A 72089-nucleotide genomic window follows, 5' to 3' on the forward strand; every position below is an offset into this window, starting at 1 on the left:
GATTCTTTTTTATATTATTATATTCAAATTACTATTTTTTATATTAATAATGTTTGATTTTAATATTTACGATTCTTTTTTATATTATTATATTCAAATTACTATTTTTTTATATTAATAATGTTTGATTTTTTATTACGATTCTTTTTTTATATTAATATGTACTTAAGAAAAGATGACTTGTAAAACATAAATTAAATTAAGTGTGGACTATTTTAACGCACATGTGATTTGTCAAATAAAAGCGAACGACATGTATATCACTTAATTAAAATAATTTTATAAATATTATTTAATTAAATATTATTTAATCCGCTACTTACTGTAGATACTTGATACTTGATATGTATTATCCATGTGATTTTCCACATCGTGAAATAAAAACTTACATAATACATAAATATATTTGATATCATAATTTATATAACTTACAAAACATACATAACTTATATAACTTAGATAAATATATAACTTACATAACTTACATAATACTTAAATATATTTTATATCATAATTTACATAACTTACATAACTTATATAACTTAGATAAATATATAATTTACATAAATATATATCATATCATAACTTACATAACTTACATAATACTTAAATATATTTTATATCATAATTTACATAACTTACATAACTTTTATAACTTAGATAAATATATAATTTACATAAATATATATCATATCATAACTTACATAATACTTAAATTATTTATCATATCATACATAACTAGTTTACTGAAATTTACTTAACTTACATAATACATAAATCTATAGTTGAAAATCTCTAACTTGCCTGAATTAGTTTATACCCATTAGAGACCTGATATTTAGTATAATGGGAAGAAGTTCTCAATTGAGAACATTTAAGTAACTGTAATATGTTGTGAACTTTAGATTTCAAGAACTACAAAATGGATAGGAGTTGGATGAAATTGTCAAGGGTAAGCAATGCCTATCAAAATGGAGTACAAACTTTTCTAAATTTTGCATTTCAAAATGCAAGCCAAGAGAATATGATTCTTTGCCCGTGTAAGAAGTGTGGCAACATCTACTGGCATACTCGTGAAGTTGTCTACGAACATCTAATTGTTGATGGCTTTATTCGGGGTATAAAAAATGGATTTTCCGTGGAGAGTGTACATCTAGTGGAACTTCTTCAACGATTAATCCGACTTATCCTCGATCATCGATTACCATCGGTATGTTAGACAAGATGACATGGAAGGTATGTTGCGGGATGCATTTAATATGCAGTCATGGTGAGCAATCGTTTCCACGACTTTATTGCATCGATGATTGTAATATTGGTGGAAATGTTTTTGCCGAAACGGGAACAAGTGCACCTAATGAGGAGCCAAATGAAGAAGCGGCTAAGTTCTACAATTTACTTAATGAAATGAATGAAGAACTTTACGAGGGATCAAAATATTCGAAATTGTTCTTCTGCATTCGTCTATTTCACTTAAAATGTTTGGGAGGGTGGACCGGAAACTCTTTTACAATGCTGCTAGAGTTTCTAAGAGAGATGTTTCCATTTGCAAAAATTCCCCAGTCTTGTCAAGATATGAAGAGACTAATAAAAGATCTGGGCCTTGGGTACGATAAAATTCATAGTTGCCCAAATGACTGCATGTTGTACTGGGGTAATCAGAAAAACCAACAATCTTGTCATGTTTGAGGTAAGTCTCGTTGGATGAATAGTAATACAGAAGATGTGAATACGGATAAAGGTGGTGCACAGTTAAGAAAGAAGCCAGTCAAGGTCTTGCGATATTTTCCCCTGATACCAAGACTTCAAAGGCTTTTCATGTCCTCAAAGACACCGAATCTATGACGTGGCATAATGATCAATGAATCGATGATGGATTATTAAGACATCCCTGGATTCTTTAGCTTGGAAATCATTTGACAAGAATTTCTAAGCTTTGCAAGCGATCCTCGAATGTGAGGCTTGGGCTAGCAATGATGGCTTTAATCCATTTAAAATCATGAGTACTTCGTGCAAGACTTGGCCCTGTAGTGCTTGTTCCTTACAATTTGCCTCCATGGATTTGCATGAAGCAATCTTCATTTTTTTATCAATGATTATCCACGAGAGAAAGGTCCGGAAATGATATTGACATCTATTTGCAGCCACTTATTGAAGAGTTAAAACAATTATGGTCGGTGTTGAGACATATGATGTATCGAGAAAGGAGAACTTTAATTTACGTGCGACTTTATTGTGGACAATTAATGATTTCCGGCTTATGCTAATTTATCGGGTTGGAGTACCAAAGGACGTTATGCTGTCCTTGTTGTCGCGCAAACTTGTTCAAGTGGTTGTATAATGGGAAGAAGTTCTCTTACACGGGCCATCGTCGGTGGTTAGATGAAAATCATAAATTTAGATTTGAGAGGACTCTATTTGACGATCATGAAGAGTACAGAGGAGCTCTGAAGCGACCGTTGGATCTGAAATCTTGTTTATGTTAAAAGATATCAACTTTAGTTACGGAAGATGAATCAACCACCTATCACGCAAACAATGAGAAGATCGAGGGATGAATCTGATGATGAATCTGACGAAGAGGATGATCCTAATGAGGCGGAGTTGTGGAAGAAAAGGAGTATTTTTTTTGAGTTGCCTTATTGGGAGCACAACATTTTACGCCACAATCTTGATGTCATGCATATTGAGAAGAATGTCTGCAAGAACATAATTGGGACAATTTTAAATGTCGATGGAAAATCTAAAGACAATCTTCAGAGCCGACTTGATTTAGTTGACATGAGAATCCGGCGTGATCTTCATCCTTAAGTACTTCCGAATGGGAAATATCGGTTGCCGCCTTCTATTTTTTCAATGTCAAAGAAAGAGAAAGAAGTTTTCTGCATGGTATTGAAGGATATAAAGGTCCCAGATGCGTATACGTCAAATATATCTCGATGTGTGAGTTTCAAAGATAGAAGATTATATTCATTGAAATCACATGATTACCACATCTTGATGCAAGATTTACTCCTAATTGCTTTACGGTGCTGTATGTCAAAAAATGTAACGTCCTGTATAATTGAACTATCTAATATAATGAAAGCTATCTGTGGCAAAGTTTTGAATGTCGAAGAACTTGAGAAAGTACGAGGATCGGCGGCTTTGACTTTATGCAATTTAGAAGATCTTTCCACCTTCCTTCTTCACTATTATGGTACACTTGGTAATCCATCTCCCTCACGAAGCAATCCTTGGTGGACCGGTTTTTTATCGATGGATGTATCCTATAGAAAGGTGCTAATTTATTTCTCAAGTATTCATTCATTCACCTCTATACATTTAGTTACAGCTTTTGATAAATATTGTATATCGTGTTTAGGTTCCTAAGCAAATTGAAGTCATATTGTCGCAATAAGCGTTATCCAGAAGGATCAATTGTTGAAGGCTACTTGGCAGAAGAGTGTATGACCTTCTGTTCTAGATATTTAGAAGATGCTGAAACACGATTGAATAGACCAAGTAGAAATGCTGGGCTCAATGATCATGACTTGGCCGAAACTTATTTATTTCAAAGTTATGGAGAACCAATCGGCAAAGTTGAAATTGCAGAATTAGATGATATATCGTGGATACAGGCACATCGATATGTACTTTTTCACCACGATTCAATTGAACCGTTACGCAAGTAAGTTCTAAAATTTCCTCACATATTTGTCGTTTTGATTTGTTTATCTTCTAACGAAATACACTTGTTTTTAACATAGTGAGTACAAACAAATTTTGAGATCGTGCACGCTCTCAAGATTGCAACATCGAGAGATTAATAAGTTATTCACGTAATCTTTTCATGAATGGTTAAGTCAAACGGTATGTAACTAAAGTTAATAAGTTACATATAATCCCGAAATTTAGTTAATTATTCAATTTACTTTCGATTCAATAGGTTTGGAGTGGAAAGGACGTCAATGACGAAGTTAAATGGCTTTCCCAAGGTCCAAACAGAATAATAAAAAGATATAGTGCTTTCCTCATCAATGGATACAGATTTCATACAAAGTATCGTGAGAGAATGAGGAGAACTCAAAATTGTGGAGTTGTTGTTAATTCTTCAATTACGAGTTATGCTAGTGCTAGGGACAGTAATCCGGTTGAGGGTAATGTGGAGTATTACGGACTTATTACCGACATTATTGAGTTGGATTACTATGGCGGATGGAAAGTTGTCTTATTTCGTGTGATTGGGCTGATGTTAATCTTGCTCGAGGAATTAAAGAAGATCAATTTGGTTTTACAATGTTGAATTTCTCTCGCTTGATTCACACTGGACAACAATTGATGGACGAGCCTTATCTATTTTTCTCTCAAGTGAAACAAGTTTTTTATTCGAAAGATCCAACTGATGTGGGTTGGTATGTTGTACTCCGGAACACCCCTAGAGACTTGTTTGAAATGGGTAATGGAAGTAGAGATGACATCGTCGAAAGATCGTAAACATTACCTTTTCCGAACAAAACTTAGATGAAAATATCCTAGTACTAATACACAACATCAATGGGTTCGACATGATGTGGATGAAGATATTTACTGAATAATGATGTAGTAAGATTTTACAATTTTTAAATTATATGTAATATTATAATTTTAATCTTTGTCATGTTATATAATGTAACTATTTTATATGTACTACTATTGTTGTAATTTGTTACTAAAACTTTAATTATTTTATGTGTTTTGCGGGAAAAATGCGTAGAAGAAGAGTACGAGATTTAAGTATTGTCCGAATACTCCAAATTCGGAAGAAAGAAATAGTGAACAAGCAGACAGCTTGTTGGATCTTGAATGTGCTGGAGACACTTGATGAGCTGAAGAATTTCAAAGTAATATTATGTTCATTTTACATGTGTTGACTTTTATTATTGAATTATTTGTCAATTTTAATATAATAATAGTATATCATTTTTCATTTGAAAGTGGTGGGACGCTGCAGAGTTCGAGGACGACGCTACTTAGAGATTTATACGACTTAGATCCTATCGAGCGTGTTAAAGTAAGTAGAAACACTCATGGTCACTGTTGGATCTGAAGCTCGACTTTTAGCAGGCTATTTGGGCATTTTAGCACGAAATGCAAATATGTTGCCCATCAACTACGAATCATGGCATCACATGCCCGATAGCAACAAAACCAGCTCTCGCTAATATTAAGGTAACAAAATGTGAATGCAATTTATAATACTTTGGTTTAAGTTTCATTTATATTTACATTCTAAACTTATGTTTTTTAGGAGAGATTTGCTTTAGAAGTCTCCGATGATTATATCAAGAAGGCATTAGGTAAAAGATGGAGAGACAATAAAAGCACTTTAAAGAAACAATATTTTAAGAAAGACATAAGCCTCGAGGAAAAACTGAGAAATGTTCCGCCAGGAATGCTGAGGTATCAATGGGAAGATGCGGTTAGATTTTGGAATTCAAAGAAAGGAAAGGTATTGCGTATTTCCAAACTCTTATATATAGTGTTTACTATATACGTAATAATAATTTTATTATGTAGGACCGTGAGCGAGTTGGAATAAGCGGCAGGCAAAAACAAAAATTCATGCACGCAGGTCCGAAGTTTTGCTTCAGAGTGAGGCCGAGGTATTATGAATTTATTAATTCTTTCAAATATTAATAACTTTCTATTATTAAATAATATTCTTACTACTATATTGTAGGAAGTCAAATCCGGACAAAAGTTGGACGCCTTGACTTTTAAGATTACGATAGGAAGAAAGATGGATCTCCTATGACATCCAAGTGGAGAAATTATGGTATATTCATTTAATAATATTTGATTTATTCTAAATCTTTATAATATTTAATTATAATTGTTTAATTCAATTCATCATTAGTAGTTTTAAAAATGTTAAGTTATGTTGCATTTCTTTTTATTATATATTTCGTTTCTAATTCTTTAATTGATTTTTAGGAGAAACTAAAGGAGAAGAAGGCGGAATATGAAGCGATTGCTTCGAGTGATAGTTCTGTTAATCTTGAGAACATTGATAACGTAATTATCATGAAGTTTTGGGTCTGAAAGGTGCGGTCGGGTTCGATTTCAAGGATCGGTGTTACCCAGACCCAATATTTTGGATCCGGCTCCCAGCAATACATGCCTTCCTAAGTCAAGCTCAAGTGAAGTTCGAGAGGTTAAGAGACCGAGATAGCTCGGATGCAAGCGGACACGGTTGAGCAAATTGCCGAGGTTCAACGAAAATATGAAGAACTCCAGCAACAACTTAGAGCGGAGGCAAGAGAGAGGAGGCGGCAATGCGGCATGAGAGAGGCAGAGGCACGGCGATGGTAGCGAGCAGAGAAAAAGTACGATGACCTCCAGCTACTGACTTGAGATGATGCATATGTTTCAACAATCGCAAAAGCCGCCATCTTAAACATTAGTTTTCTTATTGTAAGAATGTTTTTAAGTTTTGTCACGTTTAACATTATTGTAAAAATATTTTAAATTATACTTTATTTATTAATTATATCATATATCTTTAGTTAAATTTGAAGTATAATTTAGAATTAATGTTTTTGGTTGTATTTTTTATGTTAAATTTGCTGTTTTGGCTGCATTTTATATTATATTTGTTGTATTTGGTTGGATTTTAATGCAGGAAGGGCTGGATATTGGTGAAAAAAAATATTACAAATCTGCCAAAATTAGCGGCGTTTGTAAAAAAAGCGCTGCTAAAAGCCTTGACCTTTAGCGGCGCTTTTCCCCCAAACGCCGCTAAAAGCCTTGACCTTTAGCGGCGCTTTTCCCACAAACGCCGCTAAAAGCCTTGACCTTTAGCGGCGTTTTTTCCCAATAAACGCCACAAATTTTTGTGGCGTTACATATAGCAGCGTTTTTTGCAGCGTTTTAGAAAGCACCGCTAAAAGTTTTAGTGGCGCCTAAAAGCGCCGCTAAAGGCTGAAAAAAGCGCCGCTAAAAGTCTATTTTCCTGTAGTGTCTGAGCTTGTTTTTATTTATTCTATATTCAGCTAGTTCATCTTCTGCTGCCACAATATCTGCTAATATAAATTCTATACCCATGCTTAATGAGACTAATTTTAAGGAATGGAAAAGACACTTACTTATAGTACTTGGCTGTATGGACCTTACACTAAGGGAAGAATAACCTACACCTCACTACGAAAAACACCTATGATGTTAAGAGGGATTTTGAAAGGTGGGATTGTTCAAATCGTATGAGTCTAATGATCATGAAACTTAGCATTCCATAAGCCCTTAGGGGCATAGAATCTGAAGGGATTACTCAGGCCAAGGACTTCCTTGATCAAATTGAGAAACATTTTACTAAAAACATTAAGGTTGAGATGACATCACTTCCTACTTCTTTGATGTCTATGAATTATAAGGGTTAATGAAATGTAAGGGAGTACATTATGGGGATGTTCCATATTGCTTCAAGACTTAAGGCACTTAATATCAAACTTTTTGAGGAATTGCTTGTTCTTATGGTTTTGCTAGTGTTTCTTGCACAGTTCAATCAATTTAAAATTAATTTTAACTGTTAAAAGGAGAAATGGACTCTAAATGAGTTCATTTCTCATTGTATGCAAGAGAAAGAAAGGTTGAAGCGTGATAAGTCTGAAAGTGCTCATTTGGCCAATTCCCCTAAAGATAAGAGCAAGAAAAGAAAATATCATAATAAAGCTACTAAGGGTCTAGCTCAAAAGAAACAACATCAAGCTATAGAGAGTTGTTTCTTTTGTAACAAGTCTAAACACCTGAAGAAAGATTGCACTAAATATCATGCCTAGCGTGCAAAGAAGGGTATAATTTTTAATTTGGTCTGTTTTGAGGTTAATTTAGCTTCACTACCTAGAAACACTTGGTGGATAGATTCTAGTGCTACTACTCACAAAAGTGTTTCTATACAAGGTTGCTCGAGTTACCGAAAGCCAAGTGATGGTGAAAGACACATCTTCGTGGACTATGGAAAATTGGTAGAAGTGGAAGCGATTGAGCATTTTAGGTTGTTATTAGAGACTGGTTTTTATTTGGATTTAAAAGGCACTTTTATTGTACCGTCATTTAGACAGAATTTAGTTTTTCTCTTCGTTGGAAAATTTTAGATATTATTATTTATTTGGAAACAATCAATTAAGTTTTTTAAATTCAAATGTTGTTGGAATTGGTTATCTAAATACTTATGACAACATTTATTTGCTAGAAATAGTTGCATCCCATAATGAAACCTTGCACGTGGAATGACGTGGTATTTAACGTAAATTAAATAAGGAAAATTCAACACATTGTGGCATAAGTGCTTAGGTCATACCTCAAAAGTTAGAGCTAAATGCCTTGTGTCAGATGGTATTTTAGAGTCCCTTGACTTCATAGACTTTGATGTTAGTGTCGGTTGCATAAAGGGAAAATAGGCTAAAACCAAGAGATTGAGTGCCAACAAATCTTCATACGTATTAGCATTAACTCATACAAATATTTGTGGGTTATTCCCTACGGCATCTTGGAATGATCAACAATATTTCATAACATTCATAGAAGATTACTCATGTTATGGGTACCTATATCTTGTTAATGAGAAATTTCAGTCTCTGGACGTGTTCAAAGCTTATAAAACTGAAGTTGAGAATCAACTCAACAAAAGGTTTAAAAATGTCAGATTTGATTGTGGTGGTGAGTACTACGATAGATATGATGGCTCAGGTGAACAATGTCCAGGACCATTTGTGAAATTCCTAGAGGAATACGGTATTGTCCCATAGTACACCATGCTAGGATTACCTAGTATGAATGATGTAGCTGAAAGACAAAATAGGACTCTTAAGAATATGGTAAGGAGCATGATTGTTCATTCTACCTTACTTGAGTCCCTTTGGGGAGAAACATTAAAAGCAAGAGCTTACATTATGAATAGAGTACCCAATAAAGCAGTTGCAAAAACACCTTCTAAACTTTGGGTAGGTTAAAAGCCTAGTCTAAAGCACTTTCACATTTGGGGATATCTAGCTGAGACAAGGCCTTATAGGCCATGTGAAATGAAATTGGACTCCAAAATAGTGAGCAACTACTTTGTTGGTTATTCTGAGCAATTTAGGGGCTATAAGTTTTATGATCCCATAATTAGGAATATTTTTTATACGAGAATTGCAATATTTTTTAGGATATTGAGTTTAGGAGGAGAAATAAGGTTAGAGATATTGTTTTTAAGGAGGAATCAGATTCTAACTTAGTTCCTACTATTATGTTTGATGATGTTCAGGTTTTCATACCTATCATTAATCAAGTAGTGAATCTAGAACCTCAACAAGACAATATTGGACAACTCCCTATTCAAAATGAAGTAATTGTTCCAGAAGAACAAACTCAACAACCTTAAGAACAAGTACCATTAAGGAGGTCCACAAGAGAAATGAGAAATGCTATTCCAAACGATTATGTTGTATTTCTCCAAGAACATGAAGATGATAATGGAATGATGGAAGATGATCCAATCAACTTTCATCAGGCCATGAAAAGTTCTAATTCTTAAAAATAGATTTATACCATGAAATATGAGTATAAGTCTATGTAAGACAATAAAGTTTGAGAACTTGTCCCATTACCTGAAGTTACAAAACCAATTGGTTGTAAATGGATATTTAAAATCAAGAAGGATGAAAATGGTAATGTGGAGGAGAGGTATAAGGCGCGTCTTGTAGCTAAAGGATATACTCAGAAAGAAGGCATTGATTTTACAGATACTTTCTCTCCAGTTTCATCGAAAGACTCTTTTAGGATAATTATGGTGCTTGATGCTCATTTTGTTATTGAGTTACATCTGATTAGATGGATGTTAAGATTGCATTTCTTAATGGTGACATTGAAGAAACAATTTATATGGTGCAACCAGAAAACTTTGAGTCAGAACACCCAAAGAATATGGTTAGCAAATTTTCAAAGTCCACCTATGGACTCAAACAAGCTTCCTGCCAATGGTACCACAAGTTTCATCAAGTATTTTTTTTCGTTCAGTTTTGAGATGAATATTGTTTTTTATATCATAAATTCAGTGGGAGTAAGTACATATTTCTGGTTCTATATGTCGGTGACATTTTGGTTGTCGCTAATGATATAGGTTTATTGCACAAAACCTATAGGTTTTTATCTAAGCATTTTGAGATGAAAGATCTTGGGGACGCGTCTTTTGTTTTATGAATTCAGATATATCGAGACCGATCTCGGGGTATCCTCAGATCGTCACAAAATAGCTATATCGATAAAGTTGTAACACCCCTAACCCGTATCCATTCCCAAAATAGGGTTACGGAGCATTACCAGACTTATTTCACAAAGGAACATACATTTCTCATATAGTTATCAATTTCAAATACTAGTCATTTAAAATCAATCACATTGTCCCTAATACTAGCCTACGAGGCCCAAATCATGCATTAGAAGTGGTTCGAGACTAAACCGATAACTTAGGAAATTTTTGAAACACTTAGAAAATTTTACAAAATATAGGGGACACACGCCTGTATGGCCTAGCCGTGTGAGAAGACACGTCCGTGTCACAGGCAGTGTGGACATTCGAAATGGGATCAAATGGCTGTGTCCCAGCCCGTGTCCGAACCCATGTAACTCCTTGACTTGAGTCACAAGGCCAACACACATGCCCGTGTGACTAGCCCATGTGCCCTTCGAAATGGCCTCACACTCCCGTGTGCTAGGCTGTATGCTAGGCCATGCAGAACCTGTAAGGTATACTGACTTATGCCACACGGCCAAGTCACACGCTCGTATGCTGGGCTGTGTGGAGCATACTAACTTGATTTCTAATTAAACACCAGGGGACACACGACCGTGTCACTTGACCGTGTGGCATACACAGCTGAGACACACGCCCGTGTCTATGCCCATGTGGAAAAAAATAGGCTATTTACCAAGCCATCTTTCTCACCCAAATTGCATTCACCTACACTAAACCAAAAGGCATATAACATGGCTATAATAGGCATTCAAACCAATCTTAACCAAGCCCAATTAATTCTATTTCCATACCAAGAACTATATGACTTATTACATCATATTTTTCCAATTCAAAACATACCAAATCCACATTCTCAAATCATCAATATGATCACTTTCAATTATGCATCACTTTACTAAAAACCATAAACATACCAATCTCAAATTCAACTATTTGATACTTTAAATACCAATTCACAACAAGCATATAAATGGAAATTATACACAACATATCAAAAGGCCTTCTCACATATATATACATCACCAAACATGCCAAAATAAGCCAAACCACATGGCTATACATATAACATACCATTCATCATTTACAAGCCAACTCAAATGGCTAAATCTATTACTAACATATACGAAAATGACCATAACTCCTACACATGCCATATAACAAAATACATAAGTTCAAAAGTACCAAAGTGATAGCTTCATAGTGTGATGAGGTCTCCGACGACTCCCAATCTAAGCTAGCTTTGATATTCACTGTAAAACACAAAAAAGTAAACAGAGTAAGCTATAAAGCTTAGTAAGCTCGTATAGTTAATAAGTCATTTTGGTATATGTTAGTAATGGATTTAGCCAACTCAAATGGCTAAATCCATTACTAACATATACCAAAATGACCATAACTCCTATACATGCCATATAACAAAATACATAAGTTCAAAAGTACCAAAGTGATAGCTTCATAGTGTGATGAGGTCTCCGACGACTTCCAATCTGAGCTAGCTTCAATATTAACTGTAAAACACAAAAAAGTAAATAGAGTAAGCTACAAAGCTTAGTAAGCTCGTATAGTTAATAAGTCTTACCATTCATTCACCAATCAAGTAGTATGATCATAATATACAACAAAATCATTAAATCATAAGGTTAACATATATTCAATCACATAAATAATCACGAACTCACAACTTTCATAAGTTTAATGCTCATATAGTTTCTGTGCATACTTGTAGTGATACATATATATTTCTCATTATTTCATATTTTTGATATACCCTTTAAACCATTTGGAATAATATTGAATACTCGGGAATCTCGCACCCTAAGTGCCAATACATAGTTGAAGCTAACTCAATCTCATATATCATATAATGCTCACTCTTGAGCTATCAATAGGCCTGCTCACACAAGTTGACGATCATGACGTAGCTACATGGTCCTGCTCATACAAGCTGACGAGAATCTGCAACACATGCCGGGTAACTCAGCCACCTGTAGGACGTACAGACCAGCACCCAAATCACATAACCCCTAATGACATGTCATTCGTATCCTAATCTATTCCTAAGGTTCAACCAGGATTCCACATTGCCGAATTTTTGTCAAACATATCCGTAAGGTCGTATTCACAATTAATTCAATCATAAAGCATTTAAATCACAATTATAACAATGCTTCTTAACATACAAACTTACCTCGATTCATAAAAATGACGAAATGAATCGACTAGTCCAATACTTTGTTCTTTCCCCGATCTAGATCTGAACTTCATTTTTCTTGATCTATATGTAATCAAATTTATCTTCGATCTCTCTAACCAAATCAACCCCGTGAATCTTTTTCTTATTAAGCTTGGTCTAGTACAATGGAGTTCAAAATTTACGACCATACAATGCTTCATACGGTGCCATCTTTATGCTCAATTGTAAATTGTTGTTATATGTGAATTCAACCAATGGTAAATATTTTTCCAGCTGCCTTCAAACTCTAAAACACAGCAACGAAGCATATCTTTGAGAATCTGAATTACTCTCTTAGACTAACAGTCGGTTTACAGATGAAATACAGTACTAAAGTGCAACTACGTACCCAAATATTTTTGCAAATTCTTCCAAAGTTGCAACGTAAACCTCAAATCTCTATCTGAAATAATAGAAACTGGCACTCCGTGCAATCTAACAATCACAGAGATGTATAATTCAGCTAATCTATCAAGCGAAAAGTCTGTACGTACCGGAATGAAATGGGCAGACTTTGGTAGTCAATCAACGACAACTCAAATAACATCTTTTCTTTTCAGAGATAGGGGTAATCCTGATACGAAATCTATCGTAACTCTATGCCATTTCCACTCTAGTATCATCACTGGTTGTAACAGTCCTGAAGTTACTTGATGTTCAGCTTTAACTTGTTGACAAACCAAACATCTCTACACAAACTCTGAAATATCTCGTTTCATGCTCGACCACTAGTAAAACTGTTTCAAATCATTATACAATTTAGTACTCCCTAGATGAACAAATAAACAACCACTGTGTGTTTCGTGTAGAATTTTCTGAAAAAGCTCAGGATTCTTTGGTACACAAATTCTACCTCAGAACATTAAACAATCATCAGATCCAATTTGATATCTAAATTCATAGTCGATTCGTATTGTACTCTTTTAGCTTACAATTCATTATCACACTTTTGAGCTTTACAAATTTGCTGAAGAAATAATGGTTTAGATTTTAACTCAGCTAAAATCGAACCATCATTAGACAAAGTTAACTGCATATTCATCGCTCGTAAAGCAAATAAATATTTTCTACTCAGAGCATCGATGACTACATTCACTTTCCTCGAATGATAATCAATCACTAACTCATAATCTTTCAGCAACTCGAGCCATATTTTTTGTCTCAAATTTAAATCTTTTTGAGTCATTATATGCTTCAAACTCTTGTGATCAGTAAAAATATGATCAGTAAAAATACTTCAAAGCGAAAACAATAGTGGCCAACTCTAAACTGTGCGTTGGATAAATCTTTTCATTCGGTTTCTGTAACACCCCAACCTCAGCTTAGACGTTATGGCTGAATTCGGAGGTATCACAAAGAATAGGTTTTGAAACTAAGTTACTTCGAAAAACTGAGCACTTTTATATCTCACATTCATTCAGGTTTATTATAGAAAATATTATTTTAACCATTCATTTGCCAAAACACTTATTACAGCAGAAGTTTTACAAAACCAATACATTTTAGGAATTCATTTTGCATTCCTAGAAAACCTCTTTTTGACGTAAAAATCCATGTCCATGAAACATTTTATCAAGCATGCAACATACCAAGCAAATCAATGCAAATTAAGTTCAAAACCAAACAATCCAGAGAGTCCCGAAAATTACAAACTTTCAGAATATAACCCAAATTAATAAAGGAATCATAAATTAATAAGTCTAACTAGTTTTATGGAAGAGTGGTCACCACTGAGTCCCTGCTGCACTGATCGACTAATGACTGTAGATTACCTGACAGTACAGAAAAACATATGTGAGTTTACGTAAACTAAGTGTGTAACCCAACAAAATTAGACATGTAATACAAACAGAATCAAATACCCAGTCAGATATAGATATAGACTCGGGCTCAAGCCCATTTCAGATATCGATACAATAAACAGAATTAACTAATCAATATCCTACCCCCATCCTCTACACACCATCTTCGACCATCCCAACACACCATGTGGGGTTAACAACACCCACCTATCCTTACACACCTTGTTGTGCCATTACGACACAAATCAGATATAGTACAACCAAGCTGCCAGATATTAGGCGATGATTGCCGAACAGTACACTTCCTCCATAAATACAAAACCCACCCCCCAATCATTTACAGAATAGATACATAATACTTACACAGAATTAACAAATTAAAACATGCTTATATATATATATATATATATATATATATATATATATTAGTTATAAAATTACATAGACATGCATATTTATACTCAGAACAGTGTTTCAGACTATCAGGTCACATAGCTTTAAGGTTTAGTTAGCCCTTACCGACCCCACAGTAGGCCCACAGTCGATTGGGATGACTCATACAACCCTAGGAGAGACTTCAAAAATTTTGGCACACATGCTCGTGTTGCTTTTCCGTGTGGGCCCATACGCCCAACTCAGCCTAGCCCGTGTGGCCCACATGACCACACTCGAGCCACCACATAGTCATGTGCTATGCACGGCCATGCCAGCGTCAATCACATGATCGTGTTCTCACATACGGCCTACCACACAAGTGACTACACGCTCGTGTGGCGTTGACAGTATGGTTTTTTTTGGCTTTTGAAAACGTTTATTTTTTTACATTTCGGGTACAAACCTGGTTCATTTAAGATGCTACAGCAACCAAGAGCCCTCTGAAACCTAAGAAATAGAAATCCTTTGGCCACTAATCAACCAATTTACTAGTCACTACAAAAACCCAAAACGAGGCAAGTAACTTACCTTTGACTAGTACAGATAACAAAACAGTTAGACCGTCAAATCGAGTTTCCTTTTCCACCACATTTACCTAAAGCAGAATACTGCCAGAATTAAACCCTTAACTAAGCCAAATTTACATTACAAGAGAAAGTATATCCAACAGTTTCTGAAAATCAAAATAAAAAAGGTTCCCTTACCTAAACCCCACGGCAAGCACCAAAAGTACGAGATCAGCGCGTAGAACAAAAGGGAATTTTCATTTATTAACAAAAATAAAAGTAAAGAAAGGAGTTCACGTCAGAAAACAAAAAACACAAAGAGTTCGACGTCAGAGTCTTCTTTGGATGAAAGAGAAAATTTGAACAGAGGAAAAATAATCCCCAAAAATCTCTATCAATCCCTTAATTTACTCCCACAATCCCCACTACTCACAACTCCCATAGAATCCAATCCCAAAAAGACTCTATCAGAAAACCGAGCAAAAATAATACCCACGCTCGTGCAGGGATTCGAACATAGGACCTCCAGCACAACAACCCTCTTACCATTTGAACCAACAGGCTCATTCTGATATGAAATTACAAGCAATTTAGTGTAAGCGCTTAGGACAAAGTTAAGGCTTAGATCTAAAAATAACAAAATTAGCTAAAATTAAGGCTTGAACTTGGGACCTCTCACACATTCCAAGAAAACTTAACCACTGAAGTAGATATACATTTATGTCAAGTACTTACAAAAACATAGATAAAAAGCTCAGGGCGTTATAAAGAGTTCAGAGATACTTCGACCATGATTCGATGAGACACTGGGTGTCATATTATTACTTCGAATAAATTGATGAGGTATTGGGTATATACTTACTTCAGCAAGGCCGATGAGACACTGGGTGTCAAATTATTACTTCAAATTATCCGATGAGGCACTGGGTCCATATTGGTGTGTTTTGGTTGGATTCGTGTATCCGTCAAATTCTAAGTCACGTTAATAAGGGTAAATGAATAAATTGACAATAAGTTTGATATTGAATGAAATTGTATGTGAAGTGAAATGGATAATGAATTGAATTATACAAATGAGAAGCATGAATCATGGAATTCATGAAATGGAAATTGACATTGAAAAAAAAACTGAATGTGAGAATCAAAGTTGAGAAAAGCTATTGAGATAGTTATTGATGAGAATTGAATGTGTGATAATAATTTACATATGAAGTGATTAATTGAATAGATTTGGAAATTATATGAATTAAATGTGCATGTTTAATTATTTTATTTTAAAGAATTCGTATTATAGAAATACCACTGAGTTTATACTCAGCGTACAGTTTGTTTCCGTGCACAGGCTAGGTTAAAGTCAGATCGTTGAATTAGCATCCAATTTGGCATGTATTAGAGGTATTTGAATGTGTTTTGGATTGGTTGATGATAAACCGTAAATTATACATATTTTTACCCCATGTTTAATGCATTTTATGGATGATTACTCATTAGAATTATTGAATTCGATGCTCCTAATGCTTTAATTTCATGTTTTATACTTAGGAGAGCATAAGAGAGCGAAAGGAACGAAAAGCGGGCCAAAAACGGAGAAAACGGGCCGTAGTACGAAATCAACATGGCCTGGACCTCCTCACACGGGTAGACCACATGGCCGTGTCAATTTGGCAGGCTTGAACATGGCCTGAAGTAATCGAACACGGGCGCGTGCCACAGATGTGTCCCTGCCGAGCCCAAGTTAAGTCCAATTTGAAAAAGGCCACTTTTGAGGGTTTTTAGGCATTCCAAAGCCAATAAGTACACACTAGAAGAGGAGGAAAAGGAGAGGAGGAGAATAGGGAGTAAGGAATTACTCCAAGGAAGCCGATTGATCCATCTAGGAGGCCGGATTCATCATCAAGACTGAAGATCTCTCCTCAATTTCCCTTCGAGGGTTTTGGGTTTTCTTTATGTTTTGTATTCTTTATTCTTCTGAGATGTTTTCCTATTTAGTTATGAACTAAACCCCTAAATACCTAAGGGGAATGAAACCTAAGACGAATCTTGTTATTATTTTCTAAATCGTATGATAAATATTTAACTTGTTCTTAATTATGTGTTCTTAATTCTTGTTTTGATATCCCAGGATACTAATTCAAGGCACGCTCTTATTCAGAGGAGGAATAGACCCTGTCTAAGAGTACATTTGTCATAATTAAGCGGAGTTGATTGCGCGCTTAGAAATAGGGTGACAAGATTTTGCCAGATTAGGGTGAAACCGAATAAGGGGATCCATAGATTGAGTTAATGCAACCCTAGAGTGTTAATTAGAGAAAAGTCTCGGTTATTCAATCTAGGGATTAGACGTTATTAGTCTTGAATAGGGATAATAACATAACTTAGGGATCTCTATGGAACAAGTTGAATTGATAAATCGTCCGATTCGGAGCCAGAATAACAAGTAAAGTCTAGGTGGATTATTCCCTAGGTATTGTCTCAAGTCAATCGATTTTCCCAAAAGCAATTCCCCAATTTTGTTCTCTGTGTGTTATTAGTTTTAATAATTAGTTTAATAAACAAACCCTTTTTATTCTTAGGCTAGATAATAAAAAGATAGTTATTACTAGTACTTTTGGTCCTTTGGGTACGATATCTCGGTCTTGCCATTACTCTACTATTGGTCGATAGGTGCGCTTGCCTTTTCATCGTGATAATAGTTAGTTTAGGTTTGATCTTCATTATAAATATTTATTACTTGTTACGAATCACGCGATCAAGTTTTTGGCGCCATTGCCGGATAACTAAAATATTAGGAACACTAAATTTTATTACTTTAGCCATTTATTTTTCTTGCAAACTTTATTTTATTTTATTATTTATTAATTTAATTTTCTCTTTTTCTCGACAGGTTTTTATAGTTTATGACTAGAAGAAACCCGTCAGGACCATTACTTTTTGACAAAGAAATCGATCGCACAGTGCTCAGAAATCAAAGAGAGATAAAGCACAGCTTACGATACACGGAGAACGAGCAAGAAGACGAAACTCAACCCCCAACCAAAGAGATGGCTGAAAACCAAAACAATCAGCTACCTCCTACAATTGCTGCTAATCAAAATCCTGCTCCACGTACTATGTATGACTATGTTAAACCCTCTTTAACAGGAATTGAGTCTAGTATAGTTAGACCTGCTATTGCTGCGAATAATTTCGAACTAAAACCTGACACAATTCAGATAATACAACAGTTCGTTCAGTTTGATGGTTTGCAGGATGAAGACACCAACGCTCACTTAGCAAATTTCCTGGAATTTTGGGATACATTCAAAATCAATGGCCTTTCTGATGATGCCATTCGTCTTCGGTTATTTCCCTTTTCACTGAGAAACAAAGCTAAACAGTGGTTGAACTCGTTACCACGAGGGTCTATCACTACTTGGGAACAAATGACTGAGAAATTTTTACTAAAATATTTTTCACCGGCTAAAACGGCTAAATTACGTAATGATATCTCTTCTTATGTGTAGATGGATTTAGAAACACTTTACGATGCATGGGAGAGATACAAAGACTTACTGCGAAGGTGCTTTCACCATGGGTTACCGTTTTGGCTGCAAGTTCAAACATTCCACAATGGCCTGAATCCCTCGACAAGACAAATGATTGACGCAGCTGCAGGCAGAATCATCAACAATAAAACACCGGAAGATGCCTATGAATTTATAGAGGAGATGTCACTGAATAACTATCAGTGGCAAGTTATGAGGACAAAGCCAACGAAAAGAGCCGACATCTATAACATCGATTCAGTCACCATGCTCTCAAATCAAGTAGAACTTCTCAATAAAAATATTGATAGTTTTCTTGGTTCTACGCAGGTACATCCAGTAATGAGGTGTGACTTAAGCGGAGGAGGTGTGCATACAGAATATCAATCCTTCAATCCCACAACCAAAGAGGAACAAGCCAACTATATGTGTAATAATAACTTTAGATCTCAAAATAACCCATACAGTAATACTTATAATGCAGGTTGGAGGAACCACCCAAATTTTTCCTGGGGTGGTCAAGGAAATCAAAAGCCACAAAATCCTTAGGGCTTTCAACAGCCATCTTATCAACAAGAGAAGAAACCAAACTTTGAAGAGATGCTTTCTAAATTCATCTTGGTGTCAGAAACCCATTTCCAAAATACCGAGACAGCACTTAAGAAACAACAAGCATCGATCCAAGGACTCGAAACTCAGATAGGCCAGCTGTCCAAAACTAATCTCTGAATGACCACAAGGTAGCCTACCAAGTAATACTGAACCTAATCCGAGGGAACACCTCAATGCAATTGGTGCTCAAGATAAGGAAGGATTCATTGCACCTGAGCCAGAATTACAGCAAGACAACGCGATGAACAAAGGACGAGAAGAGGTAAACAATAATGATCCCAAAACCTCGTGTGCCATATCCTAAAGTGATGACGAGAGACAGAACAGAAGAACAATTCGGTAAGTTTGTCAAACTCTTAAAAAAATTACATATTAACTTACCCTTTATTGAAGTTCTTTCGCAGATGCCCAACTTAGAAAAATTCTTAAAGGAACTTCTGAGCAATAAAAAGAAATTAGACGCTAAATCACATGTGGAACTCAATGCAGTCTGCTTAACTATTCTAAAGAATGAGCTACCTAACAAATTGAAATATCTAGGGAGTTTTACAATTCCCTGCTTAATTGGTAGTCTATCTGTGAATAATGCTTTAGCTGATCTAGGGGCAAGTATAAATGTTATGCCATATAAGATGTTTAAACGACTAGGTCTCAGTAAACCCAAACAGATTAAGATGAGCATACAATTGGCTGACAAAATAGTTAGATTTCCTAAGGGTATTATTGAAGACGTTCTCATTAAAATTGATAAATTTATTTACCCAGTAGACTTCGTTGTCTTAGATATGGATGAGGATAACGAGGTACCTTTAATTTTAGGATGACCATTTTTAGCAACTGCCAGAACCATTATTAATGTAGGCACAGGAGAGCTAACACTTCGTACAGGTGACGACACAGTAACACTCTAAGCACACGACTCGGTCAAAACCTCTAAGACTCAAGAAAATGCTATAAAAACTGTTTATGATAAAACTAATATTCAAACATCCTTGCAGGAACTTCCTCGAACAAAGACAATAGAGACAGTGCGCTACTACCATGAAGAGAACAAAGACATCCATGAAGAACGAAGACTACGGATAGAGGAGCTAGACGAATGGCAAGAACACAAACTGAGAACACATGATAAACTGAAACTACGCAAAAACAAGTCCGATACCTCTCCTAATCAACTTAAGGTCGGCTATACAGTCTTACTAGATGCCGTTGATCCTTACATTGTCACTACCACACCAAATGAGGAAATCTCTCTTACGGTACTTAGTATTTTTCCATTCGGTATAGTGGAGGTGAGTTATCCCAAGTTCAGCACTTTTAAGGTAAACAACACTCGTTTAAAACCTTCTTTTAAGATTGACAGCAGGGATGAGGAGTATGAACTTCTCAAACCACCATGATCATTCAACAGGAGAGGTAAGTCGAGCTTAGACTATAAATAAGCGCTTCTCGGGAGGCAACCCGAGCACTAACTGTATTAACTTCTTTAAAAATTTAGCCATCAACACCTAACTTACTAACAAAGCTTTTTGAACACAGGTTTTTCACAAAGACACAGCCAAGAACACGAGCGTGCTTATGGCCTTGTGAAAATAGGGCATGAAATTCCCCAAACACAGGCTACAATAACACGCCACGGCTGTGCGACATGGCCGTGGTCGAATCTGCCAAATAAACACGGGAGTTAGACACGTCCATGCTAGCACCCGTGGCCAAACACTATGAGAATGACACGGGCGTGCGAAAACCTATACGACCGTGGGAGAAGCGAACTATGCCAGACACGGCCGTGCGACACGAACACATAACGATACGGCCTATACACACGGGCGTACGAGAAGACCGTGTAGCGACATCTTCATTTACGACAAACACGGCCGAGCCACAGAACATACTGGCGTATGCTCTGGCCGTGCCACTTGAAAAACTAGAATAATTATCTTATTTTATTTTTATTTTATTTTTAAGATTCATTTATTTTTAAGATTCATTTGTTTTCCTTTTAAAAAAAAAATGGCTTACCTTTAGAGTTCAGCTTGCCATCCAAAGAATGTCCAATACTCGATCTCGCCAATCCAAGGATATCATCCGTTCATCATACAGGAAATTTCACTTCTCTCCCTATCTTATTTTTATACCCTAATATCTATCTTTGTACATTGAGGGCAATATACATCTTAAGTGTGGGGGTATTTATTTCATTATCAGAAAATCCCTGAATGATTACCTTGTTCTCTTGAAAAGCTCTCATATCATATTTAGGATATATTTTGATTGATTTATGATTTTGATTGATATATCTCGAATTAAAACATAGGCATTTATGCATTGATTGTTTAAACTTTAAGACATTAGAGAATCAAGTATGATAAGTTGATTTTTAAGAAATTAAATTATAGGTTGTTTCCCCAAGTCTAGGTATTACTTTGAATTAGAATTCACGAGTCTAAACATAAAAAAGCTATAATTTTTGTGAGATTTTTGAGCCTTTTGAGCATCTATTCATCATTTTATGCTCACTTTTATTATTACTTTGAGTGCGTCAGTATTGAATTGTTATTCTAGAACTTGCTTGATTATGCATGTCGAGACCACACCATTTGATTTGATATATCAAAATGATTAAGGCACTTAGGATTAACCGATTCATGCCATGAAAAGCCTACCTCTACGATTAACCCCTAGTAAAACCCCTTGAGCCTAACAAACCATTTTTTGTATTACCCTTAATATTAACGCTTAACCCATTATTGTTGAAATCTCCTAAATTAATCCCTATTTTTTGTCGAGATTTGAGTTGAATGGATTGCTTAGCTATGTTTTGTTCTGGATATTTAGTCTATATTATTTAACTTGTTCTAAAAAAAAAAAAAACCACAACTATGTATGCATATCTGTAATGTCATATTCTGAGAGAAGCTCTGTTGTACGCAAGTGAAGATTAAATATTTTTCTAGTTAGGAAATTTTTCAATTTAATCTCGATTCTAGCCCTTTCTTTCAGCTTGTGACCACACCCCCTAACCAAGCCGTACTACAACCTTCTAAAGACCTTTTGATTGATGTATCATATTAAATTATAGTGGTGGAGATTTGATTTTCATGCAAGCCTATAGTAATGACTTTTCATTATTGACTATTGAGTGCTTCATTTATTGTCCTTAAACACCTCGAGTAATTTGAGTGAATCTTTAGTGAGGATGTGAAACTCTGTGATATTCTGAATTGAAAGTAAATACTTAGATGAGGAGAGACACCTATGTTTGCATGATTAAATACTCAACTTGGAATGTTTGAAACTTTTATGTTCTTTTAGTTGAATTCTCAATGTATGATTACCTATGGATTATTTTGCGATACTATCGATAAGAATTATAAGTTGAGGAGAATTTATTTTGATTATGAGTTGAGAATTTTGCTTGAGGACAAGCAAATGCTTAAGTGTGGGGGTATTTGATAAACCATAAATTATACATATTTTTACCCCATGTTTAATGCATTTTATGGATGATTTCTCATTAGAATTATTGAATTCGATGCTCCTAATGCTTTAATTTCATGTTTTATGCTTAGGAGAGCATAGGAGAGTGAAAGGAACGAGAAACAGGCCAAAAATGGAGAAAATAGGCCGTAGTATGAAATCAACACGGCCTGGACCTCCTCATACGGGCAGACCACACGACCATGTCAATTTGCAGGCTCGAACATAGCCTGAAGTAATCGAACACGGGCGTGTGCCACGGGCGTGTCCTTGCCGAGCCCAAGTTAAGTCCAATTTGGAAAAGTCCACTTTTGAGGGTTTCTAGGCATTCCAAAGCCTATAAATACGCACTAGAAGAGGAGGAAAAGGAGAGGAGGAGAATAGGAGTAAGGAATTACTCCAAGGAAATCGATTGATCCATCTCGGAGGCCGGATTCATTATCAAGACTGAAGATATCTCCTCAATTTCCCTTCGGGGGTTTTGGGTTTTCTTTATGTTTTGTATTCTTTATTCTTCTGAGATGTTTTCCTATTTAGTTATGAACTAAACCCCTAAATACCTAAGGGGAATGAAACCTAAGACAAATCTTGTTATTATTTTTTGAATCGTATGATAAATATTTAACTTGTTCTTAATTATATGTTCTTAATTCTTGTTTTGATATCCCAGGATACTAATTCAAGACGCGCTCTTATTCAGAGGAGGAATAGACCCTGTCTAAGAGTACATTTGTCATAATTAAGAGGAGTTGATTGCATGCTTAGAAATAGGGTGACAAGATTTTGCCGGATTAGGGTGAAACCGAATAAGGGGATCCATAGATCGATTTAATGCAACCCTAGAGTGTTAATTAGAGAAAAGTCTCAGTTATTCAATCTAGGGATTAGACGTTATTAGTATTAAATAGGGATAATAACATAACTTAGGGATCTCTACGGAACAAGTTGAATGAATAAATCGTCCGATTCGGAGCCAGAATAACAAGTAAAGTCTAGGTGGATTTTTCCCTAGATATTGTCTCAAATCAATCGATTTTCCCAAAAGCTATTCCCCAATTCTATTCTCTGTGCGTTATTAGTTTTAATAATTAGTTTAATAAACAAACCCTTTTTATTCTTAGGCTAGATAATAAAAAGATAGTTATTACTAGTACTTTTGGTTCCTTTAGGTACGATATCCCGGTCTTGCCATTACTATACTATTGGTCGATAGGTGCGCTTGCCTTTTCGTCGTGATAATAGTTAGTTTAGGTTTGATCTTCATTATAAATATTTATTACTTGTTACGAATCACGCGATCAGTTGAACAATTGGATTTTGAGTTGCTTGTTGATCAAGATTTGCAGGGTTGGTAAACTTGATGTATAAGGCTCATTTTGAGTCCACACGGCCTGGCACACGGGCATATGACCAGGTCGTGTGAGACACACGGCTTACACATGGGCAAATGGTTAGGCCGTGTGTCCTCTGCATCTTAAAAATTTAAAATAGAATTCTTAGGTATTACCACACGGGCGTGTGACTTGGCCGTGTGAGTAAGTCAAAGAGTTACACGAGGTCGAACATGGCCTGAAGCATGGGCGTGTTTAGGGTCACACAGGCGTGTCCCTAAACTACATGGGCGTGTGAGCCCTGTATTTAGGAAAAATTTTAAAATTTTATGAAAAAAATTTTAAACTTTTGTTTAAGTACTGATTTATTTCTAACACGTGATTTGGGCCTTGAGGGCTCAATAAAAGGACATTATGACTAAATTATGATATGTATGTTACATTTTTATTGTAACAGCCTGATTTAGACCCTATTGGTGGTTTCGAGACCACGAATCTGAGTCAGAAAAATATTTTAAAATTAATTTCTGCGTTTATTATGTGTGAATTTATATTTGTGAAATTTTCGTGTTTTAATTTTATCGTTTGAGTGCTGATTTAATAAAAAGGGCTTAATCTCGTAAAATGAAAATTCGATGGTTAAATGTGAAAGGGGCCGAATTGATCTTGTCTTATTAATATGAAGCACTTATAATGCAATTAGGCCATAATTAAATTACTTGGATGGTTAAAGGCATGGTTTATAATGTTTTATCATTTTATAATAAAGGTTAAATATGTAAATGATAATAATGTTATATATAATATAAAATATAAAATATAAAATAAATTAAAAGTTATGCATGTTTATATTTTGGTGACAGAATATTAAAGAAAAGAAATATAATAAGGTTTTCATAAGTTCGACCATTGTTAAGCTTAATCAAGGTATGTAACTAGCTCGATTTTTGATAATTTTTATGTTTTTAAGATGGTTGCAGTGTAATGTACAAAAGCCCAAGCTTGAATTTCTGATTTTGACGAATATTTTGAGTTATGCTATTGATGAATAATTGAGCTTTGTGATGTTAGTTGATGAAATATGAAAGATATGTTTTAGATTAACATGTTTTGTATTGGAATTTTTGATGACTTTGAGTAATTAGGACTAAATTGAAAAAATAATAAATTAAGGGACTAAAATGTGAAATAAATTAAATGTATGGACTTGTATAAACACTAGGAACATACGGCCTAAGCATGGTGTGTGCAAATTTTGCATGTTTTGTGTTTTGTGCAATTTGGACTCAATTGTAAAAAGTGTAAAATGTTAGGGGTAAAATGGTAATTTTTCCATTTATATGTTTTTGGACTAAATTGAGTGAAAATATGTTTGAATGAGCTTAATTTGAATATGTTTAGATGAAGAACCAAAGAAATTAGACTTGAATGGGGGGAAAACCAAAATTGTCGATTATTCATTCCATTTCGATCACTGTTGTCTGAGGTAAGTTTATAACAAATAAATGCTGTAAATTTTGAATATGTGTAAATGTAAAATGCTAATTTAAAATTTATGAGCTTATATATATATGATAGCTGAATGTGTATTTACTTGGGAACTATGTGTACAAGTTTGATTTGATCGAGTTACGACGTCCGAAAGCCATGTAGTAACTTTAGGAATAGCTAGGATACATATGTCATAACATATGATTTTTGATATGTGTTCTCGTGTAAGACCACGTCTGGGATGTTGGCATCGGTATATGTGGTTACGTGTAAGACCATGTCTGGGACATCGGCATTGTATTTGATTCGTGTAAGACCCTATCTGGGACAGTGGCATCGATATGTGATTACATGTAAGACCACGTTCGGGACGTTGGCATTGTACGATATATGTGATTATCCGAGTATCCTATTCAATTTCGAATGGTTTAACGGGAAATGTGTAACACCCCTATCCCGTATCCGTCGCCGGAATAGGTAAAGGGGCATTACGGACTTGAAGCTCATATCCCAACAAGAAAAATTTTGAATATTTTTTTTATAAAGAACGTTCCTTTAGGTAAATACTAAAGACGATCGGGGATACAATTTAAGCGCTATAAGTACACATTCAAAAGATGCCATTTTCGCATGGCTTATATACATTAACCAAAATATTCTTGACCCTTTGGTCTATTCTTTACATGCCATAAAATAATTCAAAACATAACAAGTAACAAGCGGTGGATAGTGATAGTGTGACTAGTTGCGAGACGATCCCCGAGCACTGTAGCTTCCAAATGAGATCTATAAAACAGAGGAAACAAAGTAAGCGGAGTAAGCATTACAATGCTTAGTAAGTTTTAAGCAGTGTCAACAGATAACAATCAAATTATAACATAGTTGTTCGTATTTTTATTTCACTCTTCCTTCGGGCATACCATCCATTTACCGAATATGCCCATCTCATCATATATAATAGGCAGATAAATTCTCACTTGATAGTGATCTCTTATAAACATAGGTACATTACATATTTTCACCTAACTTTCCACATTGACCAAACGCACAATAATCATAGAACAGTCTTATTGCTTTACTCACATATGCATCACATAACGACCTTGTGATTTAGTCCAAATCAAGCTTAAATATCTCAAAATACATACCTGACCAGCTTAACGCATTGAACGTATTTATTACCAATTGTTACTGTGAAGTCGTATAATCTTATGCTTTACTCGAATCTTCAGCGAAACCTTTAGCTCGAATAGTCCCCACACGTAGTTATCGGGTCTTACCCGGACAAAATCTCCACACGTAGTCATCGGGTCTTACCCGGAATAATCTCCACACGTAGTCATCGGGTCTTACCCGGAATATATTTCCAAGTTTCATGTACATTTAATCACATGTTACAACATTCACATCGACTGTTATATTTGTAATTCATTTTCCTCATCAAATATCTAATAATACACACCTTTCACATTTGGTCATTCGGCCACAATATACACACATCTCCTACATATTTCACACTAGCCATTCGGCTTTACCACATATACATATCTCATACATATTTCACACTAGCCATTCGGCTTTACCACATATACATATCTCATACATATTTCACATTAGCCATTCGGCTTTACCACATACATATATATTTATCTTGTACATCAATTTCAGCAATAGCTTATAAGCAACTCAAATAGTTTCATCAATGTTTACAACAAATTCACATATTCACTACAAGCTTTTTTCCTGAGCAATAGTCACTAAATTATTTATAACTGGATCTACAAAACTCAAAATCAATTTCCGTTAATTTTCCCTGAATATAGACTCATATATCTTCCATCCATAAAATTTTCATAATTTTAGGTTTGGCCAATCAATACCAGATTTTTCTTAAAGTTTCCCCTGTTTCACTGTTTGACTAATCTGACCACTCTTCACTACAAATCAAATTTATCATTGTACAGAATTCAAAATATGTTATATTTGATTTCATTTGAAACTAGACTCATTAAGGAGTCTAAGCATATAAATTTTATCTTATAACCATTTTTGTACAAATTATAATGATTTTCTAAAAACAGAACAGGGGATTTCAGAGTCATTCTGACACTGTCTCACACAACTTTAAATTATCTCTTTATAGGAAATTTCTTTGCTTACACGGTCTCTTTTATAAGAAACTAGACTAATTAAGCTTTGATTACATATTTTATTCAGCCTATAATTCCACACCAACAATTTATAGTGATTTTCTAAAATCACGTTACTGCTGCTGTCCTAAGCAAATTATTACAATTTGCTCTTAAATTTCCAAGTCCAAACACTTATGAACTTACCTCGGAATTTGTCGAACGATTTCAACGGCTATTCAATCACCTTTTCCTTTCCTTTATCAGATTTAGTTCCCCTTTGCTCTTGAGCTTAATTTAACAAATAAATTGATTTAATCATTTTGAACATCAAAGAGAAATTCAAGGTACTTAGCCCATATATATTAGGCATTAGAGTCATATATGTATGAAATCATGAATCAAATTCAACATATTAGCCAATATTCTCCTTTAGCCGATTTTCTAAGTCAAGATAAAGCCATCAATATGCTTACCTATAGCCGAACGTACAACATCAATCTATGTATTCATTCATGTGGCCGAATATGCATGTCTATGTTGAGGCCGATTATATACTTAATACATTCTACAAATATGGTTACTTATGATGACTAAGCACCATTTTATCTCAAGTTATACTTATAAGCACATCCATCCAAATACATTCGTACTTAAACATCATTCCGTCCTAACACTCATATTACATCTATAAAACTACAAGCCGAATATCCCTATACTCACATCACTTAAACATCAACCCTCAATTTCTTTGACAAAGCACATTTCGAAAATGATAAGGCAATATAACAGCTTTTAATCCAACTTATAATTCATACATATCACATTCCAAGCATTCACTCTATTCTATCACTTAAAATACACACATTACTCAATAACTTCCTAGTTCAAATTCGGCAACTACACCAATTCACTAGATGATTTATTATTATTATTGTTCATTTATTCAAACTACTTACAATTTCCTTAAACTATCACAATTAACAACCATTTATCTCTTCCATTTTCTACCATGGCCGAATGTTATAACCCAAGCCACACATATTGTTCCTCAAGGCCCTTCAATGACCACATTCGGCACCTCCTTAAGAACAACCCAATTTCAACCTTCAAGAAAGAAGAAAAAATATATGTACTAAGAGCTTCAAACTACTTGGCAAAGAAGAAAAAATATATGTACTAAGAGCTTCAAACTACTTGGCCGAATATCAAACCTCTAAACAATCAAAACTTAATCCATGGAATGATTAGAACTTGAACTAACCACCTTCTTTATACATAATTTTCCAAGAATTTCAAGGTACTTACCTCTTCCAAATCCTCATCCAAGCCAAACATGAAGCAAGAGAACTCCTTTCTTCTTCCTTCCTCAAGTTCTGACAAAATGGGGAGCAAGGATGAAACAACTTTGGTTTCTCCTCCCACTCCCCTCATATTTTATTATTCTTCCCACAACATATTAACACAAAATGTTTATAATATGTTTTACCCCATAGCATGGCCGGCCACCATCTAGATTTTTGGCTAATTTGACATGCAAACCCATCATTTATACAACATGCATTAATAGGTCCTTATAGATTAACCTATCACATTTCAAAAGTGTCACACATAAGTCCTATTACTAAATTCACATGCAATCGACTAAATCGAAGCTTAAAAATTTCACACATTCATATTCACATATTTTAGACAATAAATATCATATTCAAATACTTTGGTGACTTGGTTTAGCGGTCCCGAAACCGCTTTCCGACTAGGGTCACTTTAGGGCTGTCACAAAATGATAGTTGTGATTGAATGTGTAAAACGAGCTAAAGTGATCAGGTATGTGATAGCTTATTACCTATTGAAATAAGGTAAGTAAGTTACTTGATATGTGTTGCAAATCATGTATGATATAAATGAAGAATGTATGAGCATATGGAAAGTATATTTGTCCTTTTGATTATATAATGTGAATATTATGAAATGATTCATGAATATATGTATATGAGTTTATAGATATTCGGTTATATAATGGTACTATGGTTTTGAAATTGAATGTTACTTTGATAATAGAAACATGTATATTCGGCCAAGGTATAATTTGTATATGGAAGTATATGTTATATATGAAATTGTGATCTTGAAAATAAATGTGATTATGATAGCATAAATTAGTTTGGTTAAGTTGAGTTGATATTAACATTAAGTTATTTATTTACTTATGACTTACTAAGCTATAATAGCTTACTATGTGTGTTTATGTCTGCCTCTGTTTTATAAATTTTGGAGATTTGTTACGAGCTCGGGGATCGTCAGAAAAGTCTATCACACTATCGACTATTTTTTTGGTACATTTTAAGTTTAAACTTGAACCTATGTCATGTATAAGCTAGGTTATATTTGGTTAAGTTTGAAGTTGTGTATATATTAAGCCATGCGAAAATGGCTAAAATGCTATGAGAGTATATGAAACTTTAGTCAAGTTTGTATGTGTTATATGCATTTGAAGATGGTTGGTGATTTTGGATGTGGTTTGTTTGGATCGGCCATGGTATGTTCATAAGCATGAATTATGTTTGTTAAGTTGCTCATGGTTAAAATGATTTGTTTATGTCTTATATTTAATAGTAATGGTTTAATTTGGTTGACGAGTATATTTGGCTAAATGTTGAATTTAGGTAATGAATATATTTGATTGATGATTCGGCATTTGCATATATATATATATATATATATATATATATATATATGTTGTGGTGCTTAGTCATGTGTTTCGATAATAGGGTAAATGATGGATGTTTATTGAGTTATAATATGTAATATATTAGTTAAGTAAAATACATGTCATGTTTATGTGTTGTGCTTAGTATATGTTTACGGTTTAAAGTAATGATATATATGGCTTTTGATCATTCATTATGGTAAGCTTGTCAAATTGATATGTTTTGCTTTAGTTGAATTTTATGATTTAGCTTAAACAAGGTAAACATAGTTGATAGATATGTGTATATATATATATTTCAGTTGTGGTTTAATATTAGCATATTAGAAATGTATGATTTGTATTATGAATAGTTCAAGTTAATAAGCTTAATATAAAGTATATATGTTTGTGATGCTGTTATATGATTCGGTAAAGGGATATTGATAAGCTTATTGTATATTCGCCATGTTACTAAACTATTTTAGAAGTGCGTTTATGGTATATTTAATGTAATGGAACGGTATGATTATTGTATATATATTTGATGATTGAAATTATGACATTTGGATAGTTTAAAATGTTAAGTTAATGTTTATATTCGGATAGTCATAATAAAAATAAATGTACATGTTAATGATATGATTATGTGTACTTGGTTATGTGAGTTCTATTTATGTATGATTTTTAGTATGCGAATGGGGTGTAATATGGTTTGTATGTTTTGCTCATTTAATGGTTCATAAAGATATGCTATAATGCACATTATATATGTTGCATTAAAGTTATGTTCGGTTATATGGTAATGATATTAAAGTTGCATATGTGTTTGAACAATAATTAATGTAATAGTTTGTTTGATATTTGTCCAGTTAAATAGATACATTAGCATATATTCGATATATGTGTTGGACTGTCTTAATGTTTGTACATGGAATTTTTCATGTAAATATCTATGTTATAATTTGATTATTTGAACATTATAAAGGAGATGTACACATGATTCGTATAATTGAGTTTATATTACCTTAAACATGAATAGTAATGAATGACTCTCTTAAGCTGTGAATTGTTTGGTAATGCCTTTTAACCCTAATTTGGCGACAGATACGGGTTAGGAGTGTTACATTTATATTTTTATATGATTGTTCATATTTGTTCTGAAATGTTCGGTAATGCTCTGTAACCTTGTTCTAGCGATGGATAAGGGTTAAGGGGTGTTACATAATGCCCAAAATTGGTACCTAGTTGATTACTTGATGTTTTGATGTCAAAAATTGAAAATTCTAAGAGAATTTAAAATATGATCCTTTTTTGCGCGATGTTGTTTGATGGTATTGAAAATGTCCTTATCTAAATTGAATTTTTAATGAGGAGGTTTTCTCATTTTGAATCGATTAAGACGAAAAATCATGTCCCGTAAGTTGGGGCACAAAATCTCGAATTCTTGAAAACAAGAACGCTCACTGTTTAATTATTGTCTAAATCTTATATATTTTAAATATTTTTTTTTTAAAAAGGGGGAAGGATATCCAATTATTTCTGTTCAATGAGAGAACTGTATCCCGTAAGTTAGGGCACAATTTCTCGAATCCTCAAAATAAAGAACATTTCCTTGATTCAAGTTACTAAATATACATTGTATAAAAAATGAACATAACATTTAAAGCAATATGCAATTAATTTACTCGAGTGGTGGTACAAAAATGAACGAATATTTAAATGTGTTACATAATATGGTAGTGGCAAAAATAGAATAAAATAGCTTACGCAGTAAAAATGATAAGAAGATAATAAAAGTAATAGTTGAAATAATTTTAGTCGTTTAATAATACTATTTAATAATGACAATAATTAGTAAAATAATAAGTGGAACATTAGCAATGACAAAATAGTAAAAAAAAAGTATGATAATGCTATGATCATGGTTGTGTAATATTAATAATGAAACAAATAAAATAAAATACTAATTAGCAATAAAAATCGTTTAACAATAATACCGACATTTAAAAATAAGAAAAAACTAAAATGAAATGATTAAGAAACTTGAGGAATAAAATGCAAATTACGTAATTTAAAGGGTAAAAAATATAAATAAGGGAATTAAAAGTGCTGGAAATTAAATAATGAGACAGTAAAGGGTGGGATTAAAAAATAGAGGTCTATATTAAAATTTAAACAAAATTTAGAGCATGAACGCAAAAAGAAATAAATAAATAAAAAGGGAATAAAGGGGTAAATTGAAAATATAAAAAAATTAAAAGCCTAAATTATAAAGAAACAGAACATAAAAGATTAAATTAAAATGGGATAAAATGTACAGGGACTCAAAGGGAAATTATCCCACTTACATATACATGTGTCATTCCCTCAATGGGTCCACAATGGGTCAGGGGACTAAATTCCATAAGAACAAAATAACAGGGGTAAAAATAAAATAAAATAAAACGATGCAGGACGAAATTAAAACAAGTAAAAAAAGCGAAGGGCCAAAACAGAAAATATCCCCTCCCTTAAAAAAACACGAGGCTCTTGAAGGAATTGGGGTCACCTCAAAACGATGCTGTTTTGGGCATATTAAGCTATGCCCCAAAACGACGTCATTTTGTGCCTATATAAATTAAAAAACTAAAAAAAAATAATTTCTCTTCTCTGTTAAAAAAAAACCCTCTTCTTTTTTTTTCTTTAAACTCTCCCTCCTTCAGTCTCAAGGGCGATGGAGCTCTGCCGTGGCTGCCGATCATCGACGACAGCGACCGCCGTCTCTAGTGGCTGAAAAATCTCCAAAAATACCCTTTCAAGTTCCCTTTTCACGTAGAACACAGATCTGGGATTCAAGTCCCTTAAAAAACAACCCAAAGTTCAAAAAAAAAAAAATGATGAAACCTTTCGGTTTCTTGGTTTCTTTTTTTTTTAAAAAAGAAAAAAAAAGAGAGAAGACCCTTGCATATATTCGTCCGAAGAAGAGCTCCCACACTGTAGGTAAAAATCGAGCCTTTTTTATTTTTTACTTTTTCCTTTTTTTGAAAATAAATAAAAATCAAAATAAATAAACTACCTTTGTTTTTAGAAATTTCGTTGCTTTCTTTTTCGTATTTGATTTCTCCCCCCAAAAAATTACATTCATTGTTGTGGCTTTTATAGCCTGATTACATATTATTTGATTTTTTTTTTTTACTTTTTCTATCGTTTCTATCTTCTATTTTCTGTTCCTCTTTTTTTCTTCTTTGCAAATATCTATGGCAAGGTCAACGGCATTGGGGAGCCGTGCCTTGCCATTTTGGTGAAATGATGGCAGGAAGAGGCAATCCTTGGGCGTCGTATCTACTGACATGGTAAGGAGCAATAGTGGCTAGGGTTTTTCTGATCAGTTTAAGTTTTGAGCTTTTAGGGTTTTTAGGTTAGTAGAATTAGGTTAGCGTAAATTAGGCTTGAAATTTGGACTTTAATTATTATTTATTGATTTTTTTCTATTTTTTTCTGGGCCAGACAAAATTCGGCCGTTACAGTATGATTTAAACACATGAGATATTTGTTATATTGTGTACTAAAAAGGGTGCTATTTATGCACGATGAAAATTCGTAAAATATGTGAAATTGAATAATGTTGATTGATACCAACACAATGGTAATTTGAAAGATTGGAAAATTTTTTTCATTTACTGAAAGTATGTGATTATTGAGGACATGCTGAGCATGTCTTATGAATGTGAAAAGTATTGAGATATGATTATGTGTGAGATTATGTGACATGTTGCATATGCATTGGATTGGGATTTTATGGTTGACAGAGGAGTTCCGTAGAGTACCGGTGGCATATTAAGTCGGCATTATTTGTAGTCAATGCACTGCACCTGGAGTACCGAGTGGAATGGTGATTTATCACATTTTTACTGGCAGCTTAAGCCCATAATGTTTTGGAGTTCGGATGACGGGTGAAACTCGTGGTGTGTAGTGGATGGTATGGGTAGGAGCCTTTTTACATTGCATCATGCTCACAACATATTCGAATGTTATTGATATATGATATGTGTTGTATTGAATCGTATCAGAATTAATGATTGTTACTCAAATGAATGATGACCCATGCTCATACACCGTTTGACATCAATATTGATAATGGCTATGTAATGATATGAAATTCCTATAATGGTTCTATTTTCTTCTGCTAAAGCTAATCTATTTCACTGTATTCGATATTTATGTTTGTTTAAATAATCGTTTGACTCACACTGAGCTTTTCATAAGCTCACCCCCAATAGTGTTTAACTTTTCAGGTAAACCTCAAAATTAGGACCAGACTCGGTATTCAGAGAATCAACTTGGACCTCGGATCATTATATTTTTAATTAAGTGTTATTAAGTTTTTATTGGTTTTGGCTTGTAATTTTTAATTATTTCTAGTCTGTGGCTTGGTAACTTTTCTTTTGGGGATTTTTGCATACACGAATTACTCAAGCATAATAACTGGATAATGCATGATATCGAGCTTAAGTAAAATTTGATATTGTTCATTAGTTTCCATTACATTGCAAAGGAATTATTTTTGAAAAACAAATTGATAAGGCAACTAAGTTTCCAAAATGACTTGAAAAATGGTTTTTTTCGCTGCATTAATTTAACATTGAATTTTTTTAAAAGAAGAACAACAAGAAAACAATTTTTCTAAAACAAATTTATCAACAATAAAATGAATCCTAAGTATACATGACCTAATAAATGAATTCTTTTAAGCTAACTCAAAGTACAACTACAGTTTTCTCTAAAATGAGTTTATTTAAGGTATTCAAAAGTAATGTAAGTTAGCTTAGCCATTTCGGTGGCTAATGTAGCCTTCTCAGTCTAGCCACAATGTGTAGGCTGGGTTTGGGAAGCTACAAGTGGAAGGTGATATCTCTTCTTAAAACTTGGGATTGAAAGATTCAAAACTAAGAGAAGAAATGAGGAAAGAAATAGAAATTGTTGTAAATTCTGCTGCCACAACTTGCTTTAATGAAAGTGTGATTCCCAGAGTAACTTATTTCCATTTATATAAATATCTGACACAACTATGTATCTGCTTTAGTGGTTAAGTGTTCTAGGTGTGTGTGTGAGGTTTTGGGTTCAAGTCCTACATTTGGTAAATTTTGCTATTTTTCTTAATTCAAGTCTTACCCTTGTTGAGTGGGCTTATATTAAATTGCATATAAATTCATATCAGAATGAGCCTGTGGGTTCGAGTGGTAAGGGAGTTGGTGTCTTGAAGGTCCTGTGTTCGAATCCTTGTGCGAGCGTGGGTGTTATTTTTGCTCAATTTTGAGATAGAGTTTCGGTGGAATTAAAATTCTAAAGTGGTTGAGATTGAGGTGTTAGTGGGAAGTTGGGGAATATCAAATTGGTTTTATTTTATTTTGTCTTCCCAAAATTCCTTTTTCCTATTGACGTTTCTATTCCCTCATCTCTCCTGTTCAATTTTTCTTCTTTTTCCTACCATTGTTGGCTTTTCAATTAGATTTTTTTGTGCAAATCCTGGCTTTGTTTGTTCGGTAAGTTCTGTTTTGTTTAATCTTAATGTTTTTTGGCTAAGTGTTTGATGAGGGGTTTGTTTTTGTTACTTTCAGTTTAGGTAAAGGAAAAGATTTGGCTGGGGCTCCTGCAGCGATTTAAGTGTTCGGGGTTTCTATTCGATAACGATAAGTTTTTGCGTAAGTTGTGTGATGTTGTAAGGATTTGATTGTGAAATAATTTCGGTTGAGTTTTCATTAGTGTTACTTAATTCAGGGTCTGGAATGTCGATTTTTAGGTCTTGGAAGGCTCGAGATAGTTTTCGCATCAAATAGATACCAGGTGTGTATCCGAAACAAAAAAAATTAAGTTTCAAAAAAAGCCAAAAACGGCCACTGTTGATGCCACACGGGCGTGTGGCCAGCCGTGTAGGTGGCCGTGTGGCCGACGAAGGCATAGCTGCGTATAAGACACGGTCGTGTGGTGGTCAGAGTGCGATCGTGTGAGCCATACGGGCTAGGTCAAGTTAGGCGTATGGGCCACACGGACGTGTGGTCTTATACGGGCAGTCCATACAAGCATGTGGATTTTTAGGCTAGACCGCGTGGGCCACATAGGGAAGGCCAATCTGGGCGTGTGGGCCTACATGGGCATGTGGACGCATATTTCTGAAATTTTCCCTAGGGTCGCGCGGGTCGTTTAAATCGTCTATGGGCCTACCGTAAGGTTGGTAAGGGCTAACCAAACCCTAATTTTATGTTATTTGATATTCTGGTAGTATGCTCTGATAAGGACATTACTATGCATGACTGTCTATTCTGCTATCTGTATATCTGATATCTGCATATGAGTATGTTGAGCATGTCTAGTATGCTATTCTGTATCTGTTTCCATATATGATTTTGGGGTGGGATTTGTATATGAGGAGAAAGTTTTCTGTACAACAATCATCGCTTATATTCTATGTAATGCCCCAAATTTTATAATTCTGCTTCTGTAAGTTTTTGATACAATTGTGTATCTGCTTCAATGGTTAAGTGTTCTGGGTGTGCATGAGGGGTCCTAAGTTCAAGCCCTGCTTTTGGTAAATTTTGGTATTTTTCTGAATTAAGCCTTACACTTGTTCAGCGGACTTATATTCAATTACTTGTAATTTCACATCAGAATGGGTCTGCTGGTTTGGTAGTTAGGTGGAGTGTGGGTTTGCTAGAACTCTTGTGTTCGAGTCTTTCTGCAAGCGTGATTGTAATTATTTTTGCTCTGCTGGCTTGTAGAGTTTCAGTTGAACGAAAAGTCTTAGTAGTGGGTTTAGTGGGGAGAATTGAGGGATATGGGGAGTTGTGAGTTATCCTCGTTTTTCTTTCTTTTTGGCTTTTTCGAAAAATCTCTCTCCTTCTGACGTCCTGTACCCTTCATTCTGCTAATTTTTTATTTGGAATTTCCCCCTTCTTTCTTTTCATTTTGTTTCCCTAATTTATATTTTTGCTTAGTAAAGTATTTACTCGTGTGCGGGATTGGTAAGTCTTCTGTTTCTGCTCGTAGTAGTTGTAGACACTCAATTTTGCCCGGGCCCAGAAATAAGTCCAAAAACAAAAAAATAAACCCAAAAAAAATGAAGTCCAAGTTCAATCCAAAATTACAAACATATAATTTGGCCCAATCGGAATGGCCCATTACTTGAAAAGATTTAAGGTCCATCTATATGCTTGACTCATATGGAAATATAATCTTTAAGGATATGCAATCTTAGATATGATATGCAATCTTAGATATGATACAATCTTAGATATGATATGCAATCTTAAAGATATGATCTTGTAATCTTGGAGATTTAATTTGTAGATATCCTTTAATCTTAACCGTTGATGTAATCGATCTGTAACGTTGGATTTGGGGAGGCTCAACTATAAATAGAGGCCTCTCTCTTCATTGTAAATCACTTGAGTTTTGGGAAGCAATAAGAATTCTTAAGAGCATTCACTCAAATTTCTCTCCCTCTTGCATTCTTATTTTCTACGGTTTGTTCTTATTTATTCTTTGTTCATCTTCGTTTTCAACCTTTTTTATTTAATCCCCATCTCCTTAATTTTTAATTCTCTTTTATATTTTATTTTTAATAATTTTAGTATTATATCAAATTATTCTTTTTATTAAATTCTATATTATTCATTGTTTTTAAAAATATATTTCATTTAATTGAAAAAGTTTTTTCTTAAATAAGGCAATGTTTGGTGTTTAGAAATTCAAAAATAGTGCCCTAATATCTTTGGGTTGCGATTTTTTCGTTTGACTAAATAACCAAATATCCTTTTAATCAATTTTAAAATCATGAGATAATTTTAGTTACGAGGATTTAAAACATCGTGTCCTAATATCTTTGGATGTGATGTTTGTATACTTTGAACAAAGGAATCTCAAGTTTCAACTTTAAATTGTTCAAATTTTAAAATCTTTTCAAATTTTCGACATTAGGACAATAAATAATCAATTCAGTACCAATTTTGGGCGTTACGAGGGTGCTAATCCTTCCTTGTGCGTAACCGACTCCCGAACCTGTTTTCTTGCATTTCGTAGACCAAAATGTTTTATAAAGGTGATCCAATCACACCTAAAAAGGTTGGTGGCAACTCTCATTTTCATTTTTCAAAAAGTCAAACCCCGTTTTTCAAACATCCCTTTAAAAAATGGTTTCGACAGCTTGGCGACTCCACTGGGGACCTATGAGAGAGTCAAGCCGAAAATTGATTATTTTCTGTCTTCATGTCGAAAATTTGGAAAATTTTTAAAATATGTCATTTTTACATGTGTTAGTTGGATATGTTTGTTATTGTTTACGCACACATTGCATTTGCATGACCGTTGTGGTCACACCCTTAAGTGGGAGTGAGAAGCTATGCTTTCGTGAGGTTTTCACCTCCGTATGGGCTAGTGGATTGCTTCCGGGATACATCCGTACCTATGTCTTCGTGAGATTTTCATCTCGCATGGCCATAGGGAAATGTGTCCCCCTGAACCGGACTTGGTCCATATGAGCCTATAATTGGTGAAGATCAAGGAATCTACTGGTTCAGGTACCCTTGCTTTAGAACCGAACTACATATAGTGAACTTTAAGTGCTTGCCCCAGGTAGTATGATGATGACCTTTAGTGCCTACCTTTTTAAGTTCTTATTTATTATATATTTTTTTATATATGTGACACTGACTTGTTTTTCTTATTTTGCTATCATTGCATGTCATTTATCATTAAAAGATGTCGATTCAAGGTTCGATTTCTAAGTTAGAAAGTTTTGTAATGGGGAACGAATATCTTAATAAAGTGGAGGACAACTCTTTCACTTGTGCTTGGTCAGAGAAAACCCAGATAGAAAAAGGAAATAGTGTCATCGAAGGATACACATTAGAATTATGGGACTACACTTTCATTAGTGTGATGCAAAATAACCTCCAAGAGTTATAGGAAATATGGGATTAATGGAGTAGCGAAGCCAAGCAGTTGTTCTACAACAGTTATGGGGAATTGCAGTATTTTCTTAACATGAAGATAGATGAACAATTCAAGGTGAGCGTGGGGAGTACTGATGGACACTTCTATCATTACAGATGAAGATAGCCACCTCGTGGATGGTAAGGGTTTAAGACCTACAAAATTGAATTGGATGAAACGAATTTTACTTATGATGGTAGAAAGGCTCACTTACTATAGGACCGCTACCAAACAACAAGCTGGAATTTACTGTAATACTTTAGGATGTTGTACTTAACAGAAATAATGGAAATGCAAGCCCTGATGGCCCGGACAGCCCAAATGAGCATGAAAGAAAGAGATTAAAGAAGATCGTATCGTTTAAAGACCTTTAAAGTAGAGATTAGCTATACTGCGAAGATACCCATGCAAGTAATTCGAAATGTTCTGTGGAGGCAGAAATTTAAAGACTCTCAAGAAGCAATAAGGATGTTTGATATCATTTTAAGGCAGTATGCTGCGAAGCTGGAATGCCTACTTGTTCGCCAATCTTTCTTTCAAGGTAATCAGAGCAACTTCACAGACATTGGAGGAAGTGTCTTTGGTTGTAGAGCTTACTTCATAGGTGAAGCCGTAATTCAAATTCAAGAGATAGCTGATCATTTATAGATACTGGTAGAAAGGGCAAGCTCATTGAGCACCAATATGATCTACAGTCAGATTGTGGTCTAAAGTTAGCTTTGTTATTAATGAAACTGAATCAGAATCGATATCCTTTTTACATTCATGCATTTGCATCTAATAGCATCTCATCACATCATTTGCATTCAAAATTATAAAAAGACTCTAATTAGTTAAAGTTATCAAAAAGAGAAAGAATAAGAGAGAGAGAGAAGAGGGTCATAGCTGAGTGAAAAAGAAGTTGAATGGGAACTAACGACGTTCCCTTACATATCCCCAACTTTTGTGTCAGGAAGGATAGCTTACCTGGAGAAGGGGGTGTTTGGAAATGAAAATCATCAATGACGAAGGGACTGAACAAAGAAACCTTGAGGGCATTCGCCCTTACGAACCGGGAAGTTCTTTAAACAATTGGACTGCAGAAGAACTTCCTATAATATTTAGGAATTTTACGGAGTAATATTCAGAACACTCTTATTGCTCTAAAGCCTAGGAGTAATGAGATTTCTTTTGAGAAGTGGGCTCATGTTCAGACATTTTTATTTTCAATAAAACATATTTTTATTATTTATTCGAGTAAATACTCTTTCGTTCTGATTCTTTTGACCTTTGACATTTTTTATAAATTTTCATTTCATGTAAATAGTCATTCTTGAATTCATTTATTCCTTGTATATTCTTTTGTGTGCCTACCATAGATCCCTAGATATCAATGACACGAACAACGATACTCTGATTCGAGTTCCTTTTGAGTGCGATATGTGTTTAGAGGAATCTCAGTACTTTGAAGGTGACAGAAATTGTGACTTGTTTCGGAATTTGTTGAAAATGGTTTATACCCCATGAAGTGGTGGTAGGAAATATAGCCTTAGATGAAGGAAAGATTGCGAAATTAGAATTAGCTGAGGAGACAAGACAAAACCTTGTTGAGAATATTATGGGAATTCAAAAATGTGGTCCAAAAACGCATGCAGGAGGATTTGCAATTGCCAGAATAAACATGAGGTTTTGGGGCATTGTTGGTCCACTATGAAAAGGGATCGCTCAGTTGTACAATGAATGGAAAATTTAAGGGAGTCAAGACTTATGGGGCATGTATGTTATGGGCCCGAGCTCGTCAAAAGTTTCAAGCTGACAATGACTCATCTTTGTAGACGTCAACTGCTCCATTAAGAGGAGATAGCTTCATATGCCAATATTACAAAGTCAAAAGTCATCCATCTCAAAAAAAAAGAAAAAAGATTATATATAACTGCACAATGCCAAAAGTTTGCAGTCTTTTCAAAGATAATGCGCCATACCACAGTACAACAAAGGTTGCCAAAAGAAAAGAAAAAGAAGAAAAAATAAATTACAGAAGATAACCAAGACTGGTAAAAATTGGCATAAGAAACTATCGCCTACTCTCTATGCTTACGCTGGGGCAAACAACTTCAATTCCAGTTGTTTCAAAGGTTCCAACCATCATCCTTGGAATGGGTGCATTGTTTGGCTTTCTTGAGCAGCCTGATGTGCCGTCAATAGCTGCGATGGTTAGCTTCAGGCAATGGCCATTGATTTCTAGCTATGGGGCATCAGGCCGTACGCAGTCTCTGAAGCTTAAAATGATAGATTCTTTCTTCAAAACCAGTTTCTAACAAAGTGGATGACGGTATCATGAAAGAAGCTCTCTTAGACTTCTATACAAGTTCAGGGAAGAGGAAACCTGATCAAATCATTATTTTCAGGGATGGGGTTAGCGAGTCTCAATTCAATCAAGTTTTGATCAAGTTGTTGAGGCTTGCAAGTTCCTTGACGAGAAGTGGAACCCTAAAGATTGTGGTTATTATTGTATAAAAACCATCATACCAAGTTTTTTTTTTGAGGATCTCGACAATGTGCTACATGGTACTTGTCATTGACAACAAAGTATGCCATCCAAAGAACAATGATTTTTACCTTGGTACCCATGCTGGAATGATTGGAATCATGAGGCAGACCCACTATCATGTTCTCTTAGACCAGGTTGGGTTTTTGGCTGATGATCTGCAAGAGTTTGTTCATTCTCTATCCTATATGTATCAAAGGAGCACCACAACCATATTTATTGTGGCTCCTATTTGCTACACTCATTTGGCAGCTTCACAGTTGGGGGCAATTTATGAAGATTAGGGATGCTTCAGAAACATCATCGAGTCATGGTGGGATGTATGCTCCGGGAGTAATCTCTGTACCTCAACTTTCCAGGTTGAAGGATAAAGTCAGCAACTTCATTCTTGTCTACTGAGAATCATTGAACCATCTTTTTGTAGGGTTTGACAAACAACAGCCAGGACTGTTGCTGGGGCAATCCCTTTCTCATGGGTTTATGAATCAAGATTTTTCCTCTAAGCTTTGATGGAATCAAGAATTGAATACATCTAGTAAACTTAACTTGAAAGTATTCATCCTAAGCAAATGTACCAAAAATGGATGACACAGACTTATAACAAAGAAGGTTCGTCCAAAAGAATTTCATAAAGGAAACCTTGTGCTAAAAGATATCCTTCCCATGCAAAAGGATGCCGAATTGGAAAGGGCCATATGTTACAAAGAGGGCTTTCTCTAGAGGTGCACTGATTTTGACAAGAAATGGATAGAAAGAATTTATCCGATCCAGTGAATTCGGACTCGGTCAAGAAGTACTTTGTCTGAAGGAGAAGGGAAGCCAAGGTGAAAACCCGCAAAGGGCACTTTGGGACTTCTATTTAAAAAAAAAAGGGGGATAAAAAGAAAAGAGAAAGAGAAAAAAAGAAAAAGAAAAAAGAAAAAATGGAGAGGCCAAGGTGAAAACCCACAAAGGGCGCCTTGAGACCAACGGGGTTTTGAGTTGAAAACCCGAAAGGGTAGCTCAAATTTGGAAAGTCATGTAGTGACCTTGCTATACTAGATTCGACGAGAAGTGAAATACGTTACATATCAAGGCATCAACGAATTACTTTGGATCTTTTAAACACATGTTGAACTCAAGAAAGTCTTCATGGAGCTGGTGTATAGACGCTCAAGCGGCGATATCTGGGGCATCTAATTTCTGTCCTATTTACTATCTTTGAATTCTTTTTCTTCGCAAAGATATGTTCTCAGTTTAATCTTTTTACATTCCTTCCAATAATTTGTCCAAATCTAATTATCCTCAGGATTAATTTATTTGTCTCCTATTATTCATAAAGCATGTTGCATTGAAATAATGATAGATGAACTAAAATATCTTCACAAATGAAGTTTTGCATATTACTCTAGAAGTTTCTAGATAATACAAGAAATTGAAACAAGACAATTGTTTAAGGAATTCTCATATGTATGGGTTAGAGATACTCGAGAGATTTTCTTCTTCAGTCCAAAAGGTGGTTGGATGTTTTAAGCAATATTGATCTTAAGAAAGGATCATTTCATAAACATCTTCAGTGGGTCGTAACATTCGGGGAATGGTACGGTAGACCAAATTGATAGAGAAGATTCGAGGCATACGAGCAGAGTATGATTGATATGTCGAGAAGAACGAGGTAGAAAGCTCGATAGATGAATGAGCGATGACGTCCGGAATAGGAGTTATTTTCATAAACATTTTGCATTATACCAGGTTTAATTAGGAGCATTTGACTCATTTCGATCATAGTATCCTAATCATTAGGCATGAACTCATACGCATTATACAGGTTATGTTCTTCAAGGGACAATGAAGATTGATGTGCCTTAACTCCCTAAGCAGTAGGGCAATAGGCTGAAGCATAGCAGATTTGACCTTCAAGTATTTATACTGAAGCAGATCTAAGATGATTTGGCATCTCTTTATTGGCAGAGAGTAGATTGAAGACAACAGATTTGGCGTCTCTGTATTGGCAGAGAGCAGATCGAAGATGACTGATTTGGCATCTCTGTATTCAGCGGAGAGCAGATTGAAGACATAGCTGATTTGGCTTTCATGTGTTTACGTTGAAGCAAATCTAAGATGATTTGGCATCTCTGTATTGGCAGAGAGAAGATTGAAGATAACAGAATTGGCATCTCTGTATTGGCAGAAAGCAGATCAAAGATGACAGATTTGGCATCTCTGTATTCGGCGGAGAGCAGATCGAAGACATAGCTAATTTGGCTTCCACGTGTTTAAATTGAAGCAAGTCTAAGATGATTTGGCATCTTTGTATTGGCAGAGAGCAGATCGAAGATAGCAGATTTGGCATCTCTGTATTGGCAGAGAGTAGATAAAATATGACAGATTTGGCATCTCTGTATTCGGCGGAGAGCAGATCGAAAACATAGCTGATTTGGCTTCCACGTGTTTACGTTGAAGCAAGTCTAAGATGATTTGGCATCTCTGTATTGGCAGAGAGCAGATCGAAGATAGAAGATTTGGCGTCTCTGTATTGTCAGAGAGCAAGTTGAAGATAGCAGATTTGGCATCCCTGTGTTTACAAGGAACAGATCGAAGACATAGTAGATCTGACATTCCTGTGCTTGCAGCGAAGCAGATTGAAGATTTCAGCATGGCATCCCTGTGTTTATAGGGAACAAGTTGAAGATAGTAGATTTGGTATCTCCATATTCGACGGGGAGCAGATTAAAGACATAGTAGATCTGACCTTCATGTGTTTACATCGAAGCAGATCCAAGATGACAGATTTGACATCTTTGTATTAGACGGGGAACATATCGGAGATAACATATTTGGCATCTCTGCATTAGACGGGGAGCAGATTGAAGAAGCAAATTTGGCGTCTCTGTATTAGACGGGGAGCAGATCGAAGATAACAGATTTGGCGTCTCTATATTAGATGGGGAACAAATCAAAGATAGCAGATATCGCCTTCCTGAGTTGCAGTGAAGCAGATTGAAGCTGTCAAGAGGCCATCAAGTATCATGAACTCAAGACTCGGCGAGCCCGGGCAAAATTGGTCCTTTTATAGTCTTTGCTCTATTCCTGTTACACAGCAATGAGCAAAGAAGGGCAGCTGTAGACACTCAATTTTGCCCGGGCCCAAAAATAAGTCCAAAAACAAAAATAATAAACCCAAAAAAAATGAAGTCCAAGTTCAGTCCAAAATTACAAACATATAATTTGGCCCAATCAGAATGGCCCATTACTTGAAAAGATTTAAGGTCCATCTATAAGCTTGACTCATATGGAAATATAATCTTTAAGGATATGCAATCTTAGATATGATATGCAATCTTAGATATGATACAATCTTAGATATGATATGCAATCTTAAATTCTTGAAGATATGATCTTGTAATCTTGGAGATTTAATTTGTAGATATCCTTTAATCTTAACCGTTGATGTAATTGATCTGTACCGTTGGATTTGGGGAGGCTCAACTATAAATAGAGGCCTCTCTCTTCATTGCAAATCACTTGAGTTTTGGGAAGCAATAAGAATTCTTGAGAGCATTCACTCAAATTTCTCTCCTTCTTGCATTCTTATTTTCTACGGTTTGTTCTTATTTATTCTTTGTTCATCTTCGTTTTCAACCTTTTTAATTAATCCCTATCTCCTTGATTTTTTAATTCTTTTTATATTTTATTTTTAATAATTTTAGTATTAAATCAAATTATTTTTTATTAAATTCTATATTATTCATTGTTTTTAAAAAATATATTTCATTTAATTGAAAAAGTTTTTTCTTAAATAAGGCAATATTTGGTGTTTAGAAATTCGGAAAATAGTGCCCTAACATGCTGGGTTGCGATTTTTTCGTTTGACTAAATAACCAAATATCCTTTTTAATCAATTTTCAAAATCATGAGATAATTTTAGTTACGAGGATTTAAAACATCGTGTCCTAACATGCTAGATGTGATGTTTGTATACTTTCGGAACAAAGGAATCTCAAGTTTCAACTTTAAATTGTTCAAATTTTAAAATCTTTTCAAATTTTTGACATTAGGACAATAAATAATCAATTCGGTACCAATTTTGGGCGTTACGAGAGTGCTAATCCTTCCTTGTGCGTAACCGACTCCCGAACTTGTTTTCTTGCATTTCGTAGACCAAAATGTTTTATAAAGGTGATCCAATCACACCTAAAAAGGTTGGTGGCGACTCCCATTTTCATTTTTCAAAATGTCAAACCCCGTTTTTCAAACATCCCTTTAAAAAATGGTTTCGACAGTAATTGTTAAATTATGATCGATTAAGAATCTAACTTCTATTACAAATAATGTTGTAGACGAAGGTAATGAGTAGTGAAACTCGCTGCTTTGGTTTTGTAAGTGTTAATGAAGGTTCGTCATTGGTGGTAAGTCAGGATTTTGTTAGCTCATTTTTGTCAGAATCTGTTAATAAATTGCTAAATCAGTGTTGGTTAATCTGGTTTGAAGGTTTCGGGAGGCTTAGGAGTGGGTCCACAACAAGCCGATACCATATGTGTACCTAAAAACACAAAAAACGAGATTCGACCAAAGCCGAAATTGCAAACTGTCGACACCACATGGGTGTGTGGTCGTATGTGTGGTAGGCTGTGTGTGAATGACACGGTCATATGGTCAACAAAGGCCAGGTCGTACGCTAGACATGGCTGTGTGATGGCCAGATAGGCCGTGTACAACACACGAGCTTGACCGAATTGGGTTGTGTGGGCCACACGGGCGTGTGGGAATTTAGGCCAGGCGGTGTGATCCATATGGGCTAAGGCCAATCTCGGCGTGTAAGCCATACGGGCGTTTGGGCCTACACGGGCAATCTACATGGTCGTGTGGGCTCATTTAGCTAAAATGTTTCCTAGGGTTGCACGGGTCACCCAACTCGACTATAAACCTACTGTAGGGTCGGTAAGAGCTATTTAAACCCTAAATTGTGTGACCTGAATATATAATGTATGTATTGAGCATGTTAAAATTAATGCATTTTACTGATCCGTATGTATAACTGATAACTGAATTCTAGCATGTAAGCATGTTTTTTTGTATGTCTACATCGAGCATGTTAGTTGCATCTGCATTGGGGTGGGATGATTGATTATTGGAGAAAGTGTATTGAAAGGCTTTCTTGCTTATTATCTGGCAGCTCAGCTGCAATATTACTGATGTGTGCTGCATTCGGTACGACTTGGTGTGTAGGGCTAGGTGGGTGTTTTAAACCTCACATGGTGTGTAGGGATGGTCAGAGATGGTGTGTAGAGGCTGGTGGGTAGGATACTAACTTCTGTTACTGTATGCATACTGTATCTGAGATGGGCGAAAGCCCTAATTTATACCTGAAACTGTATCTGAATGGGCTAAGGCTTAAACTGTATTTGAATCTGTAATGGGCTTAGGCCCCAGACTGCATTTAACTGATAACTGTTGTTTGACTGTATGCATGTCTTCTGTAGGGACTAACACTGAGTTTATGTAAACTCACCCCTTTCTGTTTTATCAGGTAATCCCCACACTTAGACGGATCGGTACGACGGAGGACTCAGCGATGACCACATGTCTATTGAACTACTTTAATTTCATTTATGGTTTTTATTTCCTATTTTTTATGTAATTTGGGACTTTTGGACTGTTTGCCTTTATTTGGATTTTAATTATTTTCACGGACTTTTAAACTGCAGAACATGTTTTTAAACGAATCAAATTAACGAGAAAATAATTTTGAAATTGACAAAAGATAAATAGACGCTAATAAATGGAAAATGTTCTAAATTGATAAATTCGATTTCAAATCCCATTCCATGTGACATCGCCAGATTCGGCCCTAACGTCTAGGTCGGGTTTGGGGTGTTACATTCTAGCAGCTTGGCTGCACATTATCTGACATGTGTCGTAATGACACGATATGATGTGTAAAGATGGGTGGGTGTTTTTAACCCCACATGGTGTGTTGGGATGGTAGGAGTTGGTGTGTAGAGGATAGGGGTAAGATTCTGTATATCTAATTATGTTTACTATATCTAAAAAGGGCATGAGCCCGATTCTGTATTTGTATGTTTGCATGCTTAATTCTATTGGGTTACACTGAGTTTACGAAAAGTAACATCTGTATGTCTATCTTGTTCAAGTAATTCACATACTTAGGCGGATCAATGCAGTGGAGACTCAGCAGTGGCCACTCGACTGTAAACTGTTAAAACTTGCTCATTTAGGATTTTATTTAAGATTTTGGTTTTCAATTGAGAGTTTGTAATTTTTGGGACTCGTTGGACTGTATCAATTTTTAACTATTGTTTTGGTTTCGTTTGTTCGATAATTTGTATGCTTGAACAAAACGTTTTTCTTTTAAAACTATGGTTTTATGCAAACAAAGATTTTTCTAAAAATACGAATCGGATTTCTAAAATGAAACGGGTTTGTTAAACTTCCGTTGTAAAATATTTTTTGGCAAATAAATCAAATAATTAACGTTCTCGAAAATGGTTATAAAGTATATGAGTTAATAAACTGAGATGATTTACGTAACAACTCCGTTTTCTAAAACCATTCTCTGTGACATCTCCGGATTCGGCCATAACGTCTAGGCCGAGTTTGGGGTGTTACAGAAAGGTACTTTAGAATCATATTGTAGTTAAGCTATAACTAACTATTGATATCATTCCTCAAAGAAAAAACCTATCGGTTCCATCCTCATATTTAAATTGTATCTCATATGTATTGGTGCTAAGTTGTGTTGAGTCGAATTTGATTCTGATTTTAAACAATACCTTAAATGTTGATTAAATTTTTTAATGACTCTTAATATATTTTTTTATTAAATTATTTTAATATTAGAGTGACTTTTAAGTTTATTTAAGTAAACTCGAGTTATAGATAAATTCATGCCACTAATAAATCATTGTGATTAAATAATATATATTATATGATACCATAACAAAATACAAAAATATTATAATTTCAAATTAAAATAACTTTATAACTACAAAATTTAAAATATTATAACGTGTTTTGAATCCAATTATAAAGCTTGAATATATACACGAAACTTATAACTTTTTTATCGAAAGGTAGGCTTATTTATAACTTCATTTATCATTACTCATAAATATAGTGGCCTTCTAAGAAGTTTTCCATCACATCTCCGTTCATTATCCCCTATAAATAGCCTCTTCAAAACTCATTGACAGAACATCAAGGTTGGAAGAATAGATAAAACAACTCCCACCACTTTCAAAATAAAGAGATTTCCCCTAACACTACTTGTTTTTAGTATGTCAACTAGGTTTTGGAAAGCAATACAGTTCAATTCGTAACTAGCTTGTTCTAGAGCTTTCATTGTCAACAAGGGAAATGAAAGAAATGATAAGGGAAAATGATGAACGTCAGAATCAAGGTCAGCCATTCCCCACATTTTATATTCTTTTTATGCCTACTTTTTATCATATATTATTTTAGATTAGTTTTATTTATTTAATATACAGTATGGGATATAGCTTTATATCGCAAACAACTTAATCCTGGAGAGAAGCTCATGTCTGGACGTGGAGCGTAGGAGTTTTGATTGGAAACATAACCCGCGTTAACCCACTAATGACTGATAGTGTGGACTAAGAACAGAACTTATAGCACGGTGGTGAGTTGCAAGTCTAAGGCTTATATATATTATGGGCTGGTGTAAAAGTTGTTAGGCACTGTGGAAGTCTAGAATTTTTATGCCCTTCCTAATCTAGAAAATTGATAGTTTTGGATTGGGGTAAAGTAGTATTTAGGACTAATTTACAATTGCTATTTAAAAGAGATGTCAAGAAACACTTTTATAAAATAATTTTTAAAAATTTTGAAGTAAAATTTAAGTATTCAGATTGCTATTAAAAAGTATTTTTAAAAATAAAATATTCGTTTTAATACATAATGTTACAAGGTAAAAAAAAAAGTATTTGAATGATATCCAAATTTATTAATATAATGATATTTCAATAAAATATAACAAAATAATTCATTGTAACTCATTATTAATTTCAATAGAAAAATTATCAAAATTAGGACTAAATGTTGTTTTTCTCTCTTGAATAAGACAATAATACATATATATTCTTTTGTCCACTTTAATTCATTTTCTTGAGATTTGTTATTTGCAGACATGGATTTGGATAATGTAACCAAGTTTCTTCAAGGCAAGACCATATTAGTCACCGGTGCAACTGGATTTTTAGCTAAGGGTATTACCGTTACTCTCTCTTTGTAAGGCCATAGGTGATTTTTTTTGAAAGCACAACTAATACTTAATGGTTTAATGTTTCAATCATGCTTATTAGTCTTTATCGAGAAGATACTAAGGCTTCAACTAAACGTGAATAAACTTTATCTTCTTTTGAGGACTTCAAACGATAAATTTGCCACACAACGCTTAAAAGATGAGGTATATAAAAAATTTATTTCTATTTTTATGTACTCAATCCATCTTATGAAATACATATATATCTATATAAAAGGCATAGTTTGCATATAAAATTATACCTTCTTTTGTATATCAAATATCCAATTAAAATAACACTAACGTTAACAAAATTTATATGTAGATCATAAGCACAGAACTATTTAGGATTCTCCGCGACAAATGGGGTTCAAAATTTGATGCCTTGATATCAAGTAAAGTGATAGCAGTGGAAGGTGATATCTCTTCTGAAAACTTGGGATTGGAAGATTCAAAATTAAGAGAAGAACTGAGGAAGGAAATAGAAATTGTTGTAAATTCTGCTGCCACAACTTCCTTTAATGAAAGGTACTTTAGAATCATGTTGTAATTAAGCTATAACTAATTATCGGTATCATTCCTCAAAGAAAAACCTATTGGTTCTATCCTCATATTTAAATTGTATCTCATATGTACTGGTGCTAAGTTGTGTTGAGTCGAATTTGATTTTAATTTTAAAAAATACCTTAAATGTTGATTAAAACTTTTTAATGGCTCTTAATGTTTTTTTATTAAATTATTTTCAATTTTAGAGAAACTTTTAAGTTTATTTAAGTAACTCGAGTTATGGATAAATTTACAATAAAATAACATATAAATTATGTCACAAATTTACCAATTTGTTTTCATCTTCATCTTAGCTTTTCTTACATTTTGAAGGTATGATGTTGCGTTGGGCATCAATACATTTGGAGCTTTCAATGTTTTGAACTTTGGGAAGAAATGTGATAAAATAAAGCTATTTCTCCACATTTCAACCGGTAATTATCAATTATGATTTGATGTTTTTTTACTTGTATTTCAATGCTATCTAAACAACTAAATTCTAGATATAAAATTAAAAGAAAAATTATTGCAAAATTAGTAGCATGACTCCATTTAATATCAGCTTACGTAAATTTGAATATACTTTATTAATGATTTCCCCTTTTCTTTTTTTCTGTTAGCTTACGTTTGCGGTGAAAAGGCAGATATGATATTAGAGAAACGATTTTATATGGGTGAGACTTTGAAAGGAACACATAGCATAAATATATTTGAGGAAAAGAGAACTATGGAAGAACAATTAGCTCAACTAGAATACCATGGTGCTCCAGATAAAGCAATAAAGTCATCCATGAAGGAATTTGGTCTTGAAAGGTTTTTTTTTTTATTCCATCCTGATTCAAAATTATAATTAAAATGAATTGCCAAAGATTTGTTAAATGAAGCCAAGTTGATTTGTGAATATGCCTGTTGAGTCATATATATAAGAACTATTGAGAATCATATCTCATTCTCACATGTCAATAGTTTAAATTTGCCAAATACTTTTGGATTCTTTTAAAATTTAAAATTTAAAATTTAAAATGTAATCCTATAATTCAATTTGAGACATTGAGTCTTTATACTTTTTTTATTTAAAATTTTGATCTCGTTGTCAATTTTATTGTTAAAATTGTTGTGATAGTTATAAAAAGGTTTTAGAAATTGAAATTTTTATATTTTCAATTAAAATTACAAAAAAAGAGAACAATTAAAATCTCTTTCAAATTTAAAATAAAATAATAAAAATATAATAATTTCCAAAAATTCAAATAAATGTATTATGTATTCCATGAATGATAATATAGTCTCTCTAAACTTTGAGCTATTTGTTTGGTCCATATTGAATCAAATTTGAATAATTTTTAATTTTAAACCAAATTAATTATATATAAAAATTATATTTTGTAAATTTAATTATAAACTATATAAAATATTAGTAAATGTTGGATTAACACTGAAGAACACATGAAGAAAGAAAGCAAAATAAAGTCTACTTGTTTTAATTTGGAACTTTTACATATTTTTAAACAATTTTAAATGATTTTAAAAGGTTTTCTTTTATCTTTTGAATTTTAAAGAGTTTTTTCATTATTTTTATTTTTTGAATTATAATTTTTAAATTATTTGTTTTTATCTAAAATTTGGAAAAGAAATTAATTTTAAAATTTTAAAATAATATGTAGTTTTGAAGAATAATGATCAAATTAAACAAAACTATAAACACTAAGGGCTAAAAGTTATATTACCATTTTAATTTCTACATGAATAACTTTAACATCAAAATTAGAAGGAAGGACCAAGATTTTAAAAAAAAAAAAAAGAACTCAATGTCTCAAAATTAAAATTTAAGGACTAAATTTTATTTAAAAAAATGCAGAGATCTCTAGCATAATTAGACCTATTTCAATATGTATAATAAAATAAAATTCCAATATTATAAAATCATTATTAAAGGAAAAAAAAAAACCATAGATTACTTACAAAAACAAGTTTTGTTTATAATACAGGGCAAAATTGAATGGGTGGCCAAACACATATGTATTTACAAAGGCAATGGGAGAGATGCTTTTAGGACACTTCAAAGGAGATTTGCCACTTGTTATTATACGCCCCACCATGATCGCAAGCACTTATAAACAACCTTTCCCTGGTTGGATTGAAGGTGTTAGGTATTAATACTAATTTAAATTATTTTTATCACTACATGAAAGGGGACATTAACAATACGAGTAGATCATTTTTAAAATTTATGTATGGCTTCTTACATGCAGAACCTTTGATAGCTTCATTGTGAGTTATGGAAAGGGGAAATTAACATGTTTTCCTGCCAATCCTAACACTATTATTGATGTGGTGAGATTTTTAATTCCATTTTCTTGATAACAGTATAATTTCTTGCTTTATTGGAAGTAAAAAAAAAATGATGAGGAGTTTTTAAATTGTATATGTAGATACCGGTTGATATGGTGGTAAATGCCATGGTTGTGGCCATGAAAGTTCATTATGCAGAACGTCAACATGCTTGTGAGACCATTTATCATGTCAGCTCCTCATTCAGAAATCCTTTAACACTCTCAGATCTTCGAAACCTTTTCCACTGTTATTTCATTAGAAATCCATGGATTGATGCAAATGGGCTGAGAGTGAAAGTTGGTCAACTAACATTTTTCAGCAAAGTTAATAGATTTTTGCTACTCATGCAATTGAAATATGTGCTCCCACTGAAGGTTTGGTATTCTTAATTTCTTGTTTTTTAATCAAATTATTCATTTTCTCACTATAATTTTTATTTCTTCTTTCATGTTTCTAATCAGGTACTTTATTTGGCGAATATACTTTGTTGCCAACGTTTCAAAAAAATATATAAAAATCTTAATCGTAAAATCAACTTTATAATCCAATTAGTTAAACTTTACGAACCTTATACATTCTTCTTAGGAAGGTAAATATTCATTTTACTATTCTATTATACTGCATTTAACCATCTTTCATTTTTATCACTACAGTTGTGTATGTCATAAAAGTAACATTTTAAATGTTCTCTTCCAAACAGCTTTAATGATGAAAATTTGGTGGAACTACAAAGGGTGGCTGAAGAGCAAGGCATTGATTTAGTTGAATTTAATTTTGATTGTAGGAGTATTGAGTGGGAAGAGTATATGACGAATATTCACATTCCGGGCCTTCTAAAATATGGGATTAAATCTTAGATACTATGTCATAACAATGTAGTACGTTGCTTATTATATATATTTTAAGGAATGTTCTGATACATTCGATTGTAAAATAAAATCAGTTACTAAAACTTTACAGACATTATAATGTAAAGTGCATTTATAATATCATTTTATTTGTCCAAAATTTAATAATTATATTTTTAATTAAAAAATAAACTTTATAATCTTCTCATCCTTATACAACACTTTGATATAAAATTCTCACTTCCATGGAATGTACTTACAAAAATGGGCATGCCAAATATATAGAAACATATATAATGAAATCAATAAATAACAAATTAATAATTACATGTGGAATATTAATAATTGTTAAGACATGCACATTTTCCTTACTACTGTGCACTCAACGTTTCTTATTAAATAAATAATAATAATTTACATATGCTTAATTGAGCAGAAAATTTCACTTCAAAAATTCAATGCAAATCATCTTAATTTATCATCTACAGATATTAATATACTAATCATGTATTTATCGAAACCTTTTTTGGATCGACTTTTTATTTTACAATGAAAAAGAGAGTTATCACCAATCTTTTTAATTAGTTGTGATCGGATCACTTCATAACTTGATCATTTTAATAAAAGTTTAGATTTACTAAAACTATGATTTTTGGTTTACAAAATCTAGTAAATAAGTTTGGGAGTTAGTGACGTACGAGGAAGAATTAGCACCCTCGTAACACCCAAAATTGGTACCTAGTTAATTAATTGATGTCTTGGTGTCGAAAACTAAAAATTCAAAGCAAACTTAAAATACAATCCTTCTTTGCATGAAATAAAAATATTGCTTAACTAAATTGATTTTCACGAAAAGGGCTTATTTCAAGTTAATCGAGAAAAAAAGATCGTGCCCTATAAGTTAGGGCATGATGCCTTAAATCCTCGAAAACAAGAACAATCGTCATTTGATCATTACTTAAATTTTGTATTTTATATTTTTAAAATAGATATTCAACTATCTCGGTTTTAGAAAGAGGCCATACTCTGTAAGTTAAGAACACGACTCCTCTAATTCCAAAAATAATGAACATTACCTTGGTTTTTTCTTTAAAATATTTCCTATTCATATGGTAAAATGAATGCAACCTTTTAACAATAAGTTTTTAATTTATCTAGGCCTAGTAATAAAATGGACGAATATGTTTTAACCCGATACACGACACGGATGTTAGCAAAATAAAGTAACATAGTAACAGGTAAAAATGAAATGATGATATTAAAATGATAAGTAAGTAAATAAATGAACAAATAAATAAATTAATAAAATAAAAATAAAAATGCTATGCTAGTGAGTAATGATAATACAACTATAATGATAGTAGAAAAAAACAACAATTTATAGTAATAACAGTGATAATTATATTATAGTTACTATCATACTATTACATGAATAATAATAATAATAATAATAATAATAATAATAATAATAATGGCAAAAATGCACAATAAAATGGAAATATAAATAACACGAATTTTGAGTATTAAAGAAAGGTAAAAATAATAAATAAATAAATTCATAAAAGGTTGAAATTAAATAAACCAAGGACTGAATCAGAATTAAAATGAAATTAAAAGCATAAATTGTAATAAAATAAATAAATAAGGACTAAACTGTGACGCACGAAAAGGAGTAAGGTCCAAATGGGAAATTATCCCAAACCTTAGGACACGCGTCATTCCCCAGAAGGTCAGCGAACGAGGGACCAAATTGAAAGCAATTTGAAATAAATGGTACAATCTAAAAAGAACAAAAAAAAAGACTTAGGACCAAATTAAAAAAGGGTCCAAAAGCAGAAAGACCAGGGTCGCAAATAGACCATTCCACGAAAACACGCGGATCCTACTAACTAATTGGGTCGAGTTCAGTGTCGCATCAAAACGTCATTTTGGACGTCTGAAGCCAGTCCCAAAACGACATTGTTTTGGAGGCCTACAAAAGTGTAAAATTAGAAAAAAAAAATCATTTGTAAACCCTTTTAAAAAAAAGCTTTCTCCCTTCTTTTTTTTTCTCTGAAACTTCCCCAAATCCGGCCACTGGGCCATCTCTAATCCGCCATGGCCACTGGTCATTAGCAATGGTGGTCGTCGCCTCTGATGGCCGGAGTTGCAAAAAAGATCCCATTTTGTCCCTGTCTCCTAGGGAATTCGGATTTGGGGTCAAAATCCCTAGATCTGATCAAACTTTGAAGAAAAAAATAGAGGTCTTTCGGCTCTAAACGTCCTCCGCCACGGCCTTGGGAAAATCCCCAAGGATTCGACAGCCTCTCGGAATGGAGGATACACTGACGACGGTGACGATAAAACTTTTATTTATTTAGATTCTTTTTATATATATGCGTGATAAAATAAAAAATATACCTTATATTTATTTACATGCCATTGCTATGGCTTTTATAGCCATGTTACAAAAATACTTTTATCCAATTTTTTTCTTTTCTCTACCATTTCTGCGTTCTGCTCTCTATCTCTTTTCTTTGCAGGTATTTGGTATGTAGTCCTTAATTCAAATCAAGCCTTAATTTTAAAATAACTCCTAATCCTAAGAAAAAAAAAAGAGTTTATAAATAACCAAAGTTTTTCAAACCCTAGAATTTTATTCAATATTTTATTTTTTCAAGAACAAACTCCCAAGTTCATCTTCTTCATCACCAACACCAAATCAACTTTTAAACAAAATGAGTCAAAGTTTTCAAAATCATCCCTCTCCCTCAAGTGGATCTTCAACCTCCTCTGCTTCCTGAAATTAGGTGTGGGATCTAAACTTAAATCTTTTTGTATAATTGAAAATATTAAGAAGTAGAGAAATTAGCAAGTACGAACCCTCTAGTATAGCCGAACCCCTTTATGAAGCGAGTCATGTATATGCGAGCCCCTATTTTTGTGAGTCGTGTGTGAGAGCATGTGCAAATCCCCTTTAAGGTGAACCCTTGTGTGCGAACACCTATAGGTGAGCCCTTGTATGCGACCCCCTCTAGGCGAACACCTATGTAACACCCCAAACCCAGCCTAGAAGTTAAGACCAAACCTGAAGGAGTTACATCAACACATCTAAAACTGATTCAATAATTATCCAGAAAACCTTCAAATCTTTATTTAATTCATGGCGAAAAATCTTTTAAGAGTTAACATTGAAAATCAAAATCTATTTTTGTCAACTTGAGTGATTTTGTAGTTGCACATTAAAAATTATTAAATACTAACGAATTTAGCAAAAACTAAAACGAGCTCAAAAACATATTTCAAACCCAAAAGATCAGGAACATTTTTACATTATTGCAAAATAATCCAAGCTCCCACACGCCATCTAATCCTAAGTTAGAGACTTATCTGAAGACACAAAGATAAACCAAAGGTGAGCTATAAAGCCCAGTGTATAACAAACATCAATTACAATTAACGAAACATAGTACATAAATTAGAGTGACACGGAGAATATAATAACGAGTCTAAGAAAATTACAGAACAGACCATGTATCCCAAAGATCTCCATAATGCTAATATAACAGAACAATACAAACCAACCAGAACAGGACAGAGCAGAACATAACAAAATATAATAGAACATAATGATACATGCATGGAAATGATTGAAGTGCATTCGAGTTCATTAAGTGGACCAAACTCCAAGTTACCCATTTCAATAGAGGATCCAATTGAAATTCTCGTCAAGTCTATAACATGTGCTAGATCCAAGAAGCTTAAAGAGGTGTTGCTGGGCCTAATTTGGCAAGTTTGGGCTGAACATGAGATGTCCAGCCCTTATTAGACCCAAAATAACGTCCCAAGTCCATGCAATATTTTGCATGTGGTTGTTTGTTTAGTTTAATTAATTTTACAACTTTTAATTATGTCTTGTTTATTATATGCATCTTTAATTAATGTCTTGCATTATTAATCTACATCTTTTAATTGTGACATGCACTATGTGTTCTGCATTTAATAAAGTCATGCATTATGTAACTCTCATGTTAGCTAAGTTTGCATCATAAATTACAACATGCATTATGTAACTCCCATGTTAGTTAAAGTTTTCATCATTAAATTAAGTCATGCATTAAGTAATTCATTTGTTATTTTAGTTTACATCTTAAACCATGCATTTAAGCATCTTAGTTGTTCAAATTGTTTGAGTTTGTTTATATAAGTATGTTATTTAATTTGGCTGTTACTTTTTAATGCATAAGTTATAGTGTGTTTAATTTTTCTTAAATAAATTAATTTTGTGTTCAATAGTTTGTTATAGGAAAGTCCAAAAGGCTGATCACATATTTTAAAGCTACAATAGGGTTGTTCATTTGCCAAGAAGAATCAAATGCTATCACATTCAAATGGTTATTCAGTTTTGGCATAAAAGAGTGTGCATTTGGTCACTTAATTGCTAATGCATAAAGGGAACATTTTTGGTGGATATTAAAGCACTCAAAACTAGTTATGGTGCCAATTAAATAGATGAATACACAAGCATTAAGGCATTTGGTTAAGGGAAAAATGAAGGGACATCAAACAACACATTTAAAGGACCATCAAGCCTTCATCAAGTGAATAGGCATGACTTTTCAGCTATGCATGAATCAAGTGAAAATACATGACTTTTTGGCTGCCCATCAAGAGTTATAACCAAATTTTAAGATTTTGTTAATAGCTGGTATAAATGTCCAATTTGAATAGTCATTTTAGTGCCTATAAATAGTTTGTAAAAGGACAATGTTAAAGTTAGACTCTATTGATTGAATGATAAATGAATATTTTTGAGTTATTGCGAGAAAGATCTAGGGTTGATTCTACTTTGTTCGTTGCCCCCGTCTTATTCCACCTTTAGAGACACGATTTTATATAGCCGCGAGTCTCTCACAGTTGATGAGGTTTATGATTCTTTAACCTCGTATGATAAGATGAAGCATCTTGTGGTTAAACCCGACTCTTAGGGAGAGGGTCTCATTGTTCGTGGAAGACAAGATCTGAATGCTGATGATGATCGTGGTAGGACACAGGAACAAAATCCTCGTGGTAAATCTAAAGGTAGATCGAAGTCTTCAAACAGAGGTAAAATTTGTAACTTGTGCAAGAAGAAAGGGCACATTAAATCGGAGTGCTATAAGTTACAAAATAAGATTAAAAAGGAGGCAGTGAATCAAAAGGGAAAACAACCAAAAAATTTCGGTGAAGCTGATGTTGTAGAAGATTACAGCGATGGTGAACTTCTAGTCGCTTCTGTCAATAATTCTAAAGTAAGCGAGGAGTAGATACTTGATTCAGGCTACACCTTCCACATGAGTCCCAATCGGGATTGGTTTACAACTTACGAAATAGTGTCTGAAGGTGTTGTTTTTATGGGAAATAATGCTTCGTGTAAAATCGCAGGTCTTGGAACAATTAAAGTTAGGATGTTTGATGGAGTTGTCAGAACACTTAGTGACGTACGGCATGTTCCAGAATTGAAAAGAAATTTAATTTCGTTGAGTACTCTTGATTCAAAAGGGTACAGATATATAGCTGAAAGTAGGTTTTAAAGATTTCCAAAGGGTCCCTTGTTGTGATGAAAGGGCAAAGAAAGATTGCCAAGTTATATGTTTTGCAGGGTTCTACTGTTACTAATGATGCAGCTGTCGCTTCCTCTTCCTTGTCAGATGATGATATTACTAAACTTTGGCATATGCGCCTAGGGCATATGAGTGAGAATGGCATGACAGAATTGAGCAAAAGAGGACTTCTTGATGGGCAAGGAATTTGCAAACTGAATTTCTATGAGCACTGTGTTTTTGGGAAGCAAAAGAGAGTTCGATTCACTAGAGGAATCCATAACACGAAAGGAATGTTGGAAGATATTCATTCTGATCTGTGGGGGCCATGTAGAGTGCCTTCGAGAGGTAGAGCTAATTATATGCTAACCTTTATTGATGATTTTTCTAGAAAAGTTTGGGCGTTCTTCCTGAAGCAGAAAAGCGATGTGTTTTCCACATTTAAGTGTTGTAAAATTATGATTGAAAAATAGGTGGGAAAATAGATAAAATACCTCCGCACAGACAATGGCTTAGAGTTTTGTGCTGATGAGTTTAATAGATTGTGCAAGTCAGAAAGGATCATGAGACACTTGACAGTTCTTCATACTCCAAAGCAAAACGGTGTTACAGAACAAATGAACAGAACGATCATGGAGAAGGTTCGATGTATGTTGTCAAATGCCAACTTACCGAAGTCATTTTGGGCAGAAGCAGCCTCTACTACATGTTTTTTGATCAACTGATCTCCATCCGTTGCCATTGAGAAAAAGACTCCACAAGAGGTATGGTATGGTAATCCTGCTAATTATTTTGATTTAAAAATTTTTGGGTGTCCTGCGTATGCTCATGTTGATAGTGGAAAACTTGAACCGAGATCCATTAAATGCGTTTTTCTTGGTTATAAAGCTGGTATAAAAGGGTATAAGTTATGGTGTCTTGAAAATAGAAAAGTTGTGATTAGCAGAGATGTTTTTTTTTTTTATGAAACTGCTATTCTACCTAACTTATCTCTTAAAGACTCTTCCAATAAAGAAAATCAAAAGCATGTGGAGCATCAGATTAATACAGAGTCAACTCCTCAAGCCAGAATAAAAATTGAGAATAGAGTTGCTTCTTCACCATAATATTCTATCGCCAAAAACAGAACTAGAAGAGAAATTAAACCTCCAAAGAAGTATGCCGAGGCTGATCTAGTTGCTTATGCTTTAAATGTGGCTGAAGATATAGATGCGAATCAAAAGCTATCTAATTATTCTGAGGCGGTTAGCAGTGAAGACTCAGAAAAGTGGATATTTGCTATGCAAGAAGAGATGGAATCACTCCACAAAAACAGAACATGGGACCTCGTAAAACTTTCTAAAGGTAAAAAGGCTGTTCGTTGTAAATGGGTGTTTAAAAAGAAAGAAGGGACTCCAGAAGTTGAAGAACCCAGATATAAAGCAAGGCTTGTTGCAAAGGGTTACAGTTAAATTCCAGGAGTGGACTTCATAGACGTGTTTTCTCCAGTTATTAAGCATAGTTCGATTCGAGCTTTGCTTGGTATTGCGGCCATGCATGATTTGGAGCTTGAGCAGTTAGATGTAAAAACTACATTTCTGTATGGAAAACTTAAAGAGGATATTTACATGCAACAACCAGAGGGTTTTATAGTCTCAGAAAAAGAGGACTATGTTTGCTTGCTGAGAAAGTCCCTTTACGGTTTGAAACAGTCACCAAGACAGTGGTACAAGAGGTTTGATTCCTTTATGACTTCTCATGATTTCAAAAGAAGTAGTTTAGACAGTTGTGTTTACTTTAAGAAAAATAGTGATGCTTTTGTGTATCTACTTCTTTATGTTGATGACATGTTTATAGCAGCAAAAGATAAATGAGAGATAAGAAAGGTTAAAGCCCAACTAAGTGAAGAATTTGAGATGAAAGATTTAGGACCAGCAAAGAAGATACTTGGTATGGAGATTCTCAGAGATAGAAAAGCAAGTAAATTGTACCTAAGTCAGAAGGGGTACATTGAGAAAGTTCTTTGCATGTTCAATATTTAGAGTGCTAAGCCTGTTAGTACTCCTCTAGCAGCCCATTTCAGATTTTCATCGGCTTTGTCTCCACAATCAGATGATGAGATTGAGTACATGTCACATGTTCCATACTCTAGTGCAGTGGGATCTCTCATGTATGTTATGGTTTGTTCACGTCCAGATTTATCATATACAGTCAGTGCAGTTAGCAGATACATGGCAAATCCCGGTAAAGAACATTGGAAAACAGATTCGATGGATTTTAAGATACTTACGAGGCAATCGCGATGTTTGCTTACTGATTTGGAAGAACTAAAGATGGAGTCATAGGGTATGTTGATGCTGATTTTGCTGGAGACCTTGATAGAAGAAGATCTCTCACAGGTTACATCTTTACAATCGGAGGTTGTGCAATTAGTTGGAAAGCCACTTTGCAAACTACAGTCGCTTTGTCTACCAATGAAACCGAGTACATGGCGATTCCTGAGGCTTGTAAAGAAGCTATTTGGTTGAAGGGACTATTTAGTGAACTCAATGAAGACCTTCAAATCAGTACAGTATTTTGTGATAGTCAGAGTGTCATCTTCCTTACAAAAGATCAAATGTTTCATGAGAGAACAAAACATACTGATGTTCGGTATCATTTTGTTCGTGATATTATTGCTCGTGGTGATATTGTTGTGAGCAAAATTAGTACTCATGAAAATCCTGCAGATATGATGACTAAGTCACTTCCTATAACCAAGTTTGAGCATTGCTTAGACTTGGTTGGTGTTCATTGTTGAAGTTAAACCCTTAAGGGGTTTTATGGAAGAGGTGGAGAACTTCTTCATTAAAAGTTCGCGATGAAGAACTTGTTCATTGAGAATTTGTGTCAAGGTGGAGATTGTTAGAATTAAGTGACTCAAATTCTTATTTAAATAAAATACGATGGAAAATAAAATAAAAGTAAAATCCATATAGAACTAGACTTCTTTTATTTTATTTTAGAATAAGGTTTTTTAAACCTTATTAAACTCCATCTATTTTATATTGATTAGGATAAGGTGTTTCAATCCTACTAGAATATGGCTTTACAAGCCTATAAATAGACATAATCTATTCCTCTTGTATTGATTCAAATTTTCGACATAGTGAATTTTCTTCTCCTCTGCCCATAATTTTTTCCCGAAAGGGTTTTCACGTAAAATTTATGTGTTATTTTATTTTATTTTATTTTTCACATTATTCTTTGTACATATATAAGCATCTTTATTGAGGTTAGAAAAAAAGCTCGCTTTGAAATGATGTTGCCTCAAACATGTTGAACTCGACATTTGACACTTGGATTCAAAGTTTAAGTGATTGAGTAGGAAATCAACATGGTTAATGGACAATCGCTCACTATGCCCAAAGTTAAAATCATTAGAGCTGCTTAGTTTATAAAATTGTTTGGTATTTGTTAGCAACTTCTTATGTCAAGTTTGATTTTTAATTTTTGTAATTCTTTGTATGGAATGTTAGCCAAAATTTTCATTAACTTTTACTATAAGGGGACGTGTACGGATTAAAGATTGTAAATTGATATTTCTTGGGTTGGTGACAAATTTTAACAAAGAACTAAACTAGGATATGGAAGTTTATGTTATCAAGATTGTGTTTCTTGATGTTGTATTTTGATATATTTATTAATAAGACGTTGCATAAATATATTATCAATAGGATAATAAATAAAATATTATATCTATCCATGTCCTCTTTGGTTTTTCTTTTTCTAACAAACCATGTTCTCTTCGGTTATTTGAAATAAATAAAGTGGTGTTTCTGAGTTATTTTTAATTTTTAATGGTTATAATTTACCATTTTAACGAATCAATTTAACTTTAAATTGTTTTTTCATAGCCAGTTAGATGATTTTTAATTTATAACTAATTAGTTATGCTTAGTTTTTTACCAATTACTTTTTGTCTTTAAATTCTTTTTCCAGGTTACAATTTTCCTTTGTTTATATTTTTATATTTTTATTTTTTAATGTTACCATTGCAAAAGCTAGAGTTGTTGTGTAAGTCTTTAGAGGGCAATTCTCAGCAAATAGTATAGTTGGTTGCTCAAGAGAATAGAAGATGATTTACTTGACCTTGAAAATATATATAGAAGATAAAAGTGAGACAAAATTACTTTAAATACTAATTTGAAAATTAGGATATAATTTAGGAGCTAATTTGCAAATAAACCAAAATTGTATTACTAAAATCCATCTCTAAAATTTTATTACTAAAATTTATTATAAACATTAAAGAATTATAAATTATATCCACTTATAATTTTTCGTACCAATAGGCTAAATAAAATTGGTATATACAAAGAAATATAAACCATCTCATGTTTTCTTAAAGATTTGTCATTCAAACTTTGATTGTGTTGACAAAAGTTGCTACTAAAATCTTGAGTGTTAAGTTTGAGTCTTATTGCATATAAATCATATATTAATTCTTCTCTGGATTACTTTAAGTTAAATTATTAAAATTTACTGAATATTCCAAGTATATTGAATTTAGAAGTCTCATTTGAGATTTTGTTTACTTTGTTTCTGGGGCAAAAACACAGAGTTAAAAAACTCAACTTTGATATTTCGATTGAAGAGGAAAAAAAAAAATCTCCAACACTAATATTTGGTATTTCCAGTTGAAAGAAAAAGGTTTAATTCTGTCTCTAGCCATATTCTTTGAACTTTTGGAATTTATATTCCTCTATTTTTATTTTCGAAACTTTAGTCCTAATTTGTTTGAATTAAAAATAAAATAAAATTAATTACACTATTAAACAATTTCTGTTAAATTTGAATAAGTGATGATTATTCAAAGTCCTGAAAAAACAAAAAATATAAAGAGTAAAGGGACTGAAGACGGAATTAGACCAGAGAAAAATTTGATAAAAAAACACAGGACTGAATACAAAATTAAGCCAGAAGTAAATGTTGAGAGTGGGATGTGAACCCACGCCCTTTCGGACCAGAACCTTAATCTGGCGCCTTAGACCAACTCGGCCATCTCAACTCTACGTATGCCTTGTGTAAGTAAATAAATATTTTTCCGTTAGCAGCCACTTTTAAACATGATGGTAGTAACAGTGCTTAGCCCCATACAATTATTAGTGAATAAGAGTAGAATATTCAACTTCAGTCCTGTCCGAAAACCCAAATTAGTGATTCAATATGAGTGGCATAACACCTCCAAACAACTTCACTCCCTATTTTACTTGGCACAGGATAATGAATCCATTGAAGCTAAAACCACTCATCTTTTGGTTTGGCAGTGGCAACCAACTACAAACCAGCTTTTTCTTTTTTGAATTTATATATATATACAGATACAGGGTCTAATTTCTTTTCCTACATTATAATACTTAGCACAGTGAAATATATATATGCACCCAAAGAGACCACTTGAAGGAGCGTTGAATGATGGCAAAAGTATGAGCTTAGAAAATATTCAAAAGTGAAAAATGCTAAAGCTTTAAACACAGCACATTAGTAAAGTCTCCTTGAGCATATAAGGTGAGAATGGTTGTAGTTGGTGTCACATAGTGGATGTAGGTGGAGTCAGGGAAACGGTCAAGGTTCCACCCTCTCCAACATATTCTTATTTCTCTCGGTTGTATTTTATTTAGCAAAATATAATAACTTATGTCTATTGCATCCGGATTCGTTGAGTTCTAGGAAGGATCAATGGCTCCTACCCCTCGGCATGGCTAAAGCATTGTTCATATAACAAAAGTACCTGTTAATATGTAAGTATGGATTTTTACTAGTTTTAGTGTCAAGCGCTACCAACATGGGTAAAAGTATTAAGGAAATCCTTGTAATTAGAGGCTAATTGTATTTTTCTTTTTAGAATTAGGACTAAATTGATAGGTTTTGTAAATATTGACCAAATTTATTGAATTTTTTAAAATTAGAACTAAAATGAAAAATGAAAATTTTCCTAAACATTGAGGGCTAAATTTGTGGAACTTTTTAAACATAATTTTAATATATTTTAATAATTTATATTTATTTTAAGCTTTTTATTTATTTTAGAATTATTGTTAAGAAAAATTTAAAGAAAAATCGAAATGATATTTTAGCTATAATTTAGGAATAAATTAGTAATTAGCCATTTAAATTAACATCCCACATCATCATTTAATAGAAAAAATTTAACTGAGGGGTTAACTTGCATGTTTTGAAATGTATAACGGCTAATTTGCCCAATTTTTCTGTAGAAGGGATGAAATGCAATACACCCCTAAGTACAAAGGCTTCTCTGGTACTTTTACCTATCAACACTTCCTCCGTCACATTATTATCCCACCCCAATGCACATGAAAACACTATTCAGATAACAGACGCATATATATCATATATGTTAAACATATCAAAACATACTATCATGCTCTCAGAATTTGTACTAACAGAAGCAAGATATGTAACAGCCCTATTTTGGGCCTAGTAGGAATAGTTGTTTCAAGACCACAAATTCGACATAGTGAAATTCATTTTTATTATATTTTCATGGTCTACAGTTTTATGGAATGATTCTGTGAAAATTTCGTTTGAAAATTTTGACATTTGGGCACTCAATTTGGTCAAAAGGACTAAATATAAAAAGTATAAAAGTTGAGTTCTACATGCTAGAGGTGTTAAATTGTTATGAAATTTTAAATTAAAGGTACTTAGATGTTAATTAGACCATATTTTAAGTTAGTGGACAAAAATGGACAAGAGGTAAGAGAAATTTCATGTTTTAAGTTAGGGGTATTTTGGTCATTTGGCTAATAAATGAATTAAAAATCAAATTAAAAGCCAATTTTTGCTCATCTTCTACCCTTGGCTGAAAATATCAAAGGGTAACCATAGGTAGGGTTTGTTCATCTTCCAAGCTCGATTGTAAGTCCGTTCTAGCCCCGTTTTTAATGATTTTTATGTTTTTAAGATCCTTATAACCTAATATAGCTATTCCAAGAATTAATTTGAAAGAAAATCAGAGTCTAAATTTTACCCATGAAGAATATTTGTGCATTTTGATGCCTAATGGTATATTATGCAAGTTTAATGCTAGATAAACAACTTTTTCTAGGTGATTTTTAATGAAATTGTCAAAAGGACTTATTTGTAAAAAAATTTCAAAATGTGTATAAAAGTGATTAAATGGAAAATGTGAGCTGTTATAAGCATGAAAGAGGTTTGGCTAGGCTTGGGTCTTGATGAAATTGAATAGATTTCATTTTACGAGCTTAGGGACTAAAATGTAAATATGTTAAAGTTTAGGGACAAAAATGTAATTTTTCCTTAATGTAAGTTTTGGACTGAATTGAGTAATGTGGTTAATAAATGAGTTAAATTTTCTATTATAGATCAGGAGGGATGAGTTCGGACCTAGATCGAGGGAAAAATAAAATATTTGATGATTATGTCCATTTCCTACTATTTTTGTACCAAGGTAAGTTCTTATGTAAATAATGCATTGTTTTAATTATGTTTTAAATATTTTATTATTTTATGAATTGTGATTGACTTATGGACGTATTCGAAAAAGTTACGACAAGTGTGAAATCTCAGTTGAACCTTAGGAATAGATAGGATACAAATGTCGAGACATTAGGGTTACTAAGTTTATGTGTAAGACCATAGCTGGGCTATTGGCATCCATATGAGATTACATGTAAGACCATATCTAGGATATGGCATTGGTATGGTACCGAGTGTAGGAGACTCCGGAGTATCCTTTAGTATTCCAAGTGGTTCAACGGGTAATTTAACGAGTATGTCAAAGATGAATTGTGTGTAAATCAAGTTCGAGATAATTCAAGTATGTACATAAAACTTATACGAAATGAGCTCGTTATGTGATGAACCTTCGCTAAGATTTTGATTGAGTAAGTTATGATTATAAGATTTTATTGATATTTATGCTAATTATCATCATGTTAATTATATGTTAAATGTGTGTTTCTGATGCCTATTATTTGCATGGGAACTTACTAAGCTTTAAAGCTTACTCCCCTTTATTTTTCCCTTATTTTATAGTGTCGCCAAGCTAGCTCGAATTTGGGGATCGTCGGAGGCTCCATCACACTATCAACCAATTATTTTGGGTACCAATGATTTCAATATTTTGAGTTATGGCATGTATAGGGACTTGGTCATTTTGTTATGTGTCATAATTGATTTGGCCAAATGTGTTGGCCTATGTTGGTTGATAATTCATTTTGTAAATGACCATTGAAATTGGCTAATATTGATTTAAGTATATATGTATATGATGATTCTTTCATGGATGTTGGAAATTGCTTGATTTGAGTTGAGATATATATGATGTTTTTGTATGATCAATGATAGTATGTGAATAAGGTATTGATGTCTTGATTGTGGCTGATTTGATTGAATGTATATACTTGGAATGGTGCTATGTTTTGTTGTGTAGGCTTATGCATGGAAGGGTGACAATATGGCTTGGTAAATAGCCTTGTTTTTATCCACACGGGTAAACACACAGGCGTGTGTCTAGGCCGTGTGTGACACACGGCTTGCTCAATGGGATTGTGATCTAGCTGTGTGTCCCCTGCACCTTAATTATTGCAAAACAGAATGCTCAGTATTGAGCACATGGGTAGAGACACAGGCGTGTGTCTCAGCCGTGTGGATGACACGGGCGTGTGCCCTGGGCATGTGAAGTCTGCACTTATTTTCTGAAAAATTATGAAAATTAAATCGACCACACGGCCTAAGCACAAGGGCGTGTGCCTTGGCTGTGTGACTTCAATTTGTTCATGAGTGACAAACAAAGAGTTACACAGGCGTGTGTGACCATATGGCCTACCCACATGGGCGTGTCCCAAGCCACACGGGCATATGGCTCTTAAAACATGAAATTTTTTTTAAGTGTTGTGAAATTTTCCCAAAACTCTCAGTTTAGTCCCGAATCGCTTCCAATGTATGTTTTGGGCCTCGTAGGCTCATTTTAGGGACGATATGAATGATTATGAAAAGTTTTAAATTTGAATGGAAATTTATGTCTCAGTTTTGTATGTTCGCTTATGTCTAAGTTCGGTAATGCCTCGTACCCTGTTCTGGCATCGGATACGAGTAAGAGGTATTACATTGAATGGTATTAGTGCTACAGTTTAATTGATTTTCAGACTAATGTAGCGTATGTAAGAGTCTAGCTATACATGCCATAAATGAACTATGAAAGTGTGATGACTCCTGACAATTTTAAATTGTGTTTTCGTATAGTAAATGGATCCCAATCGAGCTGAGGCTGATGACGTTGAAAATAATGCACCGGCTCGTGCTTAAGGGGCAACGCCGTCTGATAGTAGACCCTTAACGGTTGGTCAGGGAGAAGAGGGTAGGAAAGCCTCTCTCCATATGATAAATGAATGATATACGAAATTTGTTCAGAAAAATCTGAATGCCCAACATCCTCCGCCCTCACCTATTCCTCGACCGGTTCCCGTAGCTCCATAAGGTATGGAATTTGTAAGAATGAATAAGCCCCCGTTTGATAAAATCTGAAAGCATGGGGCTGAAGATTCTAGAGCTAATGTGGATGATGATCCAGAAAGAGCCAAGTTTTGGCTCGAAAACTCCCTTAGGGTATTTGATGAGTTGTCTTGCATACCAGATGAGTGTCTAAAGTATGCCATCTCACTTCTGAGAGAATTTGCAAATCACTGGTGGAATACACTGGTATCGATGGTACCAAGAAAGAGGGTTACATGGAAATTCTTTCAAGAGGAGTTCTGAAAGAAACATATTAGTCAGCGATTCATTGATTAGAAACGTAAGGAATTTCTTGAGTTGAAACATGGCCGAATGTCAGTGACGGAATATGAGCGAGAATTTGTTAAACTTAGTAAATATGATCGAGAGTGTGTTTCCACCGAGGCTATTATGTGCAAAAGGTTTGAGGATGGATTGAATGATGATATTTGTGTGTTAGTTGGGATCTTGGAACTGAAAAAATTTGTGGTATTGGTCGAGCGAGCCTGTAAGGCTGATGAGTTGAATAAAGAAAAGAGGAAAGCTGATCTTGAAACTAGAGATTTGAGGAAAAGGCCTATGAATAAGTCATTTCCATCTCATTCAAAGAAATCTAAAGAAATGTACTCCTGTTCAAATGTATCAACTGGGTATTCTCACAGAGACCGCGGGAAGCAACACTCAAGTTTTAAATCTCAAACCACTTCAATGGCAAGTGTGGGTAATGTGAGGCCTAACAGACCTGAATGTCAACATTGTGGCAAACGTCATTCCGGTGAGTGTAGAATGAATGACCGAGCTTGTTTCAAGTGTGGTTCTCACGAACATTTTATCCGAGATTGCCTTGAAATGGTTGAGAAAGAAAAATTTCAGAGTGTGAGGCTGAGTAATACTACTAATAGGGGTAAGCCACAAAGGAATACTGGAAATGGAGCTAGTAGTAAAAGTGTGACAAAAGATATAGCTATGAGATCCGAAGTTCGAGCACCTATTAGAGCCTATGCCATCTGTGCTCGCGAAGAAGCGACATCCTCGGATGTTATCACTGGTAATTTTTCTCTTTATAATACTAATGTAGTTGCATTGATTGATCCTGGATCGACTCATTCTTGTGTTTGTGTGAAATTGGTAGCTAGTAAGATCTTGCCTGTTGAGTTTATTGAATTTGTGGTTAGAGTGTCAAACCCTTTAGGCAAACATGTGTTGTTTGATAGAGTTTGCAAGAATTGTCCCTTGATAATTCAAGGTCACTATTTTCTGGCTAATTTAATGTTGTTTCCATTTGATGAATTCGATGTTATTTTGGGTATAGATTGGTTGACACTGCATGATGCTGTGGTGAACTGTAAAAGAAAGATTATTGAACTGAAATGTGAAAATGGTGAAATTCTTCGGATTGATTCAGATGAGTCGGGTGAGTTACATGTTGTGATTTCTTCGACGTCTGCCCAAAGATATGTAAGAAAAGAGTGTGAAGCATATCTTGCTTATGTGATGAATACAAAAGTGTCTGAATTGAAAATTGAATCAGTGCCGATAGTTTGTGAATATCCAGATGTGTTCTTGAAAAAGTTACCTAGGTTACCACCGGTTAGAAAAGTTAAGTTTGGTATTGATTTAGTACCAGGGACCTCGCCGATATCTATTACTCCATATAGAATGGCTCCGACTGAATTGAAATAATTAAAAGCTCAGTTGCAAGAGTTGACGGATAAGGGTTTTGCGAGACTGAGTTATTCTCCCTAGGGTGCTCCAGTGTTATTTGTAAAGAAAAAAGACTGGTATATGAGACTTTGTATCGATTACCGACAGCTCAACAAGCTGACTATAAAGAACAAGTATCCTTTGCCTAGGATAGATGACTTGTTCAATTAGTTGAAAGGAGCAACAGTATTTTCAAAGATTGATTTAAGATCTGGCTACTATCAGTTGAGAGTTAAAGAGTTGGATGTGCCGAAGATCGTTTTTAGGACAAGGTATGGGCACTATGAATTTCTTGTTATGCCGTTTGGATTAACTAATGCACTGTTTTCATGGACTTGATGAATAGAATTTTTCGACTGTATTTAGATAACTTTGTGGTTGTGTTCATCGATGATATCTTAATTTATTCTCGAGATGAGTTCAAGCATGTCGAGCACTTGAGGATTGTATTATAGACTTTGAGAGATAAACAGTTGTTTGCTAAATTCAGTAAAAATGAGTTTTGGCTCTGAGAAGTCAGATTTTTGAGACATATCGTTTCAGGTGATGGTATTTGGGTTGATCCAAGTAAGATCTCAGCAATTGTTAATTGGAAACCGCCAAGGAAAATATCTGAAGTTAGAAGCTTTTTGGGCTTAGTCGGTTATTACCGATGATTTGTCAAAGGATTTTCGATGATTGCTACTCCTATAACCAATTTGTTGTAAAAAGATGTTAAATTTGAATGGTCAGAAAAATGTCAGTAAAGTGTTGAAAGCATTATTGAATGAGGCACCGATTTTAGTACAACCTGAGCCAGGAAAAGAGTTTGTAATTTATAGTGACGTGTCACTGAATGTATTAGGATGTGTGTTGATGCAAGAGGGAAAAGTAATAGCTTATGCCTCGAGACAGTTGAAACTGCAAGAGAAAAATTATCTGGCGCATGATTTAAAATTAGCCGCCATTGTGTTTGCTTTAAAATTTTAAAGACATCATTTGTATAGTGAGAGATGTCATATCTTTATTGATCATAAGAGTTTAAAATACTTGATGACTAAGAAAGATTTGAACTTGCGGCAACGGAGATTGCTTGAGTTACTGAAGGATTACAAGCTAGTAATTGACTATCACCCAGGTAAGGCAAATGTAGTCACAGATGCGTTGAGTAGAAAGACTTTGTTTGCTTTGAGAGCAATGAATACACGGTTGACTTTGTACGATAATGGTTCGATCCTAGCCGAGTTAGAGCTAGGCCGTTGTTTCTTCAACAAATTTGTAAAGCTCAGAAATGTGACAGTGATTCGCAAGCCAAAAGATTTCATTGTGAATTAGGTAGTGACTCAGATTTTCATATCAGATCCGATGATTGTTTGAT

At 34.0% G+C, this 72089-nt stretch overlaps 1 protein-coding gene and 1 non-coding gene across 2 annotated transcripts; one reads left to right on the top strand and one right to left on the bottom strand.

Annotated features, from left to right (window-relative positions):
* The first annotated feature begins 49179 nt into the window (after positions 1-49179).
* On the top strand, positions 49180-54060 carry LOC108455063 (fatty acyl-CoA reductase 3-like). The gene is made up of 11 exons (XM_053019383.1): positions 49180-49380; positions 50126-50206; positions 50303-50406; positions 50567-50769; positions 51121-51221; positions 51408-51600; positions 52776-52937; positions 53040-53121; positions 53220-53495; positions 53583-53710; positions 53822-54060. Exons 1-11 carry the CDS (start codon positions 49338-49340, stop codon positions 53976-53978), a joined length of 1530 nt encoding a protein of 509 aa, XP_052875343.1. The 5' UTR covers positions 49180-49337; the 3' UTR covers positions 53979-54060.
* A 10418-nt stretch (positions 54061-64478) lies between these two features.
* TRNAL-AAG (transfer RNA leucine (anticodon AAG)) lies at positions 64479-64559 on the bottom strand. Its single transcript has one exon. It is a non-coding gene; the product is annotated as a tRNA-Leu (tRNA).
* Positions 64560-72089: the final 7530 nt, after the last annotated feature.

Source organism: Gossypium arboreum, chromosome 9 (genome assembly GCF_025698485.1).
Source record: "Gossypium arboreum isolate Shixiya-1 chromosome 9, ASM2569848v2, whole genome shotgun sequence".
Classification (NCBI taxonomy): Eukaryota; Viridiplantae; Streptophyta; class Magnoliopsida; order Malvales; family Malvaceae; genus Gossypium; species Gossypium arboreum.

Excerpts from the sequence above, each read along its gene's own strand:
- LOC108455063 (XM_053019383.1), top strand. The coding sequence starts at position 49,338 with ATGAAAGAAATGATAAGGGAAAATGATGAACGTCAGAATCAAG. Across the intron at positions 51,222-51,407 it reads ATTTCTCCACATTTCAACCG|CTTACGTTTGCGGTGAAAAG; the intron begins GTAATTATCAAT and ends TTTTTCTGTTAG. Across the intron at positions 53,496-53,582 it reads AATATGTGCTCCCACTGAAG|GTACTTTATTTGGCGAATAT; the intron begins GTTTGGTATTCT and ends GTTTCTAATCAG.